Source organism: Notamacropus eugenii, chromosome 2 (genome assembly GCF_028372415.1).
Source record: "Notamacropus eugenii isolate mMacEug1 chromosome 2, mMacEug1.pri_v2, whole genome shotgun sequence".
In the NCBI taxonomy this organism is placed as follows: domain Eukaryota; kingdom Metazoa; phylum Chordata; class Mammalia; order Diprotodontia; family Macropodidae; genus Notamacropus; species Notamacropus eugenii.
Genome location: NC_092873.1, coordinates 433,368,161 through 433,440,249, shown reverse-complemented (window position 1 = coordinate 433,440,249; position 72,089 = coordinate 433,368,161). Strand labels below are relative to the sequence as shown.

At 40.4% G+C, this 72,089-nt stretch overlaps 2 protein-coding genes across 2 annotated transcripts in view; both read right to left on the bottom strand.

The window, feature by feature from the left end:
• Positions 1 to 15,189: 15,189 nt before the first annotated feature.
• RAB7B (RAB7B, member RAS oncogene family) lies at positions 15,190 to 47,759 on the bottom strand. Its single transcript, XM_072648028.1, has 6 exons — positions 47,519 to 47,759; positions 29,352 to 29,420; positions 27,037 to 27,163; positions 25,714 to 25,929; positions 20,134 to 20,259; positions 15,190 to 17,333 (listed from the first exon to the last, which is right to left on the bottom strand). The coding sequence occupies exons 2-6, from the start codon at positions 29,402 to 29,404 to the stop codon at positions 17,253 to 17,255; spliced, it is 603 nt and encodes a 200-aa protein (XP_072504129.1). The 5' UTR covers positions 29,405 to 29,420; positions 47,519 to 47,759; the 3' UTR covers positions 15,190 to 17,252.
• A 16,709-nt stretch (positions 47,760 to 64,468) lies between these two features.
• The window catches only part of CTSE (cathepsin E), a 12,801-nt gene continuing 5,180 nt past the window's right edge, over positions 64,469 to 72,089 (bottom strand). The window contains exons 4-9 of the mRNA XM_072638600.1: positions 71,311 to 71,429; positions 70,568 to 70,767; positions 66,966 to 67,088; positions 65,514 to 65,655; positions 65,292 to 65,390; positions 64,469 to 64,846 (exon numbers count right to left, since the gene is read on the bottom strand). Coding sequence (XP_072494701.1) covers positions 64,682 to 64,846; positions 65,292 to 65,390; positions 65,514 to 65,655; positions 66,966 to 67,088; positions 70,568 to 70,767; positions 71,311 to 71,429 — 848 coding nt within the window. The 3' untranslated portion in view covers positions 64,469 to 64,681. The remainder of the gene's footprint in view (positions 64,847 to 65,291; positions 65,391 to 65,513; positions 65,656 to 66,965; positions 67,089 to 70,567; positions 70,768 to 71,310; positions 71,430 to 72,089) is intronic.

The following is a 72,089-nucleotide window of genomic DNA, read 5'->3' as shown; positions in this document are numbered from 1 at the left end:
ACTATTTTCTTCAGTGAGCTTTTGAACCTCCTTTTCCATTTGGCTAATTCTGCTTTTTAAAGCATTCTTCTCCTCATTGGCTTTTTGAAGCTCTTTTGCCAATTGAGTTAGCCTATTTTTAAAGGTGTTATTTTCTTCAGCATTTTTGGGGGTCTCCTTTAGCAAGGCGTTGACCTGCTTTTCATGCTTTTCTTTCATCTCTCTCATTTCTCTTCCCAGTTTTTCCTCCACCTCTCTAATTTGATTTTCAAAATCCTTTTTGAGCTCTTCCATGGCCTGAGCCCATTGAATATTTATTTTGGATGTTTGGGATACAGAAGCCTTGACTTTTATGTCTTTCCCTGATGGTAAGCATTGTTCTTCCTCATCTGAAAGGATGGGAGGAGATATCTGTTCCCCAAGAAAGCAACCTTCTAAAGTCTTATTTTTTTTTCCCTTTTCTGGGCATTTTCCCAGCCAGTGACTTGACTTCTGAGTTTTCTCTCCACACCCACCTTGCCTCCTGCTCCACCCAGCTAGTGCTTAGGGGTTGAGATTTAAATGCTGCTTCCCAGCCTCAGGGCTTTGGGCAGGGGTGGGGCTGCTATTCAGTGTGAGATTAAGTTCAGCTGCCCAGGTGGGGGCAGGGCCACCTCATAGGGCTCAGTTCCCTCAGGTGGTTTATGCTGAGACCTTCAACAATGGATCCGAGCTCTTGCCTGCTTTAGGAGCCCTTGTCTGCTGCTGCCTCTGCTGCTGTCTCCCTGGGGGGCCTGAGTTATGGAGACACCCCACTCCCCTCTCAGCAAGCTGAAAAGACCTTTGGCACCTGTGGGTGGAGGGACCTGCGTGGCTGCTGAAGATTCTGTCCCTGAAGCCTGCTTGGATTTGTCCCTCTCAGTGCCATATGGCCAAGGCAGGGCTGGATTCTGCTCTGGGTCTGGGGCATGATGGACCTTTTGTGTCAGTTTTTCAGGTCTCTCTGGGACAGAAATCTCCTCCATTCCATTGTTCTGTGGCTTCTGGTGCTCCAGAGTTTGATGGGAGTTCTTTAAAGATGATTTATGGGCTGTGGGTTAGGAGCTAGCATATGAGTATCTTTCTACTCTTCCATCTTGGCCCCTCCCCCCCCAAGCTCTCTTTTTTAACAGGAGATTGAGCTGGGGTGGAAAAAAATGGGAAGTTAAAGAGAGACTAGAACAGTGGTTGCTCCTGGGGCTCTCAACCCACAGACCGAATGTTTCTAAGTCACTTACCTGAACTTCTGGGAGCCAAGATGGTGGAGTAAACTATAAGTGCTCTCATCCTCTCTTGTTGACCTTGAAAAACCCAGGGAATATTGCCCCAGGAAAAATTCAGGAATAGTGGGGCCAGCAGAAGGGGTACAGCAATCTGTTAGCTCAGGAGACTGGTGAGATCAAAGGGAAGTTTCCCTCTTTTTGTGGCAGAAGGGGACCAGTGCAGGACTGGAGGCATCCCAGAAAACCCCACCTCAGCACACCAGCAAGAGACCCTGAGCCCCAGGGGAGTGGAGCCAATAAGCACCAACACCAGGACCCTAGTCGTGCCTTAACACAGCCAGGCAAATTGAGGAGACATTAGTGCAGACAGGGGTCCACCAGCCTCTGAGCCTAACCATAATTACCTGCTGCTGAGCTGGCTGGTGTGTGCCAATGCTGAGAGCAGGTTAAGTCTGAGTTTCCCCTGGGGTTACACTGAAGCTCACATCATGAGGTGTGTGGAATGAGTGGTTTGGCCACTGGAGGTCTCCTCCTCCCCTAGGGCTGTGCTAGAGCCTGGGTGATAAGAAAAATTGACCAATGATTTTAAAAATGAAATTGACAAAATGAAAAAAAAAATTCACTGAAGAGAAAAGATCCTTAAAAAGTAAAATTGGCCAAATGGATAAGGAGGGAAAAAAAAAATCTAACTGGAGAAAATAACTCCTTAAAAGAAACAATTGGACAAATGGAAAAGGTAGTACAAAAGCTAACTGAAGAAAACAATTTGTTAAAAATCAAAATTGGGCAAGTAGAAGCTAATGACTCAACGAGGCATTGAGAATGAGTCAAATAAAATCTAAAAAATGAAAAAAATAGAAGAAAATATAAAATATCTCACTGGAAAAACAACTGATCCGGAAAATAGATCCAGGAGAGAAAAATCTAAGAATTATTGATCTACCAGAAAGTCAAAATGAAAAAAAGAGCCTGGACAATATCTTCCAAGAAATCATCAAGGAAAACTTCCCTGAGGTCTTAGATCCAGAGGGCAAAATAGTCATTTAAAGAATCTACTGATCACCTCCTGAAAGAGATCCCAAATTAAAAATGCCGAGAAATATTGTTGCCAAATTCCAGAATTATTATTCAAAGAGAAAATACTGCAAGCAGTCAGAAAGAAACAGTTCAAATATCGAGGAACTATAGTCAGGATCACACAGGAGCTTGCAGCTTCTACATTAAAAGATCAGAGGGATTGGAATATGATATTCCATAAGGCAAAGGAGCTTGGGCTACAACCAAGAACCAATTAACCAACAAAATTGAGCATAATCTTTCAAGCAAGGAGATGGACATTCAATGAAATAAGTGATTTCCAGACCTTCCTGGTGAAAAGGTCAGCACTCAATAGAAAATTTGGTATTCAAATACAAGGCTCAAGAGAGCCATAAAAAGGTAAACAGGAAAAAAAAAAAAGGAAAAAACCATCTAGTTATTCAATATGGACAAACTGTTTACATCTCTACATGGGAGGAGGATACTTGTTAATATTGAAAATTGTATATGTATTATGATATTTAAAAGGGATATACAGAGCTAGAGGGTGTGGGCATAAATTAACTGATGTGATGATAAAAAACCTAATTAAGGGGTGTGAAGGGAGAAGAGGAAAGGAGAAGGTAGAAAAGGGTGAATTACATCACATGAAAAGGCACAAAAACATATTATAATACAGGGAAAGAAGGGAGGGAGATGAGCTTTGTTTGAACTTTACTCTCATTGATTTTAGTTCAAGGAGGGAATACATACTTAGTTAAGTATAGAAATGTGATGTGCCTTACAGGCAGTAGGAGGGGAAAGAAGAAAGAAAAGGGAGGGGGTGGTTAGAAAGGAGGGAAGAAATAGTAATGGAAAAGGATGTTCAAAAGCTCACTGAAAAAAATAGTTCTTTAAAAATTAGAATGAAGCAGATGGAAGCGAATGACGTTATGAGAAATAAGAAAGTATAAAACAAAATTGAAAGAATTAAAAAATAGAAGACAGTGTGAAATATCTCATTGGAAAAACAACTGATCTGGAAAATAGATCCAGGAAAGATAATTTGAAAATTATTGGTCTACCTGAAAACTGGGATCAAAAGAAGAGCCTAGACATCATCTTCCAAGAAATTATCAAGGAAGACTGCCCTGATATTCTAAAACCAGAGGGTAAAATAGAAATGGAAAGAATTCACTGATCACCTCCTGAAAGAGACCCCAAATGAAAACTCCTAGGAATATTGTAGTCAAATTCCAGAGTTCCCAGGTTAAGGAGAAAATATTACAAGCAGCCAGAAAGAAACAATTCAATTATCATAGAAATACAATTAGAATAACACAAGATTTAGCATCTTTTACACTAAGGGATTGAAGGGCTTAGAAAATGATATTCCAGAGGTCAAAGGAGGTAGGATTAAAACCAAGTAAAACTGAGTATAATACTTCAGGGAAAAAAAATGAAATTTCAATAAAATAGAGGACTTTCAAGCATTCTTGTTGAATAGACCAGAACTGAATAGAAAATTTGATTTTCCAATACAATAATCAAGAGAAACATGAAAAGGTAAACAGGAAAGAGAAGCCATAGAGAATTCATTAAAGTTGAACTGTTTACATGCCTACATGGAAAGATGATATTTGTCACTCATGAGACCTTTCTTAATATTAATGTAGTTAGAGGGAATACACACACATATGTAGGTGTGTATGTAGTGTAGGTATGCATATGTATATGTGTGTGTATACAATACACACACATGCACATATAGACAGAGGGCACAGGGTGAGCTGAATACGAAGGGAGAATACCTAAAAAATAAAATTTGCTGTTGAGAGGAATGTTGAGAGAAAGAGAAAGGGAGAGGTAGAGTGTAGCAAATCATCTCATATAAAAGAGAAAAAGCTTTTACAATGGAGGGGAAGAGGGGGGAGATGAAAGAGAATAAATGAGCCTTATGAGAATAAACGTGGCTTAAGGAGGGAATAACACACACTCAATTGGGTATGGAAATCTATTTTACCCTGCAGAAGGGCAGGGGAAAGAGAATAGGAGAGGGAAGATAATAGAAGGGACAGTAAACTGGGGAAAGGGACAATCAGAAGCAAACACTATTATAGGGGGATAGGTCAAGAAAGACAATGGAATAAGTGGAGGGCAGGACAGGACAGAAGGAGATGTGGTTAGTCTTTTGCAACATGACTGTTATAGAAGTATTTTGCATGGCTACACATGTATGAAATATTTTGAATTGATTGATTTCTCAATGAGGATTGGTGGGGAGGGAGGAAGGGAGAGAATATGGAAGTCAAAGTTTTAAAAATGAATGTTTAAAAATTGTTTTTGCATGACACTGGGAAATAAGATGTACAGACAATAGGGTATAGAAATCTATTTTGCTCTACAGAAAAATAGAAGGGAGGGGGATGGGAGAAGGGAGAGGTGATAGAAGGGAGGAGAGTCTAAGGGAAGGGATGGATGGGGTACACACTGTCCTGGAGTTGAGGGGTGGGGAGAGATGGGGAAAAAACTTGGAATCCAAATTCTTGTGGAAGTGAATGATGAAAACTGAAAAATAATAAATTATATGTTAAAAAAATATTTTGCCCAATGGTATGCCCATAAATTTGACAATCTTAATGAAATGGGTGAATATTTACAAAAATATAAATTGCCCAGATTAACAGAAGAGGAAGTAAAATACTTAAATAACCCCATGTCAGAAAAAGAAATTGAACAAGCCATCAATGAACTCTCTAGGAAAAAATCTCCAGGGCCAGATGGATTTACAAATAAATTCTATCAAACATTTAAATAACATTTAATTCCAATACCATATAGACTATTTAGGAAAATTGGAGAAGTCCTATCAAATTCTTTTTATGATACAAATATGGTGCTGATATCTAAAGCAGGAAGAGCCAAAACAGAGAAAGAACATTATAGACCAATTTCCCTAATGAATATAGATGGAAAATTTTTAAATAAGATATTAGAAAAAAAATTACAGCAACTTGTCACGAGAATAATACACTTTGGTCAGGTAAAATTTATATCAGGAATTCAGGGCTCATTCAATATTAGGGAAACTATCAGCAAAATTGATCATTAACAACAAAACTAACAGAAACCATATGATTTTATCTCAATAGATTTGACACAATACAACACCCATTCCTACTGAAAACACTGGAGAGCATCAGCAAGCATTATATGTAATTGGGGATAAGCTAGGTGTACTTCCAACAAGATTGGGAGTGAAACAAGGATGTCCATTATCACCACTGTTTTTCAATATGGCACTAGAAATGTTAGCTTTAGGAATAAGAGAAGAAAAACAAATAGAAGGAATTAGAATAGGCAAAGAAGAAACTAAGTTATCACTCTCTGTAGATGATATGATGACATACTTAGAGAATCCCAGAGAATCAAGTAAAAAACTACTTGAAATAATCAACAACTTTAGCAAAGTTGCAGGATATGAAATAAACCCACATAAATCATCTGTACTTCCATATATTACTAATAAAGCCCAACAGCAAGAGAGAGAAAGAGAAATCCCATTTAAATTTACTATAGACACTATGAAATATTTGGGAGTCTACCTGCCAAAGCAAATCCAAGGACTATATGAACATAATTACAAAACACTTTTCACACAAATAAAGTCAAATTCAAATAATTGGAAAAACATCATTTGCTTGTGGGTAGGCTGAACTAATATAATAAAAATGACAATTCTACCTAAATTAATTTACTTATTCAGTGCTATACAAATCAAACTACCAAAAATTTATTTTAGAAAGCTAGAAAAATAATATCAAAATTCATCTGGAAGAACAAAAGGTCCAGAATATCAAGGGAATTAATGAAAAGAAGTGCTAGGGAAGGTGACCTAGCCATAACAGATTTTAAATTGTATTATAAAGCAGCAGTCATCAAAACCACTTGGCACTGGCTAAGGAAGAGAGGGGTAGATCAGTTTAATAGGTTAGGTATATAAGACATAGTAGTCAATTATTACAGTAATCTAATGTTTGATAAACCCAAGGACCCCAGCTTCTGGTATGAGAATTCACTGCTGAGAAAACTGGAAAATATTGTGGTGGAAACTGGACATAGACCAATGCCTGATACCATAGACCAGAATAAAGTCCAAATGGCTACACAATATAGGTATAAAGGCTGATACTATAAACAAACTAGGGGAGCAAGGAGTAGTTTATTTGCCAGATTTATGGAGAATGGAGTAATTTATGACCAAAAAAGAGATAGAGAACATTATGAAATGCAAAACAGATAACTTTAATTACGTCAAATTGAAAAGTTTTTGCACAAACAAAGCCAATACAACCAAGTTTAGAAGAAAAACATAAAACTGGGAAAGAATTTTTGCAACTAGTGACCAATTGATAAACGGTCAAAGAATATAAACAAGGCAGTTTTCAGAGGAAAAAATTAAAGCTATCTATAGTCATGTGAAAAAAATGCTCTAAATAACTATGGATTAGGGAGATGCAAATCAAAACAACTCTGAGGTACCACATCACACGTATCAGATTGGCAAACATGATAAAACAGGAAAATGATAAGTGTTGGAGAAGATGTGGGAGAGTTGGAACACTAACTCGTTGTTGGTGGAGCTATGAGCTGATTCAACCACTTTGGAGAGCAATTTGGAACTAGGCCTAAAGGGCTACAAAAATATGCATACCCATGAGTGAAGTGAGCAGAACCAGGAGAACATTATACACAGTAACAGCCACAGTGTGGGAGGACTGTTTCTGATAGACTTAGCCTTTCACAGCAATGCAAAGACCTAAAATATTTCCAAAGGACTCATGGTGCAAAATGCCATCCATATCCAGAGAAAGAACTGTGGAGTCCGAATGTAGAATGAAGTAGACTATTTTCTCCTTTGTTATGTTTTGTTTTTCTCATGGTTTCTCCCATTTGTTTTAATTCATCTATGCAACACGACTAATGTGAAAATGTGTTTAATGTATAAAACATCTGCAAAGACAATTCCACTCACCATCGGCACATGGAATGTATGCACACTCATAGACAACACAAAATCCAGTAGACCTGAAAGAAGAACAGCTCTTGTTGCAAGAGAACTCAGGTATCACATCCAGATAGCAGCCCTGTACATGGCTGTTTGCATGCCATTTCACTCACTGGATTGTGAGCTCTTTGAGGTCAGAGATTGTCTTTTGTCTGTCTTTGTAACCCCAGTGCTTAGCATGGTGCCTGGCACGTGGTAGGCATTTAATATACGTTTATTGACTGACTGCCAGTCCATGACAATGTCCTTGATTAAGCTCCCTGCTCCTACGGAGAAGACTCTAACGCTGCAGGAGGTCCCCCAACTGCAACGCTGCACCCCCGTCCCCCACATACACACTTAGACCTCAGTTACACCAACTTCAACCTCAGAAATTCAAGTAATGAGAAGCAGGAATGAGTTTGTTACTCATGAGAATTATGGGAAGAGAACAGGTGCATGTGTGGAAATCCATTCTGTTACCTCTATTCAGGGTCAGGTGTGGTCTATAAGATAAGAGATAAGGACTGGACCTGTGATTTTGTTGATACAAGGAATTTGTGGGGAGGAAATTCTCTTTGCTAATGCAGGTTGACACCCTCTCTGGAACTTTACCTTAAAGGACTGAGAAAGTGAAATGAATTAATATGGATTTGAACTGAGGCTTTCCTGGCTCTGAGGCCAGCTTTTTATCGACTATATCAGGGTAATAATAATAATGATAATAACTTATATCATGCTTCAGAGTGCTTTATGAAGATCTCATTTGATTCTCATGACAACCTGGTTGACAGGTGTTATTTTTATTCCCATCTTATAGGTGAGGAAACTAGGGCAAAGAGAGGTTAAGGGACTTGCCCAAAGCCACAAAGCTAGTAAGTGGTTGAGGTAGGATTTGAACTCAGATCTTACTGACTCTGGGTCTAACATTCTATCCATTGCCCTCCTTGGTTGGCTCATGATGAAAACCTCTAAAGAAATTCAACTTGAAGTTGGAGCAATGGATCTAAAGTATAGAAACTGCTGAGGGGTGTGTGTGTGTGTGTGTGAATGTGTGTGTGTGTTCTGACAGGAAGGAGCATTGTGACATGGAGGAAATAATACTAGATTTAGAAAAAGAAATTCCCTCTCTGCCAGTAATAATATCTACCGTTTATATAGTGCTTACTACATGTCAGGCACTGCGCCAAGTGCTGTGCAATTATTATGTCATTCGATTCTCACAATAACCCCTGGAGGTAAGTGCTATTTTGTTGTTGTTTGTCCTTTGTTTTTGGAGAGGATCAATGACAGATAGGGAAACTGAGACAAACAGAGATGAAGTGACTTGCTCAGAGTTCTACAGTTAATGTGTCTGAGGTCAAATTTGAACTCAGGATTTCCTGCCTCCAGGTCCAATGCTCTATCCACTGTACTACCCAGCTGCCTCTTTCATATCGTTAATCCTGGGAAAAATTTTTCGGCAAAACATATAGGAAAAAAGAAAAAGGCCTTCAGAAAGGGATACAAACAAGTAAGGGTAATTGTGTGAACACCTTGGATCACCTAGCTACTTAGTAGGCAAATCATCTTTCCCTGTAATGATACTTTTTCAGTTAATCAACCAGTATTTATCAATACCGGTTATGTGACGAGTACTACGATCGGCCCAGGGGACAAAAAAAAGAAAAATTAAACACTCTTTGAGTCACCTCTTCTCCCAAGCTATCAATCAATGGCCAGATATTTACTGAATGCAGTTGAGGAAGCAATGGCACACAACTGGTCAAGGTCTCTTGGTTAAGAAGAATGAGAACAGAATAGGGTCCTCTGCAGTCTGGGGTGATGGAACAATATTACAGACTGTTACTTTTTTTGTTGTTAATTTGTTTTGTTACTTTGATTTCATTTAACCTGAAACTATTTCCAATCAGCTAATGCTGAGGGGGAGAAGAATGAGGAATGATTTTGAGAGGGAAGCATGAGCAGTTGGGGGCATCAGGAAAAGTCATGTGTGAAAGGGGAGATGTGCTGAGCCTTGAAGGAGATTAGGGATTCTGAAACGTGGAGATGAGGAGGAAGTGTATTCCAGGCATTGCATACAGCCAGTGTGAAGCCACAGTGGTGGGAGGGGAATGTTTTGTATGAGGAACAGCAAGGAAGCCAGTCTGGCTGGACTGGACTGTGAATGAAGAGGATTAATGTACAATTAAGATGTAAAGTTGGTTTAGGGCTGGGTCAGGAATGGCTTTAAATGCTAAATAGAGGAGTTTATATTTGATGGTAGGGGAACTGAGGAGCCATGGAAGTTTAATGAGGAGGGGGGAAGTTCCTGTAATATTATTCTAAAAGCAGGACGTGGAATAGAACCAGGGATTTGCTAGTAAATGTTTAACAAGCAGATCTCTGAAGAGGCTCCACATACTTTTAAATTTAATTTGCATTAGTAACACTTTCTCCCACTTTCTTAAATCTTAAACAGTAAACCAAGCCCCGATTTGTGGCTTTTGTGGTATTTGTCTGTAGTGTAAAGGTTCACACTGAAAATTTAACTGGTACCAACATACACCTAATAGACTCTCAATAGCATAGCTACCATTGAGTTGGTATTCCCGGGAAAAACCAAAAACAAAACACATCTTTTTCCAGGATTTGGGAAGATCTTAGATCATCTCTCAGAGTTAGTTACTAGGAGTTAATATTTTTAAAGCACTTAGCATAGTGCTTGGCACATAGTAGGCACTTAAATACTTATCTTCTTAGGGCACATTTTTGAGAGCTTCTCACATGTAGGAAGCTTATTGTCAGCTATATATTAAAGCAGAAATAGGACCAAGAGAAAGACAATGAAGTCCATTTTTAAGGGGTTTTTTTGGTGTTTACTCAAATAAATTTACGAGGGGTACCCAAAGTATCTTGGAGTTGAAGAAAACCATAATGCCTGAGGTTCAGACACCCTTTTGTTGCTTATTGGAAAGATGTCCCTTAAATGTTTTGAGGGGAATGCAGGTTATCAATCAAGAACTGATTAAAGGGAATTTTCTAACTCTAAGTCAGTTAGTGGCTTGTGACAGAGACATTAGTTCTCTCAGCAGGAGAAAGAAGTTCAAAGACAGTCTAAGAGTCTATAGACTCTAATTAGTTGCTTTCTGGTCTGTTTTCCAAAAGAATTCTTAGAATATAAGGCCACCATATCTTCTGGTAACATCTTCCCATAATTCTTGCTGGGCTTGCTCTCTGTTGAGGGTTATTCTCTCCTGAGCTTAATCCATACTGGTGCCATTCATGCCATTTCTTTCAACTCTTCACCTACCGCACCTCAGTGAGAGCCCTCAGCTGAAATGATAACTCTTCTCCAGAAGAGAAAGAGCAGATTGTGTCATCTCTCTTTTAACTCAAAGCTCAGAGCCTAAATATTCTGTCTCTGTAATGATTTCCTGAAAATTTAACAACATAGAGGAAAAACAAAATATACCAACCCCAAACCAAAGCAAAAGGGAAAGCACACCCTAACCCTTTCCCTCCTCATAGTCACCCCATCACTCCTGCTGGGGAGGGGATTTATGAGTGGGGGACGTCCCTTGGTCCTAAATAAGGTATATATCCTTGCCCTCTCAGTATGATACATCTCCATATTTCCTTTTCCATCAGCTCCAAACTCTTTATCTTAGAATTCAAGGCTCTTCCATCATTTCTCCTCCCTGAAATCCTGCCAGTCTTTTCAAACTAAATTTCTTTAATTACTTCTTTAAAAAAGAGACTTTGTTTTTTCATTATTTATTTCCCCTTGACTCTCTTTATAGATCATTTCCCTTTTCTTGGGATTCCTTCCCCACTACTTTTTTTCAATACATGTCCCTTTCCTTCTATAAAATCCAATTCAAAACTTGATTCTTCCAGGGATATGTCTGATGATCTCTATCCCCACTCTGATCACTTTATGTAAGGACTCAGATCCTCACTGTATGCCTTGCCCTGGTATTTCTCGATTTTTTTTTTTAACAATCACTGAATGCGTATCTGTAGATCTTATGACTTTTCAGAACCAATGGATTCTTCCATTGTGCATAAAAATAGATTGTTCACATACACTTCCCTCCCCACTCCCACCCCAACCCCCACCTTCTGGATGGTACACTCCTACACAGGGTAGACTCCATTTTTCCTTTTTTTCTTTTATCTTGGGAGCTCCTTCTAGCACCTAGCACAATGCTCTGCACACAGGAGATGCTTAGTAAATATTTGTGCAATGAACTTCCCTTATCTAGACTGAAAGCTCCTTAAGGGAAGCTATTATAAATACCTCAGATAATAACACCACATCTACGTGACGTTTTACTATTTACAAAGTATTTTCTTTACAACAAGCTAGGTGATATAATTATTGTTCCCATTTTACATGGAGTTTTATGAGTGAGTTCTAGAGAGCTTAAATCACTTGCTCAAAGTCTCCTAGCTAGGAAGCCTCAGGCTGAAAGCCTGAATTCAGGTCTAGCTCCCAAGTCAGCACTTGCTGCACAGATACGTATAGAACCTGCCTATTCCAGACTGGACGCAGTGGGCCCTAAATGCTAAAAGTCTTAGTGAAGCTTTAAGCTTAAATAATTTAATGTTGGCTTCCTGAAGATATTTATCTTACACTCTGGGAGCTGTTTTAAGTCTGGATTAAGACCCTGAGGGGAAATATTAAGAAGGGAAGACCTATGGTCACTCCATCCTCTTAGGGATCACTAAGGAATAGCCAGACTGAACCCCAGAGGAAGAAGCCAGATATGGGGAGTCTGTAAGCGGTATCTCCTGAATGAAGCAACCCTTCTGCCCTCTGTTCCCTGCCCCCTGCAAAAGAGACAGTCATTGTCTCTCCTTCCCTTTCTGATCTTATCCTTAATGTCTAGGTGGTTTGTCAACCCGCTTAGCTCCAGTTTTGTTCTTTGTGATGAGCGGCGGAGGTCACTTCACACCAGTTTCTGGGGCTTGGTCACTCTCTATTGTTCCCTCTTCCTCTGGTTATGCAATTCTAGTCAGGAGATGCTCTTTGTTCTGGGAGCCAGTCTGCTCTTGACTCTGTCCAGATCTCAGGCTTTCTGATTCCAAGGGGAGCTGTAATTAAATGGCTCCCCCTGGAGGCTACCCCTCCTTTACCCCTCCCATACTTCTATGTCTGCTGATATCACTGGTGTGGAGGGAGAAATGTTGCTATCTTATATGGAAACTGGGAAATTGAATGAGTTCACTCAGAGCCCATTAGAAGTGGAAAGAGTCCAGATCCAAGGAGGATATGGCACCATTCTATGTATTGGGAGAAGAGATGCCCAGTGAACACAGAAGGAAACTCTCCTCCATCTTTAAATGGACTGACAGTTGGGTACCTGAGATGAAACAGATCCTCCTTTGTGTCCTATCCCGCCCCCCACCTTTTTGGAGTTCTATATTTTATTGCTGAAGTGATTAGGAAAACATTGAATGTGATCATTTAAAAATTTTCTTTGGATAGGAGAAAGGGGGAAAGATCTAGCTACCCAAGTGATTCCAAGGAATGTTTGAGTCTCCAGAAATCTGGTTGATTCCCAACTGAAGAATCATAAAACTACAGAATGTTTGAGCTGAAAGGGACCTCAGAACTAATCTAGTTAAACCTTTCCATTTTATAGATGGGAAAACTGAGGTATAAGGGAACATTGGTGGCATGAGTGGGATCATATTCTGGAGCTGGAGTTGGGGAAAAGGGATTCTCTTTTAAATCACAATAAACTCATTTATGTAATTTATTTTTTATAGAAAGGGTTTCTTATTTTATTTCTCTCATTGCTTCTTATCCTTGTTTCCATCTCAACCTTTTTTTCCCAGGTTTAGAGAGGGTTGACATTGGAGGCACTTGATATCCAAATACCAGTAGACTAGACCCTGAGGGACTGGGGGATATCTGGATCAAAACTCTGACTTGGGTATGAGACAATGAATTGCTTGGGCTGACTGAGGCCTTAAAAGTGGAATCTGTTCCTTTCTCTTCAAACTGAATCTCACTTAAAAATGGTTTGTAGACAGATGAAAATCTGTCCTGAGTTTAAAAACATTGGGGTTCCTAGTGTGGGCTACCACCATGAGGGCTGGGTGACCTGATGACACCACACTGTGTCAATGGGCAGGAATGAGGAAATGCTGAGCTGGTACATTTCAGAGAAGCAGTATTAGATTGGTTCTGACCACATGTCTCAAAATCAGCTTCACCGTTTCTGATATATGGTGTGTGTGTGGGCACAGGAACAGTGTCAAGCATGACTCTAGACTGACACCCAACTGCCTCTTCCTCTCTCCCACCTCCTTTTCCCATCTCGACATAGGGAGGTCATCCTGGGCCATAGGGAGGTCATCCTGGGCCACAGGGAGGCCTCTTCTCCCAACCAAGCCTCTTGCCAGTCTCTTCTCAAATATATTCCACTAGTTCACATCAAACCATCCAGTCATACCAGGTCTTTCCCTTCTCCACATCCCACTATACCCTCTCTATGTCATTAAATGATGGTTAACTGCTGTCTGCATGCATAAATTGCTTGTACACCAGCATCCTTCCTACTACTAGGCATTCCTAAATGCTCCTGGAAGAGATAAACTAGAAATCAACTATTCCCTCATGAGTTGGTTCCCTAGGTGGTTGGTGACAAGGATTCTCTTTCTACCATTCTTGGTAACATCTGGACTCTCTCTCAACCCAAACTTCTGATGCCGGGAAACCTGGAAGAAAGTACTGCTACTGACCTCTTGTGGCCAACTGTCCATATATTGTCTTCCTCCCTACAGGGGCACTCCAACCTTGCCCCTCCTCCCCCAGCCCAACTTGGCTATATGTGACATAGTATTATTTCTCTCCCTAAGGCAGGGCATCTCCTGGAGGTCTTTTGAAGTCATCCTTGAATACAACTTCTATTTGTGCACTCTCCTAGATGAGATTGAGGTAATTGAAGGGATTAGGACAGCAAGTGATTAATTGTGGGAAGTAAGATGGATCTTATGACTCAATTCTGGAGCAAGCTCAGTTCCTTTTCTATTCAGTTACAGGGCTAGTCCAATTCCTGTCTTGTGAGAAAATGTTATTCAGTTGTAGAAATTGGGAGAAAACCTTATTGTATTGTTTGCACCTAGCCCTGCATGGCTGGGAAACTGGACCACCTCTACCTGCTGCTTAGAGACCCTTAATCATCTAGATTATGCTGACTAGAAACCCAGCCAGATCCAAAGATTGATACATGAAGTTTTCTCACAGTTGTACATCTCAAGGAACCCATATGTCATATCTGAAAACTGACTCCATAGTGATTGGTCAGTTTGGTTTCTATATTCTTTTGATTGTTTACAGGCACTTTGGGGAGTGGAATATCTCCTTTTCCGATTTCAAGGAATTTCACCTGTCACTCTCCTCCTGCCAACTTGGAAAGTCCCTAGTCTTTTATCCAATTAGAAATCAGAGATCACTTTGCCAACAGAAGTTCATATAGTCAAAGCTAGGGTTTGTCCAGTAAAGATGTATGTGTGTGAGAGTTGGGCTGTAAGGAAAGCTGAGTGCTGCAGAATTGACACTCTTGAATTGTGGTGCTGGAGAAGACTTTTGAGAATTGCTGGACAGCAAGGAGATCAAATCAGTCAATACTTAAAGAAATTAATTCAGGCTATTCACTAGAAGGTCAAACACAGAAGCTGAAGCTTAAACACTTAGGCCACATAATGAGAAGATGGGACTCACTGGAAAAGACCCTGATGTTGGAAAAGATGGAAGGCAAAAGGAGTAGGGGCTGGAAGAGAATGAGATGGGTTAATAATGTCATAGAAACAATGAATGTGAGCTTGGACAGATTTCAAGAGACAGTGGAGGTTAAAAGGGCCTGAAGTGCTATAGGGTCATTTACAGGTAGGAATGATTGAACAACTGAACAATGTTCTATTTTTTCCTTTTAATTCATTGTTCTTACATGATTTATTGTTTTTAATGTATAAAAGTCTGTCTTCCCCAGATCAATACTGAAGAAGTCTGGCCTTGCTTTGTTAGGCATTTGTTATGCATAGCTTAATAAATCGATATCCTCAGAAGATTGAACGTATGTTTTCCTCAGTCATTCCATCTTTCACCCACCACAAAGAGACAACAAAGGAATGAGCAGTAGAGGAAAGCAAGGACCCTCTCTTGTCCTTTCTACCCTCTTCTACCTTTACCCCTTGACTGATTGTGGCCCTCAGCTCTGGGAAGAAACTTGGGATCATAGACTGAAAACTGAAAGGGACCTTGAAGTTCATCTAAGTCAGCTCTTTACAGATGAGGAAATTAAGGCCTAAACAGGTTAAATGATTGCCTAAGGTCACGTAGGTAGTAAGTGGCAGAGCCAGGATTGAACCCAGGTCCTTTGACTCCAAATGTGGCACTCTTCCTGGTGCACCACACTGGGAGAGAGGAACAGGGCACACACCTTGGGCTGACATAAGGAACATAAAGGGAAACCAAGATTTTACTCTCAGAGATCCCTGCTTCAAACTACCTGTCCCATAGGATGCATAGCTGTTTTTTACCTCTTTTCTCTTTCTCTAGGCTTGTATCTTTAGAACCACATCAAAGTAAACAAATAATAATGTTCATTTGTAGAGAGTATTATAGTTTTCAAAGCATGTTGTCTCGTTTGAGCCTAACCTTTTGAGGGCAAATAGCATCACCCTCATTTTGTAGATGAGAAAACTGAGGTTCATAGAGACTGATTTGCTAATTGGCACAGTTCAGACTGTAACTGAGGTTTCCCAACATTCTAATCCACAGCTCTTTGGTACTTTCCAAAACAAGACTGTGTTTCTCAGAAGGTAGCTGGCTCAGTCCCAAAGGCCTTTGCTTGGCATTGAGGTGTGGCTTATACAGCCAGACTAAGGCTCTTTCTCTCTCTCTGTGTCTGTCTCTCTCCCTTCTTCCCTCCCTCTCTCTTTCTCTCTCGTTGTCTGTCTCTTTCTTTTTCTCTCTCCCTCTTTGTTCTGACTGTCCAAGGACATTAAATATAGCAAAGAAATATTTGTTGAATTGGGCTGTCCATACCCAGGGCCAGGTGAGTCAGGGAAGGGCGGAGGATTGAGAGGGTGGGTTCCTAATGAGGATAATTGTAGGGCATCATTTTTTTGTATGTGTGTGGGGGGGGAGGAGGTCATATGATCATAGATTTAGAGTGGAAAGGACTTTTAGAGGTCATTGAATCCAACTCTCCCATTTAAAGGAAACTGAGGCCAAGAGAGGCTAAATGACTCACCCTGAGTCACACAGGATTTGAACTCATATCTTCCTATCTCAAATTGCAGTTCTCTAACCAGATTTCCATACTACCACAGAGTTCTCAACAGGAATTTGACAGAAGGAAATATTTAGGATGGAGAAAAGCACTGGATTGGCAGTCTTATAGACTTGGTTTCTAGTTTTAGTCACATGTGATCATGGGCAATCACTTCCCTTCCTTATCTTTGGTTTCTTTATCTGTAAAATGGAGGATTTGAAAGAATGAGGAACAGCGAAGAGTCAGAGGATTTGAATTCAAATATTACCTTTGATGCTTTCTATCTATGTGACATTAGCTAAGTCACTTAACTTCTTTAAATAATCCCTCAGTTTCCTCATGTGTAAAATGAAGGGGCTGGATTACAAGGCTGCTGAATCCTATCTGAGCTCTAGATCTATGATACCGAAGGCCTCTTCCAGCTTGAGAACTTCACTTCCAAAAATGTTCCATCCCTCTGCTGTCTCACAGCAGGAAGAAATGTTTACTGTGGGTCCACCACCATCCTCTGTTTTTTTCTTGTTCTCAGCCATTGCTTGTCCTTATGGCTTATCAAGAGTCTCCTTCTGTCACCAGGTCACAGCAACCTGGGACAGAGGTTACAGAATATCGAGGCAAAAAAGTCCCAATCTTCATCTCAGTCTCAGTCCTGAATAATCAGCAGCCCCCTTCCTAGAGTGACCTCTGTTTCCAACATCAGCAGCATTTATTCTTTGGCTCGTTTGCTGGTGAAAGCTTGATAGAATCAGTCAAGTAGTTCTCAAAAATCCCTCGATGCTGCAGGAGGAAAGGAGAAAACAGAAATCATGTTTGGAGTAGAGTGGGTTCTCCTTTTTCTCATAGCCAGTGGAGGCTGGGATTTTTCTCTCCTTTGTATTGCTGAAGAAACTGAGACCCAGAGCAACTTGTCCTGGCTCACTGAGAAACTGAATTAGAAACCCAGGTTGCTTGATTGGACTCAGCTAATCTAGATTTGGCATCCCATGTATGGTGGCCTGGGAAATTGCATTAGTATAGGAAGGGTGGCAGTCTTACATTTTTGCTAGACACAACCAACTGGAGGGTTAGTGAATTCCAGGCTCCCTGGATTGGGGTGAGATAGAGAAAGCTTTCATAAGCTCTACCTTCTCTTTTCCCCTTCCTTCAAATCCTATTTCTCATAATCTGTAATGAAATGAATTTTTTGAGTAGGAACTAGATGTTGGATGGAATGTTCTCTTCTAAAGTAGTTACAAAGAAGAACAAGAAAGAGGCACATGTAACAAATTTTGTGCCTGTGATTGTTTTTTTAAGTAAATATTTGTTCTTTAACGCTATAAATTGCAGAGAATGCCCTGATCTTCTTGAGAAAAGGAAGTTCCTCATTGAGAACTTCCAAGAAAACACAGGTCTGGTTTAAATGAATCAATGAAACCATCAATGAAATCACAGTCTGGGTTTTTAAAAATTAAAATTTAACAAGGCAATTACAAAAATACCCTGCTGGTCTGTGTTCCTTTCTGAATCCCTTCCCTCTCACTGCCCCAGTATATTTTGTTGAAATATTCTTCCCAGGGATCAACGGTATGAAAGAGGCAGGTAGATGATGTGGTAGAGAGAGCGCAGGACCTGGAGTCAGGAAGACCTGAGTGCAAATCTAACCTCAGACATGTAGTAGTTGTGCAACTTTGGGCAGATCACTTAACCTTGGTCTGCCTCAGTTTCCTCATTTATAGAATGGGAATGATAATAAGACCTACCTTGCAGGACTGTTGTGAGGATAAGCTGAGATAATATTTGTACAGTGCCTTGCAAACTTTAAAATACTATAAAAATACCAGCTGTTGGGAGTTTTTTGAAGTCATCTTATCCAACTTTGTTTTTGGTTGATGGGAAACACTGGAGTTAAAAATGATAATTTGATATCTAGCACTTACATAGCATTTTAGGGTTTGAAAAGCACTTTACACATATTAATTTATCTGACCTTCACAACAACACTGGGAGTGAGGTGCTATTATAATACCATAACTTATTGTGGTTTGCCTGGGGTCACACCTAGTATCTGAGATAGAATTTGAACTCATTCCTTAGGTGGCAAAATGGATAGAGTTGTGGGCCTGGAGTCATGAAGACCTGTGGTCAGACTTGACTCTCAGACACTTACTAATTGGAAGAACCTGGGCAAGTCACCTGACTTCTGCTTGCCTCAGTTTCCTTGTCTGTAAAATGGAGATGATAATTGCGCTTATGTTGTAGAGTTGTTGTGAGGATCAAGTGAGATAATAATTGTAGAACATTTAGCACATGGACTATAGTAAGTGCTATATAAACATTGGTTATTATCATTATTATTGGCCCAATTTTCTAGCCACTGTACCCCCTAATCATCCAGTGCTGTATGGGACAGCTCCCCGTTTTGAGTACAGGAAGGAGAGATAGATAGTTTGCTAATGATCTGGCCATGGATATGGGTGAGATACTGAAAACTCACCAATAATTGTGTGGCTTGCTGATAGGCTGACACTAAGCCTGGGACAGTAGTAGGAATTCTAGTCAAAGTACTCCGGTTTGGTGAATTCATAAAAGGTCACAGTGTAATCCTTCCACAGATTTTTTTTTCTTTTGGTGAAAAAACCAGTGGCGTTGAATCTCTTTAAGGTTGCTTTGGGGGAGGAATAAGTAGGATATGGGGGGGTATCCAGGGATTTCTTAGCAGAGCACCTGGCACATAGTAAGCTCTTAATAGATCCTTGTTATGTGATTGACTAAATCCTTTTTAGACCACTATGTCCCTAGGAGTTGTTGTTGTTCAGTTGTGACTCCCATCTGCCATTTTCTTGGCAAAGACTAGAGTAATTTGTTATTTCCTTCTCCAGCTCACTTTACAAATGAGTAAAATGAGGCAAACAGTGTTAAGTGACTTGCCCAGAGTCACATATCTAGTAAATATCTGAGGCTGGATTTAAACTCAGGAAGAGGAGTCTCCCTGACTCTAAGTTCAGCACTAGAACACATAGCTGCCCTGGTGGGGTTTTAATTGGGACTTAAGGGAAGCCAGGAGAAAGATGGGGAAGAAGAACATTCCAGGTATGGGAGGTGGCCAGTGAAAATGACCAGAGTTTCGATATGGAGTAGTTGTTCAAGAAACAGTAAGGAGACCCATGTCAGTGGATTCCATAGGAGGAAGAGGGTCATAAGGCATAAGACTAGAAAGGTAGGGGAATTTGCAAAGCATTGTACAAATGTTGCCTCATTTTATCCTTATAACATCCCTGAGAGGTCAGTGTTGATTATTGTCTTTATTTTACAGAACAGGAAATTAAGGCAGATAGAATTTTACGTGACATGATCAAGATCACTAATGTATAGAGCCAGATTAATCTGACACCAGATCCCATGCTCCTCTATCCACGGCACCACCTTAGGAAACTGAGACCAAGGAGATCGTGTCTTGGCCAAACTGACTCAGACAATAAGAAGTGTCCGAGGGACATCTGACTTTAGAGCCAGTGCTCTTCCATTGTACCAGCCTGCTGTTGCCAAGAGGCCCGGGGGAGCTGACCTAGGCTGGACACTGACCACCCCAGCTACTTACCCGGGACAGTGCTTGTCTGGCCAGCAGTTCAAATGCTTGCTCCACATTGATGTCATTCTTAGCACTGACTTCGAAGTAGGGTATGTCCTTCTCTTTGCACCAGTCTAGGGCTTTCTCCTGGGACACCTGCACAAGGGAACAAGAATGGACACAATTCTCTGAGACACTGAGACTTCTCCTGGCACAGACTCCTTCCATAGCCTCTGTTCTTCCTCCCCTGGGACAATGATAATCACAGTTCATATTTCCACAGGGCTTTGGGGCTTACTAAGCAGGAAGTGTAGTAATTATTATCCTCATCTGATTGGAAAGGAAAGTAGGACTTTGAGAGGTTAAATGATTCTGTTCAGTAGTTGTCAGACGACATTCAAACTGTTTATAGAAATAAGGACAGACCCAAATAAATTGGAAAAAACATTAATTGCTCAGGGGACAGGATAAATCAATATAGTGAAAATGACAATATTACTTGAAATAGTTTGTTTATTTGATATCATAGTAATCAGACTATCAAATGATTACTTTTTAGAACTAGAAAAAAAAAAACAAAATTCATATGTGGGGAGAAAACCATGCAGTAATCTTAAGGGAAATAAAGAAAGAAAAAAAGTGGGAATGAAGGGAGCTTAGTAGTAGTACCAGATCTCAAAAGAGTAATTCTCAGAACAATTTGATATTAGATAAGAAAAAGAGAGATTAATCAGTGGGACGGTAAGTACACAACACACATAAGTAAATGTGTATGGTACCCTAGCATTCAATAAATGGGAAACTCTCAGTTGCTGGGATAAGGACTCACTATTGAACAAAAACTTCTGGGAGTATTACTCAGCAGTGTGGAAGAAATTACACATAGGCCAACACTTCACACTTTATATCAAGATAAATTCCAAATGGATATGTGACAGAGATATAAAAGTTCATATCATAAACAAATCAGAGAAACATAGAAAAAATGCCTATCATATCTATGGAAAGAAGAAAAGTTCATGACCAAATAAGGGATGGAGAGGATCACAAAAGATAAACTAGATCATTTTAATTATATAAAATTGAAAAGTTTTTCATAAATAAATTCACAGATTTAAGATTAAAAAGGAAACAATTAACTGGGGGAAAAAATCTTTGCAACAAGTTTCTCTGATGAGGGTCTCATTTCCAAGATATTTAAGGAACTGATTCAAAAGTACAAGAATAAGGGCATTTCCCCAATTCAAATATAGTCTAAAGATATGAACAGATAGTTTTCAAGGGAAAAAACCCAGACTACTTATAGTCATATGAAAAAAATGTTCCAAATCCCTCTTAACTAGAGAAATGCAAATTAAAGCAGTTCTGAGATTCCATCTCACATTCAAAGATGATAAAAGAGGAAGATGATAAATGGAGAAGACTGTGGGGAAAACACAGATTGTTGTATTGTTGGTGGAGTTGTGAATGGGTCCAACCATTCTGGAAAGCAGTTTGGAAATATACACAAAAGATTATCAAACAGTGTGTAGCTAAATCCATACCCAAAAGAGATCAAAGAAGTAGGAAAACAGTCTATATGTACATAAATATTTATAGCAACCCTTTTTAGTAACCCTGGTAATTCAAGGGATGGCCATCTAATGCGGATTGGCTGAATAAATTGTGGGATACAAATGTGATAGAATACTATGGTGTTGTAAGAAATGAGGAAATAGATGAAAAAAGACATGAAAAGATTTCGGTGAACTGATAAAGAGTGAGGTAATTACAACCACAAGAACAGTTTATAATGTGACATTAAAACTATTTTTTAAAAAACTTTGAAGATTTTTATGAACTGATGAATCAAATGAGCAGAACCAGGAGGAAAAAAATACTGTTAAGACAAACAAGTTTGAAAGCTATAAAAGAACTTTGATCAATAAAATGATGATCATGATTCAAAAGGACTGATGGGGAAACATGCTATGTACATTTAAAGTACAGAATGGGAAAATGTGTGTGTGTGAGTGTGTGTGTCTGTGTGTGTGCATGAGTGTGTGTGTCTGTGTGTGTGTCTGTGTGTATGTGAGTGTGTGTGAGTGCGTGTGTGTATATGTGTGTATGCATGTGTGAGTATGTGTGTGTGTATATATGTGTGTTTGAGTGTGTGCGAGTGAGTGTATGTGTATGTGTGAGTGTATGTGCATGAGTGTGAGTGTGTGTGCATGTGCATGCATGTGAGTGTGTGAGTGTGTGTATATGTGTGTGTATGTGTGTGTGAGTGTGTGTGTGTGAGTGTGTGTGTATGTGTGTGTGTGTGTGTGTGTGTGTGTGTGTGTGTGTGTGTGTGTGTGTACTGCCAATGGGGGAACTGTTTGGCTTAACTATGCACATTTGTTACAAGGAATTTCTCTCTCTCTCTTCTTCAATGGGTTTGGGGAGGGAGAGAGAATAGATTTTTGTTAGTTAAAAAAAATTTAAAGATAGAGATGGAGGATACAGGTATGGAATGCTGCATTCATTTTCAGATGAGGGTTAGTTTTGCTTCATTGTTTTTCTTTGTTATAAGAAAGCTCTCATTTGTTACAAGAGAGCAGGAGTAATCTGGAAGTGTTTGTAATGTAAAATCAAAATACAATCCATTAAACTTTTTAAAAAATTGAACAAATATCTCCCAGTTCCAAATCCCATGCTCTTTTCACTAACTTCAGCTTTTCTAACTTAACTGAAGCCAGAGAGGGGAAGGGAGGTAAAAAATAGAGTTGAATAAGCTCTAAAGAACTCTGCAAGTAAAAACCTCCAGGAAGATACTTCACTGGGCATATGCTAACTGCTCGAATAACAGCTTTCTCTTTTTTTAATTGATTTTTTAGATTACCTAGATTTCTTCCTGTCTCCTTCTTCTCCCCCTCATCCCTCAGAGAGCCATATCTTATAACAAATATTAAAAAAAAAATAAAGAGGAAAAAGAGAAAAAAATTCAGCAAAACTAGTCCATACGATAAACAAATCCAAAATGACATGCAGTGTCCTATCGCCTTATACCCCCATCTCTGTGAAAGAGCCAGGATGGGTATATTTTTATAGATCTTCCTTGGAACTAAGTTTGGTCTTTATAATTTTGCAGTCTCATTTTTGATTGCTTTGTGGTTGTGGTTCTTTCCATTCACACTGTTGAAGTCATGTGTATAGTGTGTTTTTGCCTGAGCTCACTTTGCTTCGCATCAGTTCATATAAGTTTTCCCATGCTTCTCTGTATTCATCATGTTCGTCACATCTTACAACACAATAAATAGGTCATTATTCCCTTGCCATAGTTTGTTCAGCCATCTCCCAATGGGCCTCTGCATTGTTTGCAGTTCTTTGATACTGTGCAAAGTGCAGTTATCCTTATTATGCTATATAAAGAGCCTTTCTTTTAGTCAATGACCTCCTTGGGGCAGATCTGGAATCGATTTTTTAGTCCATTTGTTTTTCTACCATGGCTCAGCAGAAGTTGAACAAACTATGTGGGTCCCCTGAAGGCACATGTCTTGGGTGATTCCATGATGATGATGGTGGTGGTGGTGGTGGTGCGGTGTGTGTTTGCTGAAGAATCTCTGTTCTTTTAATCTTCTTCACTCACTCCACACTCCGTGTGTGTGTGTGTGTGTGTGTGTGTGTGTGTGTGCATGTGTGCGTGTTTGTGCATGCTCAAGCACCTGAGCTGGTGTTTAGCTTTGCCTTTTTCTTGTCTTCCCTCCAGTTCCCAGGATAGACTGTAGTTTCCCATAGCTAGTGATGGTAGAAGCTTGGGAGCCCTGTCAGGAATAGGGGTGAGGAAAGATATCTCTGAAGGCAAACCTGGAATAGTGGAAAGAGATCTAGATTTGGGGTTGGGGAACTGGGGTCAAATCCCAGTTCTGGCAATTGCTGTGTGACTAAAGGCAAATCATTTGGTCTTTCTGAGCTCCATGGGGATGGGGATATTTGCACGGGTACCTCACAGGGTTGTTATGGGGAAAGTTGTTTCATAAACCTGAAAGCTGGGAGGCAATCTGAGCGCTCATCCCTTCTGGCCAGCAGCCCAACCCTCCCCACCCCATCTGGGTCTGTGTCTGGGAGTTGGATCCCTTTCCTATGAGAAGAGGAAGCAGCAGTGGCCCAAGGATCTGGGGAGGTGCCCAGCCTGTTGTGGGGCAGCCCTTCTATCCTTTACAATGGTTCTCTCCCTCAGATTCATGCTTGCAGGAGATAACCCGGTGGGCGTGGAGCTGGACTCTGGCCTCATTTTTAGTTATGCCCCATGACAATTGGGAGGATGAGCTGCCTCCTTTCCTTCAGGGTATCGACTGCTTTATTTTCCACAAGTTTCAGGGGAGCTGGTCTTGTCTGTGATCAAAGGTACCATCACACTTCCTCTTCTCTCCTGCCTTCAGGGCTCTGGAGGGGCAGCACGGCCCAAATCCCCTCCCCTTGGGCTCTCTTCCCTCCCTCACAATGTCTGCATTGTTCATCTGAGCCCAAGATGGACAACTGGCTGACACAGGTCCAGTGGGTGGGGACTTGTGGACAGATAGTCAGGCCTCTGCTCATACTTCAGGACCCACAGGGAGCTGAAATACATAACTTCCCTACCTTCTATTCTCCCTCCCCTACCCCCTACTTCCCCCACCTGCCATCTCAGGATCATCTCCATATCAGCTCTCTCTCTCTGTGCCTCTTTCTCTCGGTCTCCCTCTGTCTCCTGTCAGCCTCTTAAGAGGTCTCTATCTTTCTGTCTCTGTTTCTCTCTCTGTCTGTGTGTGTCTTTCTGTTTTTCTGTCTCTGTCTTTCTCTCTCTGTCTCCCATCAGCCTCTCAGTCTCTCTCTCTCTCTCCCTGTCTCTCTCTGTGTCCCTCTGTGTCCCATCAGCCTCTTAAGAGGTCTCTATCTTTCTGTCTCTCTGTTTCTCTATCTCTCTGTGTGTCTCTCTCTTTCTGTCTCTGTCTTTGTCTCTCTCTCTCTCTGTCTCCCATCAGCCTTTCAGTCTCTGTCTCTCTGTTTCTGTCTGGGCACTGGTGAATTCCTCTTGCACTGTGACTCAGGTAGCTCCTCATTTCCTTCTCCTGGTACTCCTCCTGTCCCTGGGGGTTGGGCCACCAGCTCTGAGGTAGGGGAGTCATACGCCACAGTTCCTTCTCTTGAGGCCTGCTTGGACTACTCACTGTCCCTCTTTCACATCCTGTGCTTTTCCACCTTGGTACACCCTGCTCCCTGTTGAGTCCCTGCCCATCCTCTAAGCCCAATTTAAGTATCACTTCTTATATGAAGTCTTTCCATACCCCCAAATTCAAAATAAATATTCTCCTCTCAGATCTCACACATTTGGCTTAGTTCATTTATGTATTATTTTGTACCATAGCTTAATATAATTCTATATTATTTTGTGTTCAATACAGTATCTTCATGCAAGAAATAAATTAAACTGTTGAATTAAATGACCAAAGGCTTTTGCTGGGGGAGCATTGCTTGCTCTCTGATAACAGAGTAGGTTGGCACCCCTGGGCCTTCATCACAACACCTGGAAAGGTATGTAAAGAAAAGGCTTAGGGGTGAGGTGCTAGCATCTACCCACTACCCAGCCCAACCCAGCCTATTCCTTACCTCCCGATCATCCAGGTCAATCTTGTTCCCCAGTACCACCATGGGGAAAACTTGCTCTGTGGGCACTGTTTTCTGGAGAATGTCCCCCCTCCAGGTGTCCAGGGCATGGAAAGAGTCTCGATCAGTGACATCAAAGGCCAGGATGCAGCCATCTGAGCCTTTGTAGAAGGTGGACACCATGGAGCGGAACCGCTCCTGACCTCCTGTGTCCCATATCTGGAAAGGAAAACCCCAGCATACACTTGGAAGAAGCAGCTTGAGGAAGGTTCACATGTCAGCTTTCATCCAAACTTTCCTTTCTCTCTCTGGTCATTAGATTGTAAGCTCCTTGAAGGCAGGGGCTGTCTTTTGCCTTTTTTAGTGTCCCTAGTGCTTAGCACAGTGCCTGGCACATAGTAGGTGCTAAATAAATATTGATTGATTGATTGGTTGACTGGTTTGGTCAAGGAGCCAACACTTTGGTTCACTCTCAAGCCATCCCTTGTCCCCTTCTGATTTGGAACATTATAATATCTTTGCATTGTCCATTTAACTTTTGGAAAGCACTTTCATATTCATTATGTCATTTTCTCTTCACAAAATGCTTGTGAGGTAGGTAGGACAGGGATTATAATCCCACTTGACAGATGAGGAAATTGAGGTGCACTGAGGTCAAATAACCTGCCTAGCATTAGCAGTTAATTTCAAATTCAAATTCCAGAGATATTTATAAAGTGTCTAGGAACACTGGATCATGGGATCATAAATCTAGAGCTGTAAGGGATCTAGGACAGCTAGGTGGCTCAGTGGAAAGAGCTCCAGGCCTAGAGTCAGGAAGACTTCTCTTCCAGAATTCAAACCAAGGCTCAGACACTAACTGTGTGACCCTAGGCAAGTCACTTAACCCTGTTTGCCTCAGTTTATTTACCTGTAAAATGAGCTAGAGAGGGAAATGACAAATGAGTACGATTGCCAAGAAAACCCCAAATAGGGTCATAAAGAGTAGGACATGACTGAAAACAACTAAACAACAACTAGGGACATCCAGTTCAACCCTCTCATGAGGACCTAAGGTTCTATTGTGTTTAAGGCTAAGTGCTGAGGGTACAAAGACATAAACAAAACAGTCTCTACCCTCAAGAACTGCCAGAACTAATGGGAGGATAATCAATCAAGCCAGTACTAGAATCCAAACTTACAGATTTATTATCAGTGCTTTTTTCCTCTAGACCCCCTGGTACTCTAGTATATGACTGATGGATGTAGGTGGATCTGAGTCAGCCCAAGGGACCTGGGAGGATTTGTATCTGTCCAAACACAGAGGGGAGGGGTAGCCTTGCTCACCTGTAACTTCAAGGTTGTGTTGTCTACCATGATGATTTTGGAGAGGATGCTGGCCCCCAGGGTGGTCTGATAATCCTCGTAGAAAGTCTTGTGTACATACTGATTCAAGAGGGAGGTCTTTCCCACTCTGAGGGGACATAGAGATACACACACACGCACACACACACACACACACACACACACACACACACACATCTCAAAATCTTTTCATGGTTCTCAGGGCTCTGTTTCATTCTGTGGAGGCCAGTCCCCAGAGTTCTTGGTCCTGGACTCGGTCTGTGAGGGACAGCTCCTTATGTCCAGACATAATTTCTTAGAGCTGGAAATCTTTTGGGAACAGCTCCCGGAAGAGGGACTAGTCAAGATGGTGGGTGGAGGAGAGTTCCTCAAGGTATTTGGTAAGGAAAATGTTTCAGACCCAGTTAAAGTTTGGGAGGGAGGCAGCTCCCTTAGGTCATGACCATCATCATTTTCATCACTCATTAAAGTAGTATGGTCTACTGCAAATCACTTCAACTCTGTGCATGGATTTTCTCATCAGTCAAGTGGGGATAATAATACCTGCTCCACCTATTAGCAGTTAGTGTAAGAATCAAACAATTTAATAGATGTGTCATAGGCCACAGGATTTAGGGCTGGAAGGGAATTAGGAAATCATCTAATTCCGACAAGGAAACTGACACAGAGAAGGGGAATGATTTGCCTGAGCAAATTAACGAGTTGGTAACTGAATTGGGATTGGAATTCAGGTTTTCTGATTTTAAAAGTTCATGCTTTGAAAGTATTATACATTTGTAATGTAAGGTGATAGGACTATCAAAATCATTATTATTAACAATAGTCAATGAGAGGCAGCATGGTGTAGTGTATACTATTTTGTACTTTCAGCCAGGAAGACCTGAGTTCAAATCGTGACTCTGACGCTCACTAGAGCGTCAGAGACTATCAGTAAATAACTTAGTCTCAGCCTTTTCTCCTTGAGGAGCTACCCACATCTCTCATATCCATCCCCTTCTCCACACTAAAAGGGCCAACACCATGCTTCAAACCCTCATCATGTGGACTAATTGGTCTCTGCCTCTAGCCTCAATTTTCTCTAACTCAGCCCTCACTCAGCTGACAATTGATATTCTTAAAGCCCAGGTATGACCATGTCACTCACCTGCTCAGAAAACTCCAGTGGTTTCTTATTGCCTTTAAGAAAAAATTCAGACTTCTCTGTATGGCTTAAAAACTTCTTTGCAATGTGGCACCAGTCTACCTTAACAGGTTGGTAGCAAGGTACTCTCCATCACGGACTATATGTCCTAGATTAATTGATCTACTTTCTTGTCCCCATATACAACATTCCATCACCATCTGTATGTTTTTGTCTGGACTGTCCCCTGTACTCAAGCACTCCCTCCTCACCTTTGCTTCATAGACTTCCTAGCTTCCTTCAAAACTCTGCTCAAGGAAATCTTTCCTGATCCTCCCAGTTACAAGAGCCATCTCCTGGAAATTACTTTGTATCTTGGTGTGTATTTAAATGTATTTATTTGTGTATATGTTACTCTTCCCAATAGAATATAACTTTCTTGGGGTCAGAGAAGGTTTAATTTTGTCTTTATATTGCCAATGCCTTGCATATGGTAGGCATTTAATAAATGCTTAGTGAATGAACGAATGGAATTTCCACACCAAGTGCACCTACACTGGAGAAAGTATAGATTCTTGATGTATAAATGTAATAATATTGATATATTGTGCTAAGTACGGAGGATTCAAATGTAAAAAACAATAGAATCCTTTTTGTCAAGGAGGTTACAATTTAGAGCGTGTGTGTGTGTGTGTGTGTATGAACTGCTCACAAGTTATCAATAGTAATAGCCTTATGTTACCATAGCACTTTTAATGTTTTAGAAGCATTTCACATCTGTCTTCACATCTGATCCTAAAAACCACCCTCTAAGGAAATGAATCAGGTATTATTATCTCCATTTGGCAGATGTAAAAAGTAAGGCACAGAGCAATTAAATAACTAAGTTCAACTCGTTAACTGGAAGAATCAAGACCAGAGGTCAGGTCTCTTGACGCCTAGCCTCGAACCCCTGGACAGGACTGCTTCCTATTACACATATGACTGGTATGGCCATGGGAAAGACATTTAATTTAGCAAGACTCCCTTCCTAGTGTAACCCCCAAGCTCAGGGACTCCCAGAAGGTAGAGCTGAGTGGAAGACATCTATCTCATTATCCTTGGGGCAAGGGACTGTTCCCAGTCAGATACAATTGCATTCATTCTGGAACTGGATGTAGAGCAGGCTTCGTCTTACCCTAGGGCTCCAATAATGATGAGCTTCAGGTCGACCTTTCTCCTTGGGTCCATAGAGGAACTGGGAAACCTGTGGGAAGAGAAAAATAAGTCACACTTTGGTTCCAGTGTCCATGGTGGTCTTACTCACCCAGACCGATTGCCTTCTGATTAGTGTTTCCTCATTTGACATACCCTGGAACAACTTGCTCTTGGCCCAGAACTCAGGTTGACTTGTTTTCCTCTTAAAGAAAAGAAAGCCCCCTTTACATTTTTTAAACTGGAGGGGGGAGTCCAGAGTATTACTATCTCATGGTCCAACAAATGCTCACTAAGTTGACTCTGTGACATCTAGGAAGGTAAGGCTGGGACCAAACACTGAAGAACCCCTGACAGCCAGGGTTAGGGCACATGGAGAATAGGATAAAGGTCTGATATAAGGGACCAAGGATGGTTCTGTCTTAGAGGTTTTGGGAGGGATGATATAAGTTACCCGGTGTTTCTACGTTCAATGTGGAATCCCTCCTTCCTCCTCTTTGTGCATTAATGATGCTCTTTGCAAAATAGAAAAGTTATTTCAGTGTGTTTCCAATCTCAAATCCACTTGCATACCATCTCCCAGGGCTGTCCCTTCTTTCATTTCCAGGCAGCTCAATGGAACCTGGACTTGAGGACCTCAGTGGCCTAGAACTTTTCACCACTGCTATTGCTTAAGGTGGAGCATGAAGCCAGAAGCCCTTGAGATCTTTTAGCATTTGTCTTCTGGTCATTGTACATATGGACACACTGAGGCACAGAGAAGTATAAAGACCAAAGTTATACATATCTGTTTGGAGAATCAGCATGGAGGAATGGGTTTAAATCAAGCTTCTGAAATGTACTGTGTGTTCTTGGAGGCAATCACTTCACCTTTGTGAGTTTTAGTTGACCCCATCTATAAAATGGGGATAATATACCTCTAGGACTTCTAAGAATTAAAGACTAATAATTGAAATTCATATAACATTTAAAATGTGCAAAACACATTATATAAATAGACAAATGGGAACTTTAAAGCAGTACCCAATAAATGTCAGTTATTACGTTATAATTATTATACACTAATAACATCTAAAAGAGAACTCCATAGGTCATTGTATCTATCCCCCTGTCCCAAGCTATGATGAAAGCTTCTAGGCAGCTGAAATATCTAATATTTTGAAGACGATACATGGAACTCTGAGTAGCAGAACCTTCCACTGTCACTATCCTTAAGGGAGCAACTCCTGTGACAATTGGTCTACCAACCTAGCTCTTACCAATACCAACATCTGACCCAATGCCATGACAAACAGGTGAATTCAGGAGCACTCCATCGCACAATCCCCAGGCCACCGACCCTGTTTTCAGCCCAGTCACTGAAGTGATCATTCAGGGTAGCAATTCCTGTGGAGAAGGGCTAACCAGACTCACCAAAAGCCTATTAACTGACACTCACCCATTAGGGTAGGAAAGCCAGTCTAATTGCAGTCACAAGGGACCCTAAGGGAGGGGACAGAAGGTGGCATGTGCCAGGCAAGTCAAATGGACCACCACTTCCCCTTAGACTTGGATGGACCTTGAACTGAAGAACCTTGAGAATAGTGGACACCCTCCTTCTAGCCTTATTCCCACAACCATCAGCCAGGACTCAAGCCCTGTGGAGATGCAGCCTGGAAATGCTTCCGTAGATATAATAATCCTTGACTAATTAGTATCCATGGATCCTGAAGATTTAAATCAATCAATAAACTTTTATTAAGCACTTAGTATGTGCCTGATACTGTTCTAGGCTCTGGGGACATTAAAAGAGGCAAAGGGCAGTCCCTGGCCTCAAGAAACTCATAATCTAATGACTTGGAAAAGAAAGTTCTTACAAAGTAAAAAAAAAAAATACGCAGCAGAGAACAAGGGAAAACTTACAAGAAATCAAAGAAAAGATGGACAGCATTCAACATAATGTGTAATATTTATCATACAAGCTTTCTTGAAATGAAATTCATTGTTACATATTTTGAATCTCTTATGTTCTTCTATGCACATGATATTCTTCCCTCCTTTTTTACTTTGTATTTAAGTTCCAATGTTTAAGTTTGTGATATGTTTTTGTCTCTTTATTCTATTCTGTATTTGTGTTCTGGAGTTTGAATATAAAATAAAAGCATTTTAAAAAAGAAAAGAAAAAATGAAAATACAAAAGAGAAAAAAAGAGAAAGTTCTTGCTGCTAAAGTCCTTGGCACTGTCAACATCAGAAATATAGTTTTATTAATGAAAATAATATTAAAGAGGCATTACCATCTTTTTTGCCATTATAACCCAAGGAACATGAGGGTTTTCCATGGACATCTCCTTTATATATTGTCTCTCCTTATTAGGATGTGAGTTCCTCGAAAACAGGGATTATCTTTTCTGTTTTTACCCCCCAGTACTGAACACAGTGCTCTGAATGTAGCAGATGCTTAATAAATACTTTGTTACTCATTCACTCATTTACTTATCATGAATCAGAAGGTATGAGTAGAATGCAGAGCTATAATCTCATCCCTCACCTGAATTGAAAATCCAGCAGTCGACTTCCAGCGCCAAGATGGCAGAGTGAGGAAGGACCCCCTCCAAATCCCTCCCAAATTCCCCTCCATACAACTAGAAAATCACCTCAGAATTGATCTAAGAGAAGGGAAGCAGCTCATCAGCCCAGAAAAAGAGGTCTGCCTCACTTGGGTAGGAGGGGAGAGAAGTCCAAGAGCAGCAGCAGCAGCCAGTCTCACAGTAAGGGGCCTGAAGCAAGGTTCCAAGCCTGGGATGATCCACCAGGGAGGCCCTCCTCCTACACACCAATAGCCCCCTTAGCAAGTGTGCAGTCTGTGTAGCATAGCAAGGACCAACCCCAGCCACCCTACCACCAGTACAAGCCACTAACTAGGCCTTGACTCCACTGTTGACCAGAAGTGAAGCTCTACCCTGGGGTTGGCCAATAGTAAGACCCTGCCCCTGGGGCCTACCAGCAGAGAGACCCTGTTTCCATAGCAATCCAACAACAGGGTCCCACCCCTGGAGCAGGTGAGTAGCTACACTCCATACCCAAGGGAAACCAACAAGGAGGCCCCACCCCAATACAAGCCAGAAGGGAACCCTACCCTCCAGAGAAAGTAAGCAGCTAAGCCTTGAAGCCCAGTGAAATCCAGCAGCAAGACCCAGAGCCCCAGCATAAAAAGCTTGTGACATTACAGGACCAGTGCTCAACTTTTACATAAAAACACCAAGTCACAAGAAAGGCAGAAAAATGAGCAAAAAAATAAATTAAAAAAGAGCTTGCCTATAGAAAGTTACTATGGTGATAGGGAGGATCAAGGCATAAAATTAGAAGAGGACAATAGTGTCAAAATGGCTACATGTGAAGCCTCAGAGGAAAGTATAATTTAGTATCAGGCCCAAAAAAAATTTTGGGAAGAGCTTAAAAAGGATTTGAAAAAGTAAATTAGAGAGGTAGAAGAAAAACTGGGAAAAGGAATGAGAGTAACGAAAGAGAATTATGAAAAAAGAGTCAATAGCATAGGGAAAGATATACGAAAATATACCAAGGAAAATAACTCCCTAAAAAAAATAGAATTGGCCAAATGGAAAAGGAAGTTTACAAAAGCTCACTGAAGAAAATAATTCCTTATAATTTAGAATTGAACAAGTGGAAACTAATAACTCTATAAGGCACTAAGATATGATAAAATAAAAAGTAAAAAAAAATAGAAGAAATGTTAAATTTCTCATTGGAAAAACAAGTGACCCACAAAATAGATGTAGGAGAGAAAATATAAGAAGTATTGGGCTATCTGAAAGCTATGATTAAAAAAAAGGAAAGCCTGGACAACATCTTTCAAAAAATTACCAAAGAAAACTGCCCTAATATATTAGAAGAAGAGGACAAAATAGAAATTGAAATAATACACCAATCATTGCCTGAAAGATGTCCCAAAATAAAAACTCCCAGGAACATCATAGCCAAATTCCAGAACTCACAGATCAAGAAGAAGGTATTGCAAACAGTCAAAAAGAAACAATTCAAATGTTATTGAGCTACAGTCAGGATTACATAGGATTTAGAAGCTTCCACATTAAGGAACCATAGGGCTTGGAATATGATACAATGGAAGGCAAATGAGTTAGATTTACAACCAAGAATCACCTACCCAGCAAAATAAACATAATCTTTCTGGGGGGGCGGGAAATGGATATTTAATGAAATAGAAGACTTTCAAGTACTTCTAATTAAAAGACTTTAGAGTTGAATAAAAAATTTTACCTCCAAATACAAGACTCAAGGGAAATATAAAAAGATAAAAAAAAAGAAACAAGAAAGAGAAAACATAAGAAATTCAATAAGGTCAAACTGTTTATATTTCTACATGGCAAGATAATACTTGTAACTCTTAACTTTATGACTATAAGAGCAATTAGAAGAAGTATATGTAGACAAAGAGTGTGCTTACAAGGTGACTTTGATGGGATGATACCCCAAAAAACAAAATAAAAGCATGAGAAAAAAAATTGCACTGGAAGAAAAAAGGTGGGGGAGATTGAATTGGATAAATTATCTTAAAAGAGGCATGATAGAGTTATTATAGTGAAGGGGAAGATGGTGGGGGCTAGGGGTGTTGGCAGGCAAGTCTTAAACCTTACTCTCATCAAAACTGACTCAAAGAGGGAATAACATAGGCACACAATTGGATATAAAAATCTATCTTACCCTATAAGGAAGTAAGAAGGGGCAGGGGGGACTGACAAAAGAGAGGGTATTTTGGGAAAGGCAGTGATCAGAAGTAAAATACTTGTGAGGAGGGAAAGGATGGGGGAATAAAAGAGAGAGGGGGATAAACAAGCAAAAAATAACATGGAGGGAAATACACAGTTATCACAACTATAAATGTGAATGAGATAAGCTCACCCATAAAACATAGACACCCATAAAAAATAAAATCAGAATCCTACAATATGTTGTTTACAAGAAACATATTTGAGGCAGAGAGAAACACACAGAGTAAAGGTAAGGGGCTAGGGCAAAGTCTATTACGCTTCAGCTGAAGCAGAGAAAGTAGGGGTAGCAACCATGATCTCAGACAAAGCAAAAGCAAAAATAGATCTAATTAAAAGAGATAAAGAAGGAAACTATATCTTGCTGAAAGGTACAATAGACAAAGAAGTCATATCAATACTAAACATACATGCACCAAATGGTACAACATTTAAATTTTTGAAGGAGAAGTTGAATGAGTAAGTAATAGGAGGAAATAGATAATAAAACTGTACTGGTGGGGAACCTCAACTTTCCTCTCTCAGAACTAGATAAATCTAATAAAAAATAAACAAGGAAGAGGTAAAGGAGGTGAATAAAATTCTGGAAAACTTAGACATGATAGATCTCTGGAGAACACTGAATAGGAACAAAAATGAATATACCTTTTTTGCAGCAGTACTTGGCAGCTGTACTAAAATTGACCATGTGTTAGGACATAAATACTTCACAATCAAATGCAGAAAAGCAGAAATAGTAAATGCATCCTTTTAAGATCACAATGCAATAAAAATTACATTTAATAATAGATAATGGAGAGATTAAAAATTAATTGGAAATTAAATAATTTAATCTTAAAAACAAGTGGGTCCGAGAACAAATCATAGGAAAAAATCAATAATTTTGTTAAAAAATGACAATGATGAGACAATAAAACAGAAAAAAAGCAGATCAATGAATTGGACATGCAACTAAAAAAAACAGAAAAAGAAATTAAAAGCCCGCAATTAGATGCCAAATTGGAAATCCTGAAAATCAAAGAAAAGCTTGATAAAACTGAAAGCAAGAAAATCATTGAACTAATAAATAAAATTAGATGTTGGTTTTATGGGAAAAAACCCAACAAAATAGATAATTCGTTGATTAACTTGATTTTTAAAAAAGGAAAGAAGAAAATCAAATTGCTAGTATCAAAAATGAAAGGGGGTGACCAATGAAGAGGAAATTACAACAATTGTAAGGAGCTATTTGCCCAGTTACATGCCAATAAATTTGACAATCTAAATGAAATGAATGAATATCTATAAAAATATGAATTACCCAGAAGAAGAAGAAGAAATAAAATACTTAACAGAAGAAGAAATAAAATACTTAAATAATCCAATCTTAGAAAAAGAAATTGAAGAAGCCATCAGTGAACTTCCTAAGAAAAAATCCCCAGGACTAGACGAATTCATAAGTGAATTCTGCCAAATATTTAAAGAAAAATTAATTCCAATACTATATAAACTATTTGGAAAGGTACATGCTACAAATATGGTGTTGACATGCAAATAACGAAGAGCCAAAACAGAGAAAGAAAATTATACACCAACTTTCCTAATGCATATTGATACAAAATTTTTAAATAAAATGCTAGGAAAGAGATCACAAGTAATATGTTACAAGGATGATACATTATGACCAAGTAGGAATTATACGAGGAATACAGGATGGGTTCAATATTAGGAAAACTGTCAGCATAATTGACCATATCATTAACAAAATCAGGGGAAATCATATGATTATCTCAACAGGTGCTTAAAAGCCTTTGACAAAATACAGCTCCCATTCCTATTAAAAACACTAGAGAACATAGGAATAAGCGGAGTTTACTTTAAAATGATAAGTAATATTTATCTAAAACCATCAGCAAACATTATCTGTAATGGAGATAAGCTAGAAAGAAGCCTTTCCAGTACAATCAGGGGTAAAGCAAGGATGCCCATTATCACCTTTATTATTCAATATTGTCCTAGAAATGTTAGCTACAGCAATAGGAAAATAAAAACAAATGAAAGAAATTAGAATAGGCAACAAAGAAACAAAACTATCACTCTTTACAGATGATATGATGTTATACTTAGAAAATTCTACAGAATCAACTTAAAAACTCCTTGAAATTATTAACAATTTCAGCAAAGTTGCAGGATACAAAATAAACCCATATAAATCCTCAGTATTTCTACATATTACTAACAAAGTCTAGTATCAAGAGATAGAAAAAGAATTTCATTAAAAATAACTGTAGGGAATATAAAATATTTGGAGTCTATTTTTCACTTTCATTTTTTTTCTTTTATTTGAGTTTTCTTGTACAAAATGACTAAGATGGAAATATTTTACATAATGGCACATGTATAACCTTTATCTGATTGCTTACCCTTTCAGGGAGGGGGGAGGAGAGGGAGGAAAAGAAGGGTAGAATTTGAAACTCAAAACTTTAATTAAAAATGTTTAAAAATTGGAAGAAAAAAAGGAAAACCCAACAATCCGTTGTTATGTATCATTGATCTCTCGCTGCTACATCATGTTGCCTTTTAAATACTGTATGTTAACAACAACGATGATGATGATGATGATGAAGATGAAGAAAATAGTAGCAACTTACATTTATATGGTTAGAAAAGACTTTCTCTTCCAACATCTAATTTGATCCCTACATTATGAGATAACCAGAACTGGTATTATTAACCCTGTTTTGCCAGATGAGGAAACTGAGTCTTGCTTACCTATATTAGAGGAAGGATTATACAGAACAGTAGATAATACCCTCATTTCTATTCTGCTTTGCAATACATAGGCTTGGATTTGAGTCTCAGCACAACCACTTATGGTGTGATAACAAGCAGCCTCATTAAACCTCAGTTTCCTCTTCTGCAGAGGAGGGTTAACAATATCAGTTCTGGTTATTTTCACAGACTTGTTGTGAGAATCAAATTAGATCATGAAAGTGAAAGCCTTTTCTAACCATATAAATGTAAGCTATTATTATTTTTATTATAACTCTATATCATAGGATTTATTATTTTTTAAAAATTAATTTGTTTTCAGTTTTCTACAATCACTTCCCTATATCTTGGATTTTCTCCCCCTCCTTCCCCACTCCTTTCCACCTCCCTCCACCCTCTCTCCCTGAGATGAATGCAATCTTATATAGGTTCTACACACGCATTCTTATTAAATACATTTTCATCTTAGTCATGTTTCATAGAGGTATCATAGGATTTAAAAGGCAAAATGGTATAATGGACAGCAATCCAAGATTAGAATCAGAAAGGCTTGAATTTAAGCCCTTTCTGAGAAACATGCTAGCTGTGTCAGCAAGTCATCCAATTTTTCAGTGTCTCAGGCAACCTTTTATAGCAGCACTTCTTAAAGTGTGGACCATGGACCCCTGGGAGGTCCCAAGATTCTTTCAAAGGTTCTGTAAGGTCAAAACTACTATTATCTTAATAATAACAATAATATTTGCCTATTAAAATACTCCTCCTTTTTCCAGCTACCTATCTGTGTGAAGCCAGATTTTCTTTGTATCCTTCAAACAGAAAAATGTATTGAGATAGACTGCAGAAGCAGATAGGAGATTCCCCTGTCTTCCATTAAATGAGACATTTAAGAGATTTACAAAATATTTAAAGCAGTGCCACTCTTCTCACTATTTTTTTTTGTTTTGGAAAATGTAGCTATTTTTCATGAAAGTGTGCTATTTATGTTAACATGTGGGGCAATGAGGTGTTGTAGTGGATAGAGCGCTGGGTCTAGAATCAGACTCATTTTCCTGAGTTCAAATCTGACCTCAAACACTTACTAACTGTGTGACCCTGGGCAAGTCAATGAACCCTCTTTGCCTCAGTTTCCTCCTCTGTAAAATGAACTGAAAAAGAAAACAGCAAGCCACTCCAGTGTCTCCGCCAAGAAAACCCCAAAATGGGGCCATGAAGAGTCAGATATGACTGAAAAACAACTGAACAATAACATATTAACATGTAACAGGCTTATTATTGTTATTTTTAATGAATTAGTAAATAAAGGACTTAAAATTTTATTAGTTTCAATTTCTAATAGGTAAATATCAATAGATATAACACACATAAAAGGTCTTTGGGGTCCTCAGTAATTTTTAAGGGTATAAGGAGACCTCCATGATGGAAAATGCTATCTACCTTCAGAGAGAGAACTGATGAACTCTGAGTGCAGACTGAAACATAGTTTTTTCACTTTCTTTCTTTTTCTTTTTTTTTGGGTGTGTGTGTGTGTGTTTTCTTTTGAAATATGGCTAATACGGAAATATGTTTTGCATGACTTCACATGTATAGTCACATGTACAATCACATTGTATGCCTTCTTGATTGGGAAGGAGAGAATTTGGAACTCAAAATTTTAAGAAATGACAATTTTTTTAACACATAATTGGAAATATTTAATGAAATAAAATATATAGTAAAAAAGAGAAAGTACCACAATATTTTTGCAGAAGCATAAGGGATCCTGAGACCAAACAATTTGAAAACTCCAGGTTTCTTATTTCTAAGACCATAAAATAGAGATGAACTTCCACATAGGAGTTTCCTTAATCAAATGAAATCATAGGTTGGGACCAAAAAAAAAAATAGTCAGAGAATTTAGAGCTGAATGGTACTTCAGAGCTCATTTAATCCAGCTCCCGAAATTTATGGATGAAGCAATAGTTTTTGTTGGTTTACACATTTATTTATTTATTGTGGGATAGTTCAGTTAGAGTCAGTGAGGTCAAAAGTATTGGTCTGGTCTTCTTGCAGACTATGCCCAGAAAGAGCTCTGTCCCACAGCCAGAGGCTGCACCTTCAACCTGGGTCAAGTTTCTCCTAGGTGTGGGTCCTGGGCCATGGGAAGGACTGGCAAAGCAGGGAAAAATAACCCAATGTTTGTGGAGCGATGGACCTTGAATATCAATGTTGACTTAGGAAAAGGCTCAGGAGTCTCTGTCGACTGTTTCCTAAGGACACTTGCCCAAGAGGCTGCACTGGCCAACAAAGTACTGGGCATCCCTGAGAAGGTGTTAGAAACAAAGGAAAATGTTCCCCTGCCTTGTGTATAAAGCTATGGGGGAATCTCAACTTGGAACACTTCGTGAGATTTCGTTTTACTTTTACTTTACTTTTTTGTTTTACTTTAGCTCCCAATAGATCTGCAGAGTTGGTGGATGTCTAAAGAGGGATATTTAAAATGATCCAGGGGATAGGGGTTAAGAATGGGGGAGTCCTTGCTATATGGAAGCTTCTCCTTTCTTTGAGGGAAAGGAAGACATTACTTTGTTCACCTTTGGATCTTCTCTTATCATAATGTCTCATGTATCAAGCAGTCAGTCAGTAGGCACTTATTTGTCCTTCCTTCTCGAAGAGGAGTGAAGTGATGCCATGACATGCATGTGAATTGGACCTAAGTGAGGGAGGGCTGAGCAAAGTCATCAGCCTCACTTTTTCCTCCTGAGTCAGCTGGGTCCAGTGATGAGATATGGATCAGGACAAATAGAGATGACCCAGGATGCAGTGGGAGACCTTGGCCTTTAAACTAAAGTCTTCGTCTTCTAGGCACTAAGATAAGCAGCAGAGATACAAAGAAAGGCAAAAACAGGCTTGGCCCTCAGGGAGCTCACATTTTAATAGGGTAGACAACATATAAGTAACTACACATGTTATGTAAATAACAGTGCAAATAGAAGGTGATGCCAGGGGAGGAAGGTGGTTGGGTGGAGAGTAAGAACATTCTGGGAGTGGGGGACAGCCAGTACAAATGTGTGGAGTGAGGAGATGGATCAGATGTGCGATTTGAACTCAGGTCTTCTGATTCCAAAGCCGGTGATTCTTTCCCCTGAACCTCACTGCCTCCATGATCATTGGTAAATCAAGGAACCTCTCAGTGTCCCAGGCAACTCTCTTAAGGTGATAAGTCACAGATAAGTTGCTAATCTGCATTCTTGAAGGGGAGAGATTTCTATACTGAGAAAAGTCACAAGTCTGGAAACTCACCCTCTCCAGGTCCCAAGAGTTTGCATAGTGAAAGTATAATTTTTAAAAACAATGAAAATAATAAGCCACCTTTATGTAGTTCTTTAGGGCTTACAAAGCCGTTGTGCCTTGTGAGGTAGGAAGCACAAATATTATCCTTATTTTGGGGAAAACTGAGTCTCAGAGAAGCTAAAACTTATTACCCCAAGAAGTTGTACAAGCCAGATTTGAATTCAGATCTTTCTGACTCCAAGGCCATTTGGTGTTCTATCCACCACGCTACCTTTTTGTTATTCAGTCATTTCAATCATGTTGACTTTTCGTGACCCCATCTTGGCAGATACAGGAGTGATTTACCATTTCCTTCTCCAGTTCATTTTACAGATGAGGAAACTGAGTCAAACAGGGTTAAGTGACTTGCCCAGGGTCACACAGTAAGTGTCTGAGGCTAGATTTAAACTCAGAAAGATGAGCCTCCCCGATTCCAAGCCTAGTGCTCTATCCTCTGTGCCACCTAGCTACCCAAGAGGCAACTGTGCTAGAAAGTCATTAAAACTCTGACTGTCCCACAATCAAGACACACCATCTCTCAGCTCGAGGCATTCTCTCTGTCTCCCATTCTCTCTGGAATTATCTCCTTCCTCAAGTCCATGTACTGACCTCTCTGGCTTCCTTTAAGTACCAACTAACATCCCATCTTCCACAAGAGCCTTCCTCAGCCCCTCTTCATTCCAATGCCTTCCCTCTTTTAATTGCGCATCTTATTAATCCTATACCTAACTCACTTTGTATGTATTTGTTGGCATGTTGTTCTCCCATTGGATTGTAAGCTCCTTAAGAGTAGGACTGTCTTTTGTCTCTTTTTGTATCTGTAGTGCTTAGCACAGGGCCTGGCACGTGGCAGGTATCTAACAAATGTCTATTGATTGAAAGATAAATGATTCTAAACTGCTGCCCCAAATCAGGCAACGCACACACCAGCATTATTATGAAGACTGACCATAATAATCAACTTGTATTTTCCCCTTTCCTACCCAAGGTTATTTTGCAAGCTTTGTGTGTGTGTGTGTGTATGTGTGTGTTTACACACACACACAAATATATGTATACATATATATATACACATGCATAGATACAAACACACACATATATATGTATATATACAGAGAGAGAGAGGGAGAGAGAGAAAAAGAGACAGAGAGAGAGAGAAAGAGAGAAGGGAGAGATGTTAATCCCTCATTAAAACTTAAGCTGCTCGAGGGCAAAGACTGTTTCATTTTCTTCTTTTCTTTCTTTGTACTGCTTAGTTTGGTTGGCTGATATGTCATTTCTAGGTTTTACAAGTGCTTTCTACGAAACAGCCCTATGAGGCAAGTAGTTCAAATCCCAAGTACAAAGTATCCCCAAAGTCCTAGTGCAGTTTCAAGCTTTAATAACTTCAGAAGTATAAATACTACAAAACCTGGGAGAAAAAGCTTTTGAAAGTCTAATGATTTAAATTTCATTTACTTATTTATTTTTCTGACTTTTGAATGCTAAATTTAAATGTTTTATTTTGAAAAGATGGGGTATCCTGTCATTATTCATTGAGTTTGTGATAGTTTCAGGGTAACAGTTTCTCGGACTCATGGATCTGTAGGGGAGGACCTCTTGCTTGGCCACCTTGGTCACCTGACCTATTCCTACTGGACTTTTTTTGGTGGGGTCACATCAAAACTGTCATGTATGCATAAAAACTTCATCCTTTGAATGATTCTAAGGCTAAGATCACAAATCCTTTAAGTCATTGTTGAAAATTTTACGAAGTTAAAAAAATTAAATAAAATGATATCTAGTAGAAAAAACAATTATGCTAAATTTCAAAGAGAAGTATAACTTCTCAAATGCTGCTTTTTGTAAATTTGTAGCATTTATACTTTTAAAGTTTAATAAAGCTTAAAAATGAACTAAGATATTTAGGATACCCTGTATTATTATTCTCAGTAGGGAAAAGAAGAGCAAGCGTTTCAATTAAAAAGCATTTATTAAGCACCTATTATGTAGGAATTCTATCTAAATAAGAACAAAATAAATACAAGTAATATTTGTAAGGGAGGCATTCTCTTTTATCTCCCTGCTGCCAAGGCTTGCTGAGTTTACCTTCATAACATCTTTCATCTACCTTCCATTCTATCCTCTGACACTGCCCCCACCTTCATGATCATTATCTCATGTCTGGATTATTACAACAGGGGGAGATGAGGTATCCCTATCACAGCTCTCTTCCCACTACAATCCAACTCAGTATTATAGGAATCTTCCTGAAAGTCACTTAACTCTATTTACCTCAGTTTCCCCATCTGCAAAATGGGTCTTCACAGGTCTGACAATGTTGCCCACCTAGTCAATAACTTCCGTGGCTCCCTGTCATCTCCAGGATCAACTATAAAATTTTCTGTTTGACATTCAAAGCTTGTTGTAACCAGCCCCCTCTCCTTTCAAACTTTCTTACTCCTCAAGCAGAAAGCTGGGAAACAGCCAGTGTTTCTGATAAAGGTGCCATTTCTAAATTTTATAGAGAACTGAGTCAAATTTTTAAGAATACAAGTCATTCCCCAGTTGATAAATGGTCAAAGGATATGAACAGATAGTTTTCAGATGAAGAAATTAAAGCTACCTATAGTCATATGAAAAAATGTTCTAAATCAGTATTGATTAGAGGGATGCAAATTAAAACAACTCTGAGGTACCACCTCACACCTATGAGCATGGCTAATATGATGGAAAAGGAAAATGTTGGATATCGGAGGGAATGTGGGAAAATTGGGACACTAATGTACTGTTGGTGGAGTTGTGAACTGATCCAACTATTCTGGGAAGCAATTTGGAACTATGCCCAAAGGTTTATAAAACTATGCATACCCTTTGATCCAGGAATACCAAAGAAATCATATAAATATTTTTGTATAAATATTTATAAATAATTTGTAATTTATATTGTATTTAAATTTATAAATAAAAATAAATATTTTTGTATAAAAATATTTGCAACAGTTTTGTTTGTGGCAAAGGGCAGCACAGGTCCTACAGTGTGACCTGGCAAATCATTTAACCTCCCTTGACCTCAATTTCCACACCTGTGAAATGGGGGATTTGGATTAGATGGCCACTTTTGCCTTTCTTTATATCCCTACTTAGCATAGTGTCTGGTACCTAGTAGGCACTTCATAAATGCTTACTGACTGACGGGCACCAGTAGCTGGGAGATGGCAGGGCAGTTGATCAGGAAAGGCTTTGTGTAGGGCAATGTTGTGTATTACAGCTATGTGTTTCTTATCTAAAGAGACAAGTACGCAGTCTCCATATTACAGGAAAATGAATAAATGTTTGTTGAATGAATAAGCATTGGACTCTTCATTAAAGGATTTGGGTTTAAATTCTGCTTTGTTGTTGTTGTTCAGTCTACTCTGATTCTTTAAGAATCTTGGCAAAGATATTGGAGTGGTCTGTCATTTCCTTCTCTGGCTCATTTTATTTTATTAAATTATTTTATTTGTTTTCAGTGTTCTACAATCACTTCCATATATCTTAGATTTTTTTCCCCTCCTTCCTTCTCTTTCCCCCCTGCCTTCTCACTCCCTTTCTGAGACAGCATACAATCTTATATAGGTTCTACACATACATTCCTATTAAATACATTTTCACCTTAGTCATGTTGCATAGAAGAATAAAATGAATGGGAGAAATCATAAAACAAAACAAACCATAATACCAAAGAAAATGGTCTGCTTCATTCTGCAATCAAATTCCATAGTTCTTTCTCTGGATGTGGAAGGCATTTTGCCTCTAGTCCACTGGGAATTTTTTAAGTCCTTGCATTGCAATGAAGTACTGAATCTACCAGAAAAAATCCTCGCACACTGTGGTTGTTGCTGTGTACAAAGTTCTCCTGGTTCTGCTCCTTTCATTCAGCATCAGATCATATAAATCTTTCCAGGCCTCTCTGAAGTCTTTCCATTCATCATTTCTTACAGCACAATAGTATTCCATTACATTCATATACCACAATTTATTCAGCCATTCCCCAATGATGGGCATCCCCTTGATTTCCAGTTTTTGGCCACCACAAAGAGACCTGCTATAAATATTTTTGTATGTGTGGTCTGGCTCATTTTACAGATGGAGAAACTGAGGTAAACAGAGTTAAGTGACTTGCCTAGGGTCACACAGCTAGTAAGTGTCTGAGGCCAGATTCGAAGTCAGGAAGTTTAGTCCTTGGGACTCCAGGCCCAGCACTCTATCCACTGTACCACCTATCTGTCCCTTTAAATTCTGCTACCAAAGAATTAAACTATGTTGTGGTAGAGTGAAATTCTACTATAACATATCTGATGTTGGGTACATCACTTCATTCTTCAGGGTTGTGGTTTCCTCATTCCTCTTTTATAAAGTAGGGGAAAGTACTTGGATTGACTGATATCTAAGGCTCCTTTCAATACTAGATTCTATGAGGAAACTGGCTCAGAGAGGTTTTGCCACCTAAGTATCAGAGCCAGGATTTTAACCCAGATCTCCTGGATCCAAATGCAGCCCTTTCTTATGAGGGAGCCAGCTGTTGTTCATTTGTTTGCTCAGCTCCTTGCCATGAGTCTGGTGACCTTGTAAAACCTTATCCAATCCACATGCCTGAGCATTAGCAGGGCTGACTCAGACACAAAGAGTCTTACCCTAGTGAGGGCCACTGGGTGACTCACCCTGAAGAAGGTCCTCTAGAGCTGGAATTCACAGAAGGCCCTCTTTCAATAACCTCGTCTCTTGTACTTTCCCTTCTAGCCCAAGTCATCAGAGGTAAACTGATGGAGGGATTCTATCAAGAGCCAGCAGGTTCCCTCCCTTTGGAGAGCAGGAATGGTCAAGGGGAGAACACTGGGCATTGGGAAGGTCACAACATAGACCTGGCAGTCAATCCATCTGTCCTCTTTTTTCCGCCTCCTCCTCCAATGGGAATCATTTCCCTGCATTAACCATCACCTAGGACAGGGACACATTCTCTCTCCCTCAGCCCTGCGCTGCTTTCTCTTCACTGAGAGTTGCCTGAAATTGGACACTATGACAGTCTGAATCTCTTGGGTCTGAAAAGAAACTAAAATAGGTGGTATCTGCCATTATTTTAAAGAAATCAGTGAAAATCATGGACCACAATGATTATTTTGAAGATTAACAATCAGTTAAAACACTCAGTCTTTCTCTTTTCCTGCCTCCATTTGCAAGTATGGTCAGATAATACCGAGTGGATAAATATTTAATGTTCTCTACTTCCTACTTTTAATTTTGTCTCCTCACTTAGAGTGTAAGTTCTTGTGCACAGGGACCATGGGTCATACTTTTAATACTAGAGTCCTAGAGTGCTAGAAGCAGAAAAGACTTCACAGACCACATGGTCCATTCTTCTTGAAAGACAGTATGGTATAGTGCAAAGAGGGCTGAACTGACAGGTAGGAGAGACATGAGTTTGAATCCTGCCACACCCCCTTGCCGGTTGTAAGATTCTACCATGGGTTGTATCACTCAATCTTTGTTTTCTAAAATAGGATCATTTAAATATTCTATTTCCTCTTTCATTAATATGGGCGATTTATATTTTTGTAAATATTCATCGATTTTGCTTACATTATCAGATTTATCACAGTCTCTCAGTCTATTTCTTCATCTATAAAGTGAGAATAATGATACTGTGAATAATGACAATAATTCTGTGAAGTGTGGATTTAGTCAAAGGGTTGCACTTGAGGACCTAGAGGGCTACCTGTGGCCTAGAAGCTGCAGGTTCCCCACCCCTGTTTAAAAGTATTAGTTAGAACTGGAAGGGACTTTATAAGTCCTCTGGTCCATCCAGTCCAATCCCCTTGAGGGTCCCCATGCCACAGTGGATTGAGGGTCCACATCTGATAATAATGCCTGGGTAACCTGGAAAAGTTGTTGAATCTTTCATCACTCTAGGTAATTCTCTAAGATTACAGTTCACAGCCAACAGTGAAGAATGCCTTACATCCATGCAAATGCATATCTGGGTCAAAAAAATCCCAAAGTTCAACCCTAATACCCTACAGTAATCAATTCACAGTCCTGTTACCATGATCAACTGAAATAACATATGTAAAACACATTGACTACTTGAAAAGGGAAGAAACATAGTGGAGTTGGATGACATCTGTGAAAATCCTACTGTGTGACCTGGGAAATCATTTAACCTCCCTTGGTCTCAGTTTCCACATCTGTAAAATGAAGGCTTTGGATTAGATGGGGCCCATTCCAAGCTCAAAATTTATGATCCTATGGAAATGGTATGTGATTTCTAGCTAATTATTATTTTCTCTAAAATAAGAAGAATGGGACCCAGAGAGGGAAGGTGACTTCCTAGGCGTCTCACAGCTAAAAAGTATGGCGCTGAATATGAGGCCAGATCCTTTGACTTCCAAGATAATACCGAGTGGATTAGTATTTAATGTTCTCTGCTTCCTACTTTTAATTTTGTCTCCTCACTTAGAGTGTAAGTTCCTTGTACGCAGGGACCATGGGTCATACTTTTAGTACTAGAGTCCCAGAATGCTAGAGGAAGAAAGGACTTCACAGCCCACATGGTCCACTCTTCTTGAAAGGCAGTATGGTACTGCCATACATGAATCATAGAGTATTAGAGCTGCGAAGGCCACTGAGTCCAAAAATTGATCAAATTAGCCAAAGGAATGAATCTCTAACTGTGGAATTTTAGAAACTGTGACAGCACCTGGGAAAGGGGGATTTTTGGTGACCAGCAGGGCAGGTGACAGCAGAATATTTAGGGCAGTAGGTGCACAGACACCACAACTGTGGTGCCCTTTCTATTGTGTGTGACTCAAAGTTGAAATGGGGGCCCCAATGAAAGGGGCTAAAGGACTCAGTGCTTCTGGTCAGACTCCCTACAGGCCTTGCTCTGTTAGTTGGCCGGATTCCTGACTCAGCAGTTCTTTCATGCACAATCTTGACTACTTCAGGAGGGATCAGGCTGTTGCTTCCTGTTTAAGAACCCAGCCCTGCCCAGCTCAAGCTCAGCCCTGGGCTCTCCTTGAAAAGGAGGGAGTTGGGGGTGGGGAGGGGAAGAGCTCAACAGTGCCAAAGCTGTTTCTGAAACATCTGCCCTGGCAACTCCCTTGCGGACCAGGCATTGTTCCTTTAGGGTGGGTATTTTTGCCAGCACCTTTGTAGTTGGATCTAAACCCCTGAGCACCCAGGTTCACTCTAGTTCCCCTTTGGGAAGTCAGGACACACCAAGACAGACAAACAGACAGACTGACCGAGAGGCTGACACGCGGCCATGAAACTAACACGTTACTCACAGGCAGCGGCGGCTGTCCAGCAGCTCGGATCAGGGCAGCCACACTGGCCAGGCAGGGGGTGTGAGGCTTCGGGGAGTCCCTCAGGGATACCAGAGGAGGGAAAGAAGCTTGGAAGGAAAGAGGCAAGAAGATAAAATAAGACAGGCCACCTCCTCCAACAGTTTTTCCCCTATTCCTCTCATGCACAGACATGGGGAAAATTGCAAAAGAGGCTGAGTCCGATGACATCAACACCGTGGGCGGAGGGGGGAGAGCCAATGCTCTGAGTTGCTGCGATTCTGTCCCTGGAGAATAATTTCATTCAAAAGGGAGTCTGGGGGTTTGAGGAAGTGAAGCTTCAACATGGAGCAAGTGGGGGCACAAGTCTGTGCCTGTTATGAGTGGTGGCAGAAAGGGGAGGGAAAGAGAGTTATCTTGCGGGCATGGGGGTGGAGGTGGGGAGAATGACTTCTCCTTGGGTTTCCACAGAACAGATCCAAAGACTTACAACTTTTGCCTCTGCAGCTGGAACCTACCCAGGAATTTGAAAATGTGTCCTTTCTGGGGGCGGGAGACTGGAAATCCTGTATTCATGTGCCTATGAGATGCTGTTAGAAGACTAGGCATGTGAACTCAGTGAAAGATCAGGCATCCCAAAGCACAGGTGGAGTGAGTGGAAATATTGGGTAAGAATTTAAGGAACCTAATCTCAGATCTCTGGATCCCTCCCTCTGTTAGGCTCTCCCGTCTTCCTTCCTCTCCCCGTACCCCCAACTCTTAGCCCTAACAGACACATGTGAGATGTTGGGCAAGTTCTTACAAATCGTTACCACAAGGGTGGGAGGTTTAAAGAGACCAGATGGGTGAGTTGGTTTGGGTTCCTTGGGAAAATGAAGCTGTTTAAGGTGCTGCTTGGATTAGACTAAGAACTGGTAACGCTGGGCTTCCTGGAACAAAGGCTCCAGTAATTACTGTCTGTGGAGCAGAGCAGGAAAGAATGTGACCAGCAATTGGCTTCATTCACACAGCTTCTTCAGGCTGTAAGGGACCTCCAGAGGTCCACTCTCACCTCTAAAATAATCTCTAGGGTCCCTTGAAGCTCTACAGTCTTTGAACCTATTTAGTATTTTGCTTTGGGTTTACAGGCTAGATATCTTGTTCAAAGACCAAGCCTTAAGCCCAATTCACTGCAGAGTTCATAGATTGGACATCAGGTCCCTGCCTACCTAGCGCAGTCTGAATATAAATACTAAATAGCAACTGTTTCTCTTTTACCCAGGAACCCTGAGGGTCTTCCCCCTCCCAGTTTGATTTTGTTGTTATTTTTTTTCTTTATTAAAATAGGCTGTCTCATGAGTAACTTCTTAAAGAGACCTAGTCATTGAATGAGTGTATCTCACTCAAAGTGAGAATCTGCTAAGCCTTAGCCTAAAGTGTCCAAGGTCTCCCAGTGCATCCCGGGTCATCTCAGTCATTCTGATGAATATCTGGTCACTGGATTCAGATGGCTCTGGAGGAGAAGTGAGGCTGGTGACTTGCGCAGCCCTCCCTCACTCAAAACAAAGTCAAGTGCAAGTCATGTCATCATTTCTCTGATGGCATGGTCCTCTTTGACAATGAAGGACGCACACAACAACAACTGACAAGAACAAATTCTTTGATCCCATGGCTGCCTTAAAAAGGCAGTGGGCTTGCTGTCCCTGGAGGGAGTTCTTCAGATGGATTCTATTTGACCATTTGTCACAGACTTAGTGGACCACTTAAGTACCTCTCTGAATATAAATATTCTAATCTACAAAATGGCGATGAGTGGTAATGACCGCACAGAACTGTTAGGTGGCTCCAATGAGGATAATGTCAGTAAAGGACTTTGCAGTCTTTAAGAGAGTGTATAAATGTAAGGTATTTATATCATCATCATCATCATTATCATAATGCAGGAAAGGATTTATGTTTCAATTCAGGTTAGATGAAATGGTCTCTGTAGTGCTTTCCAGTTCTCCAGTTCTCCGGTTCCATGATCCTCCAGTCTTCCAGACAGGATCCCAACCTATCCTCCCATTACATCCCAGACTATCGCCAGTCATCCTGACCTATGTCTTGCCACCAGAATCTGATGACTTTGGAGGAGAGAGCGAGGCTGATGATTTTGCACAACCCACTTAAATCCAACTTACTTGCAAGTGAAGAGATCACCCTCATGATGTCATCAGTCCTCTTTGAGAGCAAAGGATGAGCAGCAGCCCAACCTGGCCTAGTATAAGGTATAATGTGTGAGCAAAACCAGTGTACCATTACTTATGCTAACCAATGCCATGGAAACACTCATTAGACATATTTCTCAAGGGGAGACATCAAACTTCATTAATCAAGTGAGTACAAACAGTTTATATCATCTCTTACACAATACAAACATTAACCCCACTAGGAACAAACTAACCATCTGACTTCTTAGGGCTTCTCAGTAGGCCTTTCTCACACATACCCAATGGCAAGGTGGCCCTTCTGCCAGCTGGAGGCCAGTTGTCTGCCTCTAGGTAGTTGGCTGGCAAGTCAGTCAGTCTCAGTCAAGCAATTAGCACTATTCTCTGTGGGGTGCTTGAGTCTCAAGTATGGGAAACAAAGGAGCCAGACTTGGCTGTGATGTTAGGTCAGGCTGGGGATAGTTAGGTGGCACAAATCTGGCTTCAGACACTTATTAGCTGTGTGATCCTGAGCAAGTCACCCTTTACCTCAGTTTCCTCATCTGTAAAATGAATGGGAGAAAGAAATGGCAAACCACTCCAGTACCTTTCCCAAGAAAATCCCAAATGGGGTCTTGAAGAGTGGGGACAAGACTGAAATAACTGAACAACATGATCAGGCTGAAGGCTGGCGGTTTCTGGTAGTTTCTTACAGTTTTGACTATGAGCATTGTTAGCTAGTTACACCTAAATTCTGATTGGTGATTAGTGATTTAATTTGTTTGCCAATTAATGTGATTGGTGCCAGTTTACGCAAACTAATGACAACGTTGGGGTTTTTTAAAACCTAATTTTTCCATTGGTGTTCTGTCTAATCTAGGGGTCCCAAATATTTATCAGTTCTTTTTGAACACACATTTGTTATTTATCAACCTATACCATATATTCTTGTCTTAATACTGAAAAACAAGTTATGAAAAACCAACATCAAAATATTTCATAAAATAGTGGCTTAATGCAAGTTGGAGTCACTTAGATCAAGACAACAAACAGCTAAGCCTAAGCATATGGGATTTTCTTTAGTTCCACACTCTATTTCCTCGGCCTATCTTTACCTGTATGTCCAGGAAGTTCTTCCTTATGTCTTTACGATTCTTCTTGTTGCAATCTTAAGCCAATTTCTCTGTTTCTTCAGGAAGAATCTTGGGGGAGAACTGATTTTCTAAGAAGGTGTAGTCATATTGAATGGCAGACAAAGGCCCTGGAAAAACCCAGGTATCAGGTTCCTCAAATGGTATTGCGGTTACATGGAGAGTGTGTGCTGTCTTTACCCTCCCCATCCGGCCCCAGGCAGTCCTGATCTGTAGTTGTTGGTTTCATCTTTTAGTGATACTAACTAAAGCTTAGCCTTTTCTCTGGGGACAGGCTTCATAAAAGGGGTACTGTTCTAGTCTGCTTTAGTAGTTTTGGAATTTCAAACAAGTTTCCCAAAAGAATCAGACACATAAGTAATATATAGAGTAATAATTTATTGTGGCATAAATTTATTATGCCATGTTTTACCTCATACAAGCAAAGATTGACAGTCCAAATTGAGATACCTGGGGGTGGAAGTCAAGGGTGAGGGGCTGGGGTGGGAGAGGCTGGGAAACCAAGGTAAAGATAAATAATGGAGATAACCAGACTAGGGGATCTACAACAGTCCTGGAGAAGGACCATTCTTAGACCAGGTATACTGAGTGTCACCAGCTCTCTGTTACTCCTCCAAATGCATGAGATACTAGGGCTTCTCCTGTACTAGGGAAATTCTCAGGTATCTCTAGATTAGGTAGCTTGCTAACACACTGCACCTTGCAGCTTGGTTTTCTATCTCAGAACAAGTTAAGGTGAGATAAATTTAAGAATATCAGCTTCCTTGAAATAAACCATGATATTTTAAATAAAAGGCCTATTTTAAAAAATCATAAATGAAAACTGCCAGTACCTCTTAGAACCAGAGGACCAAATACAGAAAGAAGAAAAAGAAACTGATCACTTAAAAGAAATTTCCCCAGTTACATGTTAAAACAATTTTTTAACATAAAAAAAATTTTTCTGAGTTCCAAATTCTACTCCTCCCTCCCCCTCCCTACTCCCTGAGATAATAAACAATCCAATATAAGTTATACATGTGCAATCATGCAAAACATTCCATATTAGTCATTTTGTACAAGAAGGCTCAAATGAAAAAAAGAAAGTGAAAAATAGCATGCTTCAGCCTCTATTCAGACGATATCAGTTCTTTCTCTGGAGGTGGACAGCATCATGAGTCCTTTGAGATTGTTTTGGATCATTGGATTGCTGAGAATAGCTGTCATTCACCGTTCTTCATCATATAATCTTGCTGTTATTGTGACATTATCTTGGTCCTACTCACTTCACTTTGATTCAATTCATTTAAGTCTTTCCAGGTTTTTCTGAAATCATCCTGCTTGTCATTTCTTATAGCATAATAATATTCCATCACCATCATTTACTGCAACTTGTTTAGCCATTCCCCAACTGATGGACATTTCTGCAATTTCCAATTTCCAGCCACCACAAAAAGAGCTGCTGTAAATATTTTTGTACAAATTTTCCCTTTTTTCTTTTTTGATGTCTTCTGATATAGACTTATCAGTGGTACTGCCAGATCAAAAGGTATGCATAGTTTTATATCTCTTTGGGTATAATTCCAAATTGGTCTCTGGCATGGTTGGAACACCGATCACTTTTTGAAAGAAAAGTTTTCTCCCTCTCTGTCATAAGCAGAGAATTATCAGCGATTGGCAAGGTAAAGCCCCTATAGTATAGTGAGGAAGACTATGGTATAGTATAGTATAGTATAGTGAGGAATAGATGTTTTCAGAAAATGGAAGGGAGGCCATGCCAGTCAGAAATAGAGGTTGTGTCAGGAGCCCAGTACAAGAGAAGCCAGGCCCTCAAAACAGAAAGACTTTTTTAGACTATACATGTCTTAATGTATGTACTTATGTTATTAAAAAGTTTCCTTTATGGTTTTAGCACAATTTCCTTTCCATATGGAATACATGCAGTATAGATTCAAAATGAAAATTGCAGAGGTTGCCCCTCTTTTTCTGAGTTATGAATTGTATTTGGGAGCAGTTTCTGGGCGCTCTGCCCCATTCCCGTCCCCTTCAGAGATCATGGAGAAGCAGCTTGGCGGTAATTAGCATAATCTAGCCCAGCTGTCCTAGAAGATAGACAATCAAATGAGCCAGAAGGGGAATGAGTTTTTTTCTTTTTCTTTCTGAATCCCCAAATTACTCAGTGGCAGGTACTGATGTGAACTAGAAAAACATTGATTAGGCACTGGAGAGAGAGGAGCAAATGACTTCTGACTGACCATGAGTCCACCCAGAGTGAAAAATGGAGACCCATTTGAGTGGTTCAACAGTTGTCCCCACAGCAATCATTTTGTGGAAGATGTAAAAGAGTAGAAAGTTTAAATAGGTGGGAGATACTCTAATCCTGAAACCATAAAAGTCTTGTAACACTGTTACTTAAAGCTCCACAAGCAAAATGCTCAAGAGGTGGTGAGAAGGAAAATGGGGTCACTTGCTATAGGAAAACTGAATAACAGGGAAAAATAAATCAGAGTAGATACTCTCTGTGTAAAAGCTTAAATGACACCTGCTAGGATAGGAGGTCAATAGAAGAGTAGTGGAGACTTGTATGGAAAGTAGTGATGGGAAGAAAATTACTAGCAAAAAAATAATGTTGTATGGAATATGATGTTGAGGAGCAAACCCTGGTTTTCCCCTTTACTGAGGCCCCACTCAGGACAGTACTACAAGTAAGAGGAACTAAATAGAACCCTATGGGAGAGGTAGTCCACTGAGTACAGGTATCTCTTTTTGGACTTGCATATGAGTACTTCTTGTGTGTTTTACCATAGAACTGAAGCTTTGCTATGTTTTGAAGCCTTGTGAACCTGTGTACTTATAAGGGAAGCTAGTATCTATAATGGCAGATACTAAAGTTCCCAGGTTCCATGTGGGTGGGGGAAACAAGCCAGAAAAGTAAATTATCTCCAAAATGTATTTTTCCCTTTGTGTCAGGAGGGAGTCTCTGACACAGGGATTATAGAAGCACTGGGGCTTTTTTGAAGTAGGGAAGAGTCTAGTCCTAGGGAGAGTGTAGAGACGTTAAAGTGAATTGTGAGACAACTCCAGCAATTTCCAGGCTAGGTGAGAAACGGAGAGGATAGCAGATCTTTGCATGTATTATCCCTGCTTTCTTTGGAAGCTATGAGTCACCACTCCCTTCTGACTTTCCTGCCTACTTCCTCACAGATCAGGAGTTGTAGAACTCACCGCTGTCTTGTCCCACATTACAACTCACTATTTTGTACCAGCAGCATCTTGACTCCTCTAGTGTTTCTTATTCCTGTTTCATCCCTGATCCTGGAGACACCATTCATGATAGTTTCTGTGATAAAATCACAGCTTCTCAGACTTTTGGAGTTGGGAGGGACCTCAAAGACTATCTAGTTCATTCTGTATCTGAACAGAAATATCCTCTACCTCATCCCCTAGAAGTAGTCAGCTCTTGTTTAGCTGTTCGGTTGTGTCTGACCCCATGGAATATAGCATACCAGATCCTTCTATCCTCCACTATTTCTCAAAGTCTGTCCAAGATCATATTCATTGTTTCTATGACACTATCCATCTCATCCTTTGCCATCCCCCTTGTCTTTTGCCTTCAATATTTCCCATCAGAGTCTTTTCCGATGAGTCCCATCTTGTCATTATGAGGCCAAAGTACTTAAAATTCAGCATCAGTATTTAACTTTCCAGTGAGTAGCCTGAATTAATTTCTTTAAGTATTGACTGATTTGAGCTGCTTGTTGTCCAAGGGATTCTCAAAAGTCTTCACCAGCTCACCTCTATTCACCAGATAACTCTAAAGGAAAACTTACTGCCTCCTGAGGTAGCCAAGTACTTTTCTGAATAGCTCTCATTGTTTAGAAGTGTTTCTTTACATCTTCCTGAAATTTCTATCCACAGTTCCTTTTTCTTCCTTCTGATACTGTTCTGGAGTAGGCTTGACTCAGGCCGGTCTAGTGATTGAGGTCTTGGTTTAAAATATAATGAGACACGTATAGACTATTTAACAGTAAACAAAAGGAGGTTTACTTAACAAAAACGTGCAAAAGTTTCATATCAAGGATCCTTGCAGTGATTCAGTTGGGCACACCTTCTCAGCCACCACCACATTTGCCATGAAGCATGTTTCAAGCCTGAGAAGACCCTAACTCCTCATGCACTGGCTTTTGTAATTAGGCAGTTGAGAAGCTACATGAATGTAACTCCTTAGTCTCCTCAATCAATGAAGTCTTGAGAATGAGAATTTTTTTAAAAGTAAAACTAGTCTAATGTGTTGGGGGCAGATGTTATTCCTATAACATCCCACCCCTTGGTGGCAAGTTTTTAAAGGTTCTCTAGAGGACCTGCCACCACTTAAATGACTCTAGGCCTGTTATTGGACAACCCTGACCTTGGGGATACAAGAAGCCTAGAATAGGAAGCATTGAAGGAGTAGCTTAGTGCAGGTAAATGATGAACAAAAAAATAGAAAGACTACAAAAAAATAGTAAGCAATGTTAACTGCTCCTTCAAGGAGTGACTGAATATGGAGGAGAATGAAAGGTGGAATCCTAGGCTTTCCCTTCTTCAGAATGACTGACTCGTGGGTCTTAATTGTGTTGTTCATGTGGTGGATGATGCCAAACCTTTGCAATTTGTCGTGGGTCTGCCAATATAAAGTGGAAAAGATGGGCAGGGATAAGAACAGGAACAGTAAGATTACAGCCCAGATGATGACACTTTCAGCACAGTCATTGGTCCGCATCAAGGTCAGGGCCTCCTGTATTAAGGGAGCAAAGATGATTTCAATTCTAATTCTCTATAGCCTCTCATAACCCTTTAGCCCCACTAAAATGTGCTTTATTCCCTCAAGCCTTACATAACCTCTCTCCTGGTAAGGTCTGATTTTACATTGCAGTAACTTGTGTATTTATGATATGTAGAACAGTGACCTAGCAAGGTGATTTGCACAAAGGAGGAATTTGATAACCGTATGTTGAATGAGACTGAAAAAAAGTAAGGTAGTTAAAAGGTTATTACTCTTTTGCTAGTATGCAATGTGTTGGTGGCACACTCAATATTGAGACTTCCCTATAACACAACTCCCTCAACATTTCCTGGGACCTTCACATGGGGACAGGGTGGGCAGAGCACATCAAATCTTTGTTCCTTTACAGGCTCCTGCAGAGAGACAACTTCTCTTTTCTTCAGGAGCTAGGTAGACAGTTTCGTCTTCTCTCTGTCATTAAAAAGTAAGATACCTCATAACATTTCACGCCTTGGTCCTCCAAGCTGTTTCAAAGCAGAAGTGGTTCCTTAACTTCTGCCTACTGTACTGGCAGCAAATGTGGAAGAGTCTTAATAGTCATTCTAGGACTACCACTGTCACAGCCAACTCTTTTACCTAGAGGTTGAGTGCTGCTCCCTTGCACTGGGGCTCTATTACCTACTCTTGCTACCTGTAGGCCAGGGCATCTAGCTTGTTTACTACACTTAAATACACACACACACATTTATTTATTTCATTAATTATTTTCCAATTACATGTAAATTTTTTTAACATTCATTTTTTAAAAATTTTGAGTTCCAAATCCTCTACCTTCATCTCCTCCATTACCCATTGAGAAGGCCAGCAGCATGATACCAATTATGCATGTGAAGTCATGCAAAACATATTTTCATATTAGCAATGTTACAAAAGGAAACACACACACACAGCCAAGAAAAATAAGCTTAAAAGAGTGTGATTCAATTTGCACTCAGAGTTCATCAGTTCTCTCTGGAGCTGGCTAGCATTTTCTATCATGGATCCTTTGGAATGATCTGGGATCAGAGTAGCTAAATCTTTCACAGGTGATCATCCTTACAATACTGTGTACAATAATGTTCTGGTTCTGTTCTCCTCACTTTGCATCAGTTATATAAGTCTTCCCAGGTTTTTCTGAAACTATTTTACTTGTTATTTCTTATATCATAGCATTTTTCTACCACAATCATATAACCATAACTAGTTCAGCCAATTCAATACCCAATTGAAGGATATATCCCCAATTTCTAATTCTTTGCCACAACAGAAAGAGCTGCTATAGATATTTTTGTACAGATAGGTCCTATTCCTTTTTCTTTGATCTCTTTGGGATACAGACCTAGTAGTGGTATTGCTGGGTCCAAGGGTATGCGCAATTTCATGGTCCTTTGGGTCTTATTCCAAATTGTTGGTCTTGTCCACTACATTGATGAGGCCAGGAATAACCACAAGGGATGGTTCAGGCGAATTTAAAAATTCTGGTCATCTAGGTTAGGACATGGATTCTTCTTTTCTCTCAATGGTTGTCCTCTTTAGTACAGAAAATTCCTCCTGTTTCCAGTCAGTTACAACTGAGGGACTCTGTAAGGCAGATTCTTGATTTCATGACCTCATAAGGCTACTGCTAAGGTTCATGATGTCCATCTCAGGATCGTTGTGCACTCACCTATGCTCAGATTAACAGCTATAGAACAGAAGAGGCACCTAGAAGCTTACCATGCACATACAGTTACTTTTTCTTCTAGGATGGAGGACAACTACTTTGGGCCCCACACTGCTGGGCCTCTTCACTAGCTATCCTAGCCAGAGAGAGTTATATTTTAAAGTTCCAGAGCGAGACAAAAGCCATCTCTCCTTTTCAGCTGAAGCTTTGTCCTCTACAAATTTATTGGGGTGGCTTTGTCACATCTATCTGGAAATGTCTCTTGGTGTGGTGGGCCTGAAGCTGGCCAGATAGTGTGAACTCTTACCAATTAAGGGAGCACAGCATTAGGGTGGGAACTGGAGAAGTATGTCAGAGGTAGAGAGTAGAGTGGCAGCAGCTGGGCAGTGGGCCAAGAGAAGGTTTGGCCAGAGAGAACTATGAGGAAGAAGGAACTTCCTGAATGGTGGTATTGAGGAACACAAGCTGGCAGCAAATGGTGGCAGAAGCTAACAGAAGACCAGCAAGGAGTTCCCAAGCCACATTGGGAGGCATAGGACCATGTCAAAAAATGATAATGATAGATGACAATTTGGAAAAAAGACAACGGAAACTAGGCTAGAGAGAAAGAGAGAGCTAACTACTAGCCCAGGACAGTCAGTGCCATGAGTTTGGTGGGGATTGTGTGACTGAACACTTGGTATTTTTAGTGAAGGAGTGGCACTAAACAGAAGGTGGTCTAAGACATCAACTGGGTCAAAATATTAGCTACGTTTCTATTTTTAAAAAATATTTTTTCTTGATTACAAGTAAATGAAAAAAATTTTTAACATTTGTTTATTAAAATTTTGAGTTCCAAGTTCTCTCCCTCCCTCCTTTTTGAGAAGGCAAGCAATTTGAGGTAGATTATGCATACCTGTATCTCTTTTCTTTACATATATTTTAATGAGCCCTCTTCTATACTTCATGTCTTCTTGCCTTGATTCTGATATCCCTAGGAAGACTTTTAAATGGAGATAAATGTGCCATTGAGATATTATTGGGATGATTTAGATTGGCCCCAGTCCGTGTGAGCCCAAAGTTACAGTAAAGACCCAAGAGTTAGAGAACTTTGAATCTGGAAGAGATCTCAGTGACAGTCAAGTTCAATGTCTACATCTTCCCCATGAGGAAACCAAAGACCAATTTAATTCAACAAGTATTTGTTAAACTCCTATTATGTGTCTAAGCACCAGGGATACAAAAAAATGAAATAATCCCTACTTGCAATAAACTTATATTCTAATGAGAGAGACTAATTAGATAAAAATATATACAACATAAATATAAAATAATCAATTGTATACATTTATCATGTATGTATATACACACAAATAGTTAAACACAAGGTAATTCGTCAGGTACATGATCCTCAGTTATGAGAATCAGAAAAGTCTTCATGTAGAAGATGGTGTGCATTGTATCTTGAAGGAAGATAAGGACTCTGTGTGGCGGAGATAAGAAGGGAGTGCATCTTAGGCATGGGGGACAAAGGCACAAGAGATAGCAATGGGAATGTGGTAAGGGAGACCAGTTTTTCAAGATCATAGAGTATAGGAAAGGGAACAATATTTAATGAAGCTGGAAAGATAGTCTGAGGCCAAGTTGTGAAGGGTATTAAAAATCTAAAATAGGCAATGGTGTTGTCAATATAGTATGTTTCATCTTAGCTGGAAGCTATGGGGGTAGGAGAGTCACATGGTCAGAATGGCCTTTAAGGAAGTGTCCTTTGGCAGCAGTATGTAGGATGAGCTGGAAGGGGAAGAAATGAGTCAGAGGGACCAATAAAGAGGCTGTTGCAATAGTCGGGGTGAGAGATAATGAATTGATGTGGTAGCTGTGTTAGCAAAGAGAAAGGATCAAACATGAGACATATTGGGAAGATAGAAATGGAAGAATTTGGTGACTGTGTGGATTGTAGAGTGAGGTACAGTGAGGACTCCCATATAGTTCTGAAGTTACAGATCTGAGACAATGGAAGGATAGTGGTACATTCATTGGAAATAGGAAAGTTTGGAAGAGTTTTTTTAGGAAGAAAGATAATGAGTTCAATTTAAGACATGTTGAGTTTAAGATGTTTCTTGGATGTCGTTCAGTCATTTTTGGTCATGTTTAACTCTTTGTGACCCCACTGAAGGGTTTTCTTGGCAAAGATACTGGAGCAGTTTGCCATTTTCTTCTTCAGCTCTTTCCAGATGAGGAAACTGAGGCAAACAGGGTTGAGTGACTTGCCCAGAGTCACATAGCTAGTAAGTGTCTACGGTTGGACTTGAATTCAGGTCTTCCTGACTCTTGGCCCAGTGCTCTATCCACTGAGCCACCTAGCTGCCCAGAACATGAAAAATGCTTAATATTTGCTTGTTGACTGACTTAACAGAAACAAGAAATTTAGCCAGGGAATGAGACAGCAGGAAAATAACCCTTTTGGACAGGCTAAGTGAGATACTTATGGGTCATCCAGTGAAAGATGATCATCAGTCAGCTGGCAGTGCTGGAAACAGTGATCTAGAATCTGCCTTTTTGTAACTATTACTCCCAGATTCCTGTTCTATCCTCAGTCTTCCAAAATCAATCCAGTTCTTCTACAGGACATCCTTTGAAATGTTTGAAAATAGCTATCACACCCTGCTCAGCCCGTTTCCAAGTTAAATGCTCCTAGATCCCTCAACCTAATAACAGCGAATATTATTTGAAGAACTTTACTATCTGCAAAGGAGGCATTAGGCTCATTTTTCTTGGGCTCAGAGGACAGAATTAGGAGCATATTGTGAAAGTGGAGGGGAGGCAGGTTTAAGTTTCAGGGAGAAGCTTTTCTAATAATTAAGACTGTTCAAAGTTAGAATAAGCCACCTAGCAAGGAGTGGGTTCTCATTCACCAGAGGTCTTTTAGAGAAGGCTGGATAACAACTTTTTGGAATGTTATGGAGGACATTTCTGTTCAGGTCTAGACTGGATTAGGTAACTTTTGTAGTCTCTCAACTTTTAGATTCCATGATATCAAAAATTTTATTGGAAACAAATACAAAGTTCTTGTCTTGGGTTCAAAAACTCAACTCAACAAGTACAGAATGAGACAGATGTTCATGTGAGAGCTTATTGTCTAGAGCCAGCCTGTCAACTAGGGTTTTTGAAACAACTACTACGTGCCAGACACTGAGCAGTGTAGCATTCAGTTCTGGACTTCAGTAGCTTTAGAGGAAAATGGACAAAATGTAACATAAATAGGATGACAATATATTTGTACAGCCCTTTAAAGTTTCAAAATACTTTCCATATCCCTCACCCCTGTGAGGTGGATAATCCAATTACTATGGTCCCTGTGTTACAGATGATGAATCAAGTTTAGAGGTTAAGTCATTACCCCAGTTCACACAGCTTGTGAGTATCTGAGCAGAATTTGAACCCATGCGTCCTGGTACAAAATCTAGTGCTCTTTGCATTTTACCATGATATCTTTGTACCATGAACCAGCAAAATTCCCATGGTCTCAGCCAGTTACACCTATTTACATAAGGAAGGATTAAGGATTCATTAATCTGGAGCCTTAGAGCCCCATGGCAGGATAAACCTTTGCATGATTTCCTGTGGTGCCTCATGCTAGCAGCATTTTCAGATAAAGATGCCATTAGCAGAGAAATATTTAGATATAACAGCTGGTCAGAGGAAGCTATCTGGGACCCACCTAGTCATTTATTTCCATCATTTCCCTCCAGAGCACTTATTTTCTTTTTTTGAAAAGAGGGAGTGGAGGTAGACTGGTCCACAAGGTATGTATGTTTCCTGAACTTAATATATCCATGACAAGGAAATACTGAGGTGAGATTCCATGGGCTGGCTGATTGCAGAGGCAAAAGGGCCCCAGGGGCCATTACACTCAACTCACTGCAGAAGAAGAATCCGCTTTATAGCATGCTTGGCAAGTGGTCCTCCAGTCTGTGCTTGAAGACCTCCAGATAAGAACTCATTACTTTCCAAAGAAGCCACTTTGGGACAGCACTAACGTCAAGAAGGTTTTCCTTAAATAAAGTCTAATCTTCTTAATAGCTCCTAACCATGGTTTCTGGTTCTGCCTTCTGGAGCCAAGGAGAACAAATCTAAAATTCATCTTCTGTGTGACAGCCATTTAAATACACAGAGGTGACTATGTGCTTCCCACTGAGTCTTCATTCCAGGGTAAACATCTTCACTTCTTTCAAGTGTTCTCCATACAGCACAATTTTGATGAAAGGAGAGAGGAAGAACGGAAGGAAGGAAGGAAGGAAGGGAGGAAGGAAGGAAGGAAGGAAGGAAAGAAGGAAGGAAGGAAGGAAGGAAGGAAAGAAAAGAAAAGAAGGGAGGAAGGAAGCAAGGAAAGAAAGGAAGGAAAGAAAGAAGGAAGGAAGGTAGGAAGGAAGGAAGGAAAGAAAAGAAAAGAAGGGAGGAAGGAAGCAAGGAAAGAAAGGAAGGAAAGAAAGAAGGAAGGAAGGTAGGGAAGGAGGGAGGGAGAAGGAAGGGAGGAAAAAAGGGAGGAAAGAAGGGAGGAAAGAAGAAAGGAAGGAAGGAAAGAAACAAGCACGCATGAAGTGCATACTATGTGTCAGGCTCTGTGCTAAGTGCTTTACCCAAACTATCTCATTTGATCCTTTTAACAAGGTTGGGAGTGTTGACCTGAAAACTTGGTTAAAGAAAAGGCAACAGGCTAAATGCATACATTTTATGATTTAATTAATTGATCAATTCCCTATTAAAGAAAACGGTAACATAATGCATTATGGAGCCAGAAAAATGTTCTGGCTACCCAGTACAGAAATCTTCTAAAGGAATTCTCTTAGTTGAACAAATCATAAATTTAGTAAGACAAGACAATTAACCAAGTAGTGTCTGTTGGGCCTTGCAATTCCAGGCTATGAAAACATATGTCTTTGTGACATACAATAAGAACATCCCACCAGGCTTCCTGTCCTAAACAGGCCTTTGAAGCTGTGTTATCTTAACAGAGTTGACAAAGCTGAAGTCACCACCCAGGCCTCATCACTAAGATGCCAGAAGGGTCTGGTAAGGAGGTCCCATGTGCTTGATTGACATCGAAAGGTGTCCTCTAAGTTAAACAAAGGGGACTATTAGGTCCAGACTCTTCTTAATTCTAACTTTGGCCCTTATTAAAGTCTAAAATTTATATTAAATATTATCAGGAGGTAGAGGTTATTGCTATCTCCATTTTACAGTTGAAAACCATTAAGGCAAACAGAGGTGTGTGACCTGCCCAGGATCACAGGGTTAGGACGTGGCTGAAGTCAGATGTAAACTCAGGTCTTCCTAACTTTGGGCCAGTGCTCTACCCACTTCACCATCTAGCTGCAAGTTTTGAGGCCCTTTGCCATGCGGGTTATTCTCCTAACCCTAACCCTAACCCTAAATGCACTCTCCATCTTATCAATCTTCTTCTTAAACTCTGGCACCCATAAATAAATGCAGTACTCCAGCTATAGTCTGATTGGGGGTGAGGGTGGGAAAAGGGAGAATATTACCTGCTAATTCCTTGAACGTTTACCCCTTTTAATGCACCCTAGTGCTATGCTGGCTTTTTTTTTTTTTCACTACTACACATTGATAATTCATGTTGGGTTTGTATGCACTAAAACCTTCATATCTTTTTTGGACCAATAACTGTATAATGATGGCTCCTATAATTGTGAGATTGATTTTTGAACCCTAGAGTAATCTTGACATTTACCTCTACTGAATTTCATCTGCTTAGATTCAGTTTAATGTTCTAGTCTGCCAAAGGCATTTTCAGCTATCCATTCCAGGTCTATATCATCTGCAAATCTGACGAGCATGCCGTCTATGCCTCTATTCAAGTCCCCGATAGAAATGTAAAACAATACAGCATTAATCACCAGACCCTGGGGCACTCCCACAGAGACCTTGTGCCATTTACCTTTGAACCTTTGAACTATTCTTTGAGAACAATCATTCAAACAGGTCTAAATCCATCTATAATCCTATAATCTATTCTAGGTCATGTATCTCTTCCTCAAAAATAATAAGAGATATTTTACTAAATACTTTGTTAGAAACTAACAAGGTAAAGTATATCTTCAGCATTATCCAGGCTTACTAGTTTAGTTAACAATCAAAAAAAGGAAAAAAGACTTAGTGATGGGAGGGAGGGCAGGAAGGAGGAGGATAGGTTAGTGATTTTCAAATATTCAAGGGACTGTTTTATGACAGAAGACTGGAATTCTGCACAGCCTCAGAGGCTACACGTAGGATCAATGAGTTGTAGATACTGGGATTCAGATTTTGATTCAGTAGAAGAAAGAACTTTCTAACAATCAAAGTTGAAAAGAAATGTGATGGGCTGTCTCATGAGGTAGTGAACAGTACCATGCCTGACACAGCTCATTGATTGTGCCCTCTGAAACCTTGCAAAATAAAATTTTTTTTAAGTCTTGCAGAATTATTGTTCCCCAGTTTTTGCAAAGTCTGATGCAGGCATCATGCCCATTTCTTGTTATTAACTGGCTCCATGAATACACAAATTTTAGGTGAAACCACATTACAAGGGGCCCTACTTTTTGTACCTAATGATCTGACCCAAGCTTTCTTGTTGCTCCTTGAATGGGAGAGTCCTAATCTCTGCCTTTTCACTGACTGTTCCTCATGCCTGAAATGCTCTCCATTCACATCTCCACCTCCTGGCTTCTCTGGCTTCCATCGGGTTTTAGCTGAAATTCTACCTTCTGCTAAAGGACTTTCCTTGCCTCCTTGAATGCTAATGCCTTCCCTCAGATATGACCTCCAATTTATACTGTACACATCCAAAACATATATCGTTGCTTGCATGTTGTCTCTCCCATTAAAATGGAAGGTCCTTGAGGGCAGGGGACACCTTATTTTTGTCTTTCTTTGTACACTCAGCTCTTAGCATATTGAAAATGCTTAATAAATGCTTATTGACTTGACTTCAGGAGCAATGTTATACATTTTATAATAGGGAGATTAGTCATTTGATTGATTGGTATTCGGTTCCCTGTTGCTGCTGGTGTGTGAACAGAAGCTGGATGATTTGTTGGGGATGGTGTAAGGTAAATTCTTAAATTGGAGTTGGATTAGGTAACATAAAATCTCTACTAATTTGAAAAGTTTATGCTTTTATATACAAAGAAATACACAGTGATTCTGTATCTTTTGAACATTTATTTACTCAGGAAAAAACCCCAACAAATTTACAATTTAATTCTAGGAGATAATTAGAGTTTTTCTTGCTCAGTCTTGTTCTGTCCCAGACTAAATAGCTGAAACTTTCTTTGGAGGAGGGGGAGAAGATCATTCAAAAAGATCCTGGATGTGGCAGGCCCAAGGGATGTGTATAAGGTGTCTCAAGGAACAGGAGGCCTTGCTTTAGGGGACAGCTGGGGCCAGTCCCACAAGGTTGTTGCCACGATCAAAAACAGAGTAAAACTGGCCAATGAACACATCCCCGAGGATCCAGAGTGGCCCAGCTGGGGGCTGGATGTTGAGGCCCTGGAAACCACTGGTACAGAACTCCATTCCATCTACAAAGTCCTACGGTTGAAAAGAACAGGGCCAGGGATGAACAAGAGGAAGCAGGAACTCTCACTTCCTCAGAGTTGGTCCTTTGTGGGTGGTGGCGGCATCAGCAGCCTAATAGTACTTACTTCAGCTTAGGGGTGTTCATTCTTTCCTCTCCCATCCCACACATTAGGGCTCATGGAAATGGGCCACACAGTGCTTCAGCCTTAGAATCATGTTTGAGAAAAGCTGGGAGGAATCTTAGAGATCATCGAGTTCTACCCCCTTCATTTTATGAACAAGGAAACGGAGGGCCAGGGAAACAGTGGGCAGATGGCTCAGTGCTCGCTGATTCTCTTGAGTCAGAGGAGAGAGTTGGAGCAGGGTTACATGGCAGTATGGCAGCTGCTGAAGAAAGGGGGAACAGCAGCTCTACAAGGAAGGACCAATGGTTGGCGAAAGAGGGGAAAACACCTACCTTGAGCGTGTAAGCTTTAGGGGGGAGGGTGTAGGGGATTCCATTGATGGTGAAGGTAACATCTGGCATCATGTTGAGGTTGTTACACTCCATGGCATACTAGGAAATAACACGAGGGGAAAAACTGATATGTCTCTCTCTGTTCAGTGAACGCAAGATACCATATAAGGAAAATCTCCATCCCCTTTGTACCCACTCCCTCTTCTCCAAGTGAGCACTCACTTCTCCATCTGTAGGCACTGCCCCAATGGCATTCTGCAACTGCTTGATTTTGTCAGGTGGTCCTGTGATGAGGGATGTCCCTGTGTCCACTATGGCTTGGCAGCCCTCTGCGCAGAACATGATAGTGCCTCCCACCTGAATGCTGGGGGTAAACATAAAGGGGTAGGGAGAGCAAAGGACCATGGAACACAGGACCATGTGATAGAGTCTGGGGAGATGGTCCGTTGGGCAATGAGTCTGATCCCCACTGTCCTACCAACATAAGAAAGAAGGAAGGAAAGAGAGAGAAAGGAAGAAAGAGAGAAAAGGAACAAGGAAGGCAAAAAGAAAGGGGGAGAAAGGAAAGAAAGAAAGGAAAATGGGGGGAGGAAGGAAGAAAGAAAGGAAGGAAGGAAGGAAGGAAGGAAGGAAGGAAGGTAGGCAAAAAGAAAGGGGGGAGAAAGAAAAAAAGAAAGGAAGGCAGGAAGGAAGGAAGAAAGGCAGGGAGGGAGGGAAGAAGGAAGGAAGGAAGGAAGGAAGGAAGAGAGGGAGGGAGGAAGGGAGGGAGGGAGAAAAAGAAAAAAGGAAGAGGGGAGAAAATGGGAGAGAAGGAAGAAAGAAAGAGAGGAAAGGAGGAAGGAAGGAAAAAAGAAAGAAAGGGTGGAAAGAAGGAAGGAAGGCAAAGTCAGAGGTAGCAGACCTGGTACATCTTAAAGGGGGCACTTGAAAAAAATCACTTTCTTTTCTAATTTGTTGTTTATAAATCTTGCTAAATGCTAAGGATTCTATGCAAGATTTTATTTCTTTCCTCCATCAAAGTTCTCCCTCGATGCCTCATTATGCTGTGGAATTCTCCTCGGATTCTAGAAGGTAGAAGTAGAATGTAAGTAGCTGCAGGATGAGGCAAGGGCTGAAAAGGCTCGAAGCACTGGCCCAATGCAAGGATCAGTAGCTCAGGATAGGGTCATTATCAGGTTGTTTGGAAGGTGATGGCTTTTTTTTTCTTTTTGCTTACAATGACTCCCAAAGACCATCTATCTGGAAGGACTGCAATCTGCACTGGTGAAGGGAATAGTCATACTAGTAAATTCAGAAGTGATATGTGACGGTTTACTGATTTGCTACTGAAAATTATTTTTGGACTCGCATCTATTGTGTCAAAATATAATGTGTTAATGAAAACAACAACTGGGATTCAAACACAGAATAGAATCCCAGATCCAGGACTGGAAGGGACCTAAGACGTCATCTAGTCCAACCCCTTTATTTTATGGATAAGGAAAATTAGTTTTAAATCAGGATTGGGATTTGAACTCAGATCCTGGGCTCCATGGTCAGCATACTTTCCAGTCTACTACACTGCTTTCTAATAAAGCTTTTAAAAATATATTTATAATATGCACCCCCCCCCCCATATGATCATTGCTGTGGTTCAAGTAAGTCAGTCAGTGCCACCCCATGGAAAACACTCACTTGTCCAGTGCTATCTGCCAGTAGCCTTGCTTGGTGACTGGGACCCAGTTCAGGCTTCCTGTGAAATGAGTGTGATCATAACCTCCAAAGATCAGCTCACTTCCAGTGGTGCCATCTGCGTTCCTGAAGGGAAAGTCAGGCAGCCAGTGAGGGGGGAGGGGGCAAAAATCCTCCAAAAACTGGTCCTTGTTTCTGCCTGTGTCATTTTCTTGTAGATGCCCCAAGATGCCCCAATATTACTTTATTTATCCTTACAGTAACTCTAAGAAGTTCTATTCTTATTGTACAGGTGAAGGAACTGAGGCATGGATGGGTGAAATGATTTAGGACTGTCGATTTAAAGCTGGAAACAAACTTAAAAGTTGACCTTTATTTTATCTCTCTCTCTCTTTTCTTTTAGAGGCAAGAAGGGTTAAGTGACTTGCCCAGGGTCACACAGCTAGTGTCTGAGACCGGATCTGAACTCAGGTCATCCTGACTCCAAGGCTGGTGCTCTATTCACTTTGCCACTTAGCTGCCTTTATCTCCTTTATTTTAGAGACAGGGAGACTGAGGTTCAGAGAAATTAAGTGACTTGTCCAGGGTCACACTGAGCACAAGGTGCAGAGCTGGCATTTGAATCCATGTTCTCTGACTCAACATCTAGAAGTCTTTTCACAGTGCCACAGCTAACTTCCAAAAGACCCCACTGCCACCACCAACAAAGTCACCGCCTCCCCTCCCCAGCTAAGATCAGCCTCACAAGCCCTGGATTACAAGGCGTTGTTCTAAGGATTTAGCGAGGGCATCACAAAGGACTTCTTTCACATCTGATGACTATTCAGGATCAGGATCGGGTTCTCTACGTCCGGATCCCAGGGTTTTTTCCTACTCCATCATGATATTTGAATCTCAGGTTCTTCTCTGATATTTTGCTTTATGTACTGAGTCTCTGGCACCAAGCTGCGCTAATGGGACCTCAGACCCCACTGCATGAGGCATGGTGTACAGGCTATAATAATGTAGCTAGCATTTGTATATTACAAAGAATTCACAAATATTGACTCATCTTATCCTCACAACAACTCTAGGAGCTAGGTGCTATTATTACCCCCATTTTACAGATGGGCAAACTGAGGCAGGCAGAGGTTAAATGACTTGCCCAGGGTCACACAGCTAGGAAGTGTGTCTGAGATTTGAACTCAGATCTTCTGCACTCCAAACTGCTTCTTCTAACCATTTCTGGAAAGCCGCAGTCTCATTTTGCTCTGACTAAATCACATTTGAAGTGTTGTTCTCAGTTCTGAGTGGCCCATTTTAAAGAGGACCTTTACAGACAAGCTGGAGGGCATTCTGAGGAAGGTGATGAGGATGGTGAGGAGACTGGAGGCCATGCAGTAGGAGGATCAGTTGAAGGAATTAAACATGTTTAGCCTAGAGAAGAGGAAGCCTTGGGGGGAAGGTTGTAGCCTCTTCAAGGATGTGAAGGGTTGTCATGGGGAAAGAGGGATTAGACATGTTATACATAGACTCAAGTTGTAAATAGGCAAGTTGAGGCCTGAAATAAAAAGAAAGTTACTAACAATTAGAGCTGCCCCACTAAGTGGAATGTTCTGCCTTGGACCGAGGTAGGAAGGTGCCCCTCAGTGGGAGTCTTTAGGCAGTGGGGGATTGACCACCTGTTGGGCTGTTGTAGAGGGAATCTTTCCTATGTGGGTCCAGACTGTGTGACCTATGAGTCACCTTCAGATCCCCGAGAGTCTGTGCTTTGGTGAGTGACTGTCTGAGTTGCATTCTATGAGTCAGTTAACCTCCTGGGCCTCAGGAATAGGAGGTTAAAAACATCCTGGTTGAACAGGATCTGTGTTGGACACAGTGAGTTTATGAACAAAAACAGGGATATGAATTTTTTCTTCTGCAGGGGTTGGAGAAGCAGGTGGAGACTTGTGGTCTAAGAAGGCTATGCACAGGTTTTGATGCCAGGCACCTGCCTGCCCAATGGACAGAGAAAGCATCTACCTGTTGTTGGTCAGTTGTGTCTGACACTTTATGACCCCATTTTGGGGTTTTCCTGGTAATTATACTGCTTTGCCATTTCCTTCGCCAGCTCATTTTACAGATGAGTAAACCGAAGCAAATAGGATTAAGTGACTTGCCCAGGGTCACACAACTAGAAAAGTGTCTGAACTCACGAAGATGAGTCTTCCTGATTCCAAGCCCAGTGCTCTACCCACTGTGTGCCACCTAGCTACTGAACATCTACATAGAATCACAGAATCCAGTGCTGGAAGCACCCTTGAGATTTTCTAATCCAAGCCTGCTCCCTGATGCAGGAATTCCTTCTAAAATATTCCCACAAATGGTCTTCTAAATAAATTCTGCTTGAATATCTCCAGTGATGTAGGACTCACTTCTTCATGAGGTAGCCTATTCCATTCTATTGAACAATCATTTATTAAACACCCACTATGTGCCAACCATTGTAGTAGGCACTGGATAGAAGGAAACATTAATTGATTGCCTACTATGTGCCATATGCTTACTATTGATTACAAACATTGTCTCATTTCATCTTCATGACAATCCTGTGAGGAAGGTGCTATTATGATCCCCATTTTACAGTTGAGAAAATCGACGCAGAGGTTACATGACTTGCCTAGGGTCACATAGTAAGTAGCTGAGGTTAGATTTTAAATCAAGTCCTCCTGACTCAAAGCCCAGAGCTGTAACCACTAGAAACGTCAAAACAAAAAATGAAATACATCCTGTTTTCAAAGAGCTCACATCCTACTAAGGGGAAACAAGATGTAGACAGCTCAGAAAATATAGAGAATATGAAATAAAATAATTTTCTGGGAAGTGGGGAGGCAACTAACAAATAGGTGGGTAGGAGATCAGGAAAGTTCTTTTGTGAGAAATGGCATTTGGGCAGAATCTTCCAGAGCATAACTGGATCAAGACCATACTGGAAGTTCAGCAAAGCCTGAGCCAATGCATACAGGACCCAGTAAGTTTATCATCCACATGCACATGTTGTTCAGCACCACCAGGGGAACAACGAAAGAGAATGTGTTTTACTCTGAAGCGGGACAGAGTCAGGTTAGCTCTAAGAAAGAACTTCCTGATCGGGAGGGGCTGTGAGGAAGGTTATGGAATCTCTTTTGCTGAACTCAGAAAATAGGATGACACTTCATTCATCCATCCATTCATTCAACAACAACCATTTGTTAAGGGTGCACTTCCATCTTGCATAACTTAAGTAAAGATAAGTTTGGAGGCAGGGAAGTAGTCTTCATCACCCTTAGAGAACCCATTCAGTGCAATTCTTAATATATTTGACAGTACAGGGGCCAGTTTGTTGATAAGGGAAAGAGTAGTATGGTGAAAAGGGCATGAATTTGGAGTCAGAGCACCTGGTTCAAGACCCTCTCCTGACACCTATTACCTTGTGACCTTGGGCAAATTGTCTCACCTCTAAACCTGAGCTTCCTCATCCACAAAATAAGCATAATAATTCTTGTGTTTTCTAATTCCCAGAGGTGTTGTGGGAATCAAACAGACCCTAGATGTCGTGTACTTTGGAAACCATAAATTGATATGGGAATATGAGCCATAATCATTACCTGGTCATGTAGATGGAAAACATAGGTAAATCCACTAAGTTTTGGGCCATCATGTTGTCGAACACTGGAGTGACCCCTCCCACAGCCAGCGAGGGATATCCCAGTCCCAAGATCCCATCAAACTCTGCATTCACAAAAGTGCTTCCTGGCTCATTGACACTTTCTCCAAACTGCTGGTTGGCTACTGTAATCCCTTGAACCTGATATGAAAAAAAAAACCAACCCCAATAAAGAGATTGTATGACATCAAAATTCCTAGGTGCTAACTTCAGTTGCCATCTGTTTTGCTAAGTGTCGGAGGCAATTTCCTTGCCTTCTCTGTTTTTTCTTATGTTAAATTTGCATAATGATCTTTGCCACCCCTACACCCACTTTATTATTATTTTTGTTTTATTTAGTATTTCATTTCCCCCACCCTCCACCCACTTTAAATGAAGGCTGAGATTTGTTGAGATGTTGTTAATAGTCTGAATTGCTTGAAGGAATATGAACCAGCTAAGATTAAGATGCTGTAATCGTCATTTTTGTGTGGGTATTTTTTTTCCTCTTCTCCCTCCCCATCACTCAGCTCTGGGGATGGTTTACTAGCTATAAGAGAAGACATTAGATAGAAATTCACAGATAGGACTAGGAATAGTTAACATAGATACATAAATAGAAAACGTAGTCACTGTCAAGGCTTTGGATTGAGAGAAGAAATATCTTTTAGAGAAAAGAAAACAGTGTTCCATATTTTGTCTTACAGAAACTTGATCTGTTCCAATGATTCCAGTCAAGCTCCCTGTCCCATACTGGATGGAGAAAGAGTTCCCATTCTCGAAATAAGTGCTGGACTGAGAGGGGTGAAATCGATTGTGTTCCTCTGTAATGTAAAAATAATGCTCCCATCACTGGTCATTCTCAAAGGTGTTCTGTTGATTAATCCAATTAAATCCAATCCAATCCAACAAGCACTCATTGAATGCTTCTTATGTGCAAGGCATTGTGCTGAGAATATAAAGGAAAAAAAAAACCCAGCCCCTTCTCTCAAGGAGCTCACAATTCTACTGAAATCACCTATCACCAGGGAGCTATGGAATCCTCAACCTTAGAATCTTCAGAATGGGAAGGCAGCTGGGGCAGAGGGAAAAAGAATTCTGGGTTTGGAATCAGAGGACCAGGGTTTGAATATAGCTCTGTGTGACTTTGGGTCTCTGTGGGTCTCAGTTTCCTTATCTGTAAAATGAGAGAATCTTAGAAGACCTCTAAGGTACCTTCTAACTCTACTTTCTATGAGCCTAGGTGTGGAGTCTCCAGGTCATCTCATCTGTCCCCTCCCTGGGTAAACCACCTTGTCTACAATTGTCCAACATGAGTCACTAGCTCATTGGTTTGTGGCCAGATTATGGGCAGCTGCTGCTGAGTCATTGGTTTATAAATGTGATATCATTCGGGTGAGATGTTACCACACGCATATGTGATGATTTGGACACTTCCTGTTTCTAAAATTGCCAGATAAATGGGTTCTTTTCTGATACTTGTG

What these genes read in the sequence shown, in the direction of transcription:
- RAB7B (XM_072648028.1), bottom strand. Translation starts at nt 29,404, where the DNA reads ATGGACCCAAGGAGAAAGGTCGACCTGAAGCTCATCATTATTGGAGCC. An exon ending in ATCATTATTGGAGCCCTAGG is followed by an intron (nt 27,164 to 29,351) that starts GTAAGACGAAGC and finishes ATGTCCCCTCAG; the next exon opens with AGTGGGAAAGACCTCCCTCT. An exon ending in CCAGACAAGCACTGTCCCGG is followed by an intron (nt 17,334 to 20,133) that starts GTAAGTAGCTGG and finishes TTCCTCCTGCAG; the next exon opens with CATCGAGGGATTTTTGAGAA.